Source organism: Oryctolagus cuniculus, chromosome 2 (genome assembly GCF_964237555.1).
Source record: "Oryctolagus cuniculus chromosome 2, mOryCun1.1, whole genome shotgun sequence".
Classification (NCBI taxonomy): Eukaryota; Metazoa; Chordata; class Mammalia; order Lagomorpha; family Leporidae; genus Oryctolagus; species Oryctolagus cuniculus.
Window position 1 is genome coordinate 146,905,871 of NC_091433.1, and position 66,226 is coordinate 146,972,096.

Here is a 66,226-nt window from a genome sequence, read left to right on the forward strand (position 1 = left end):
GAGGGTGAACCAACGGCAAAGAAGACCTTTCTCTCTGTCTCTCTCTCTCACTGTCCACTCTGCCTGTCAAAAAAAAAAAAAAAAAAAGAGTAAACTACAGATGATTTAAAGGATACAAGAGAATGTATATGGATTATTTGCAAATTATATGCCATTTCATATAAGGGATTTAGGCATTCACCGATTTTGTATCCTTGGGGTAAGGTCCTGAAATTAACTTGAAGGGATGACTGACTGTACCCATAAACAGAGTAAATGGTAATATCTTCTTTAGGCATGGAAATCCCTCAATTTCCCCATCTATAAAAATGAATAAAAATGAATAATATGAATCTCACTGAGCTTTTGTAAGGATTAAAAGTGACAGAGAACTAGGCCGGCGCCGCGGCTCACTAGGCTAATCCTCCGCCTAGCGGCGCCGGCACACCGGGTTCTAGTCCCAGTCGGGGCGCCGGATTCTGTCCCGGTTGCCCCTCTTCCAGGCCAGCTCTCTGCTGTGGCCCGGGGAAGGCAGTGGAGGATGGCCCAGGTGCTTGGGCCCTGCACCCCATGGGAGACCAGGAAAAGCACCTGGCTCCTGGCTTCTGCCATCGGATCAGCGCGGTGCGCCGGCCGCAGCGCGCCGGCCGCGGCGGCCATTGGAGGGTGAACCAACGGCAAAAAGGAAGACCTTTCTCTCTGTCTCTCTCTCTCTCACTGTCCACTCTGCCTGTCAAAAAATAAAAAATAAAAAAGTGACAGAGAACTTAAGATGTTTATCCCAGTATCTGGCACATTATTAGTATTTTCCAAGTGGTAGAATCCGTCTTGATCCAGCCTTGCCCTAATTTCTCCTCTGGTCTCCTGTCTTGAAAATACTGAACAACTTTCTTTCCTTCAGAATTTCTTGAATCAGTCAGCTTTCATCCATAGCACACAGCTCATGAAAGCAAGGTGCAGAGAAGTGGCTTTGCCACCAGATCATTTGACTGTTTTTAACTCTAAAGACTATATCTGAGTGTATGTTGGGTTTTATGGTTGTTTGGTTTTCTTTGAAGAAAGGGGGTTAAGAACTTAAAAGAGAAATGTATATTATAAGACAGAAATGATCACTGGTACATTCAAAGAACAATAAATAATTGTTAAGAAATTGGCAGAAAGAGAGAGATATAGAGATAGAGATAGAGATAGAGATAGAAAGATAGATATAGAGAGATCTTCCATCTGCTAGCATTCCCCAAATGTCCACAACAGCAAAGAGCAGGCCAGGCCAAAGTCAGGAGCCTGGAACCAGGAATTCCATCTGGTCTCCCATGTGCGTGTGGCAGGTACAGAGTCACTTGAGCTGGGATCTGCTGCGTTTCAGAATAATAAAATTCCAGGAAGTTGGACTGGAAGTGGAGTAGCTGCAACTTGAACCTGGCACTCCAATATGGGATACAGATGTTCCAAGCTGAGGCTTTATCAGCTGCCCACACTGGCTAACCCAACATAAAGCATTTCTAACAGACTGGACTACTAGAAGTGGGAGAAGTTTATCCACCCCCTAGAAATTCATCAAATTCAAATTTCAGGGCCAGTTTTGTGGCATAGGGCGTGAAGCCACTGCCTGCGATGTCGGCATCTCATATGGAGGCACCTGGGAAAGCAGCAGAGTATAGCCCAAGTCCTTGGGCCCCTGCCATGCACAAGGGAAACCCAGAAGAAGCTCCTGGCTTCTGGCTTTGGATGTGCCCAGTTCTGGCTGTTGTGGCCTTTGGGCATTGAACCAGTGGATGGAAGAACTTTCTCTCTGTCTCTCCCTCTCTCTCTGTGACTCTGCCTTTCAAATAAACAAATCTAAAACAAAATAAAATTAAACTTTAAAAAAACTTTATAAAATATCTATTTTAAATAGTAACTGGAATTTTGTATCTAAGATTTGAGTTAGAGAGTCTTAATGTTTGGGCTAGCATTGTGGCAAAGAAGGTAAAGCCACGGCCTTGATGCTGGCATCCCATATGGATGCTGGTTCAAGTCCCTGCTGCTCCACTTCTTATCCAGCTCCCTGCTAACGGCCTGGGAAAAGCAGCAGAAGACGGCCCAAGTGTTTGGACTCTTGCCACCCATATGGGAGACCCAGATGAAGCTCCTGGCTCCTGTTTTCAGCCCAGCTCATTCCTGGCCATTGCAGCCATCTGGGGAGTGAACCAGTGGATGAATGACCTCTTGCTCTCTCTGTGTGTCTCTCCCTCTCTCTGCAACTCTCTCTTTCAAAAAATAAATATTTTTGAAAATAAAATCATGTTTAACCAAAAGAAGCAGAAATGAGTTGCTAATCAACATTACTGAAGATGATCAGAAAAGAAGATATAAAAATTATCTAAACTTATTCTATGGGTCGATAAGAAATGAAATTAATTTACTAGAAACCAGTAACATAAACATTTGCAGTAATATATTTGCTATGTGAGACTTATAAAAACCAGGACAGAGGAGAGGAGAGGTAGAGCCCTTTCCATAAACAACCACAATAATTCTGCTAATTCTTGGTTCATAGAGCTAAATACTCATAATTTGTCGTCCAATTACTTCTATTATATTTACTACACCTTTTTAAAAAATATATTCATCTTATTTATTTGAAAGACAAAGCTACAGGGAGAGAGGGAGAGACAGCGAGGTATCTTTCACCTGCTGGTTCATTCTGCAAATGGCCACAGTGGCCAGGTCTGGACCAGGCTGAAGCCAGGAGCCAGGAGCTTTCTCCAGGTCTCCCAAGTGGGTGCAAGGGCCCAAGCACTTGGGCCAACTTCCGCTGGTTTCCCAGGCACCTCAGCAGGGGGCGGGATTGAAAGTGGAGCTGCTTCCTTACGGGATGCCACACTGCAGGCTGTGGCTCAACCCGGTACTCCACAACGCGAGCCCCAGCTCGTACTTTTAAAGAGTTGCATTATCCTAGGATTTTATCTAAAACGAAAACAGCACCTCTAACAAAGCATTCTTTACCTAAATGCCTTTCCCTGGCAGATAAGCACAAAGAGGAAAGCTAGGCTACAACGCAATCGCGTTCTGATCGGTTTGACCCTGTTTAGTTCTCGTAGAAAGCGACCGAGGTGTTCCCTTACCCGGCGTTCCCAGGTACCGCGGAAACGAAACTGCATCAGGCCCCGCCCCGCGGCCTGCGGGGTGAACCAATGAGGACACAGCCCGGGCTTGTCGCGGGCCGGAGTCATGGCGGCCTGCAGGCGCTGCTGCTCGTGCCTCCGGCTCAGGCCCCTGGGCGCTGTGCCCCTCCGTCTGCCGGGGCGGGATCGGGCACTCACACACTTGCAGGTGCGCGCGCTGTGGGGAAGCGCGGGGTCCCGAGCTGTGGCAGTGGATTTGGGCAACAGGTAAGGAACTGTTTACCATCCCTGTCTTCACAGAGCTTCCTGTTCGGCCAACGGGTGTACACTCACCTGCGGTAGCAATCCTGCAGCGCGGGTCTCTTTAACCTCTGTCTACCTCAAACAATTCCCAATTTCCCTTTCCAGGCCTTAAGTTTCTATCCTGCGACCTTAACCCTTGCTGTGCTGTCTGGTGTTCTTTGCTTTTCCAACCTCCCGGTTCTTCTCCTTGGGGCTTCCGTTCTGTCCCTGATTTTTATTCTGTTTCTTTTCGGGGACCCCTGGGCTCTCAAGTAGAAAACATTTCACTTCGGAATGGGTTGACAAATCTAAACGCACGTTGTCCAACCCTACTGGTCGCCTAAAAGTACAGCGTATGTGGCCCTGGATAGGAAGGGAAGAGGAAGAGAAAGGTCAGTTAATTGAGCGCCAGCTGTCTGATACATACAATCTTTTAAAACCTGCAGCAAGGATGCTGGCATTTCTGTTTTATAGATAGGACATCAGAGTCCCTAAAAAGGTTAATTAACTTTTTCAGAGTCAAAAGTTAGTGTTAATACTGTGGGACTAACTGGATTTGGGGCTGTGTTTCTTGTTTACAAAGCCCATACTTTGTCCCAGGGGTATGTTTGCCAGAATTTATGTTAAAAGTCATTTTTCTAAAACATCTTTATTCATTTTTTAATAAGTGAAACTGTTAATGCATACTTTATATACTTTCCTTGTTTTTTTTTTTTAAGATTTATTTATTTATTTGAAAGAGTTACAGAGAGGCAGAGAGAGAGAGAGGTCTTTCATCTGCTGGTTCGCTCCCCAGATAACTGCTACAGCCAGAGCTGCACCAATCCATAGCCAGGAGCCAGGAGCTTCTTCCGGATCTCCCATGCAGGTGCAGGTTCAGGGGCCCAAACACTTGGGCCATCTTCCACTGCTTTCCCAGGCCATAGCAGAGAGCTGAATCGGAAGTGGAGCAGCTGGGACTTGAACTGGCACTCATGTGGGATGCCAGCACTTCAGGCGGTGGCTTTACCTGCTTCGCCACAGCACAGGCCCCTACATGTACTTTAACATTTTTTTGACCCTATTTGAATAGAATAAAAATCTGGCTTTGAATCCAGGCCTTCCTACCTACACTGACTAACACCTAGAACACATTATTTCACCACATGTGCAAAATGAGGCATTTGAATTTGATCAAGGGCTCTGCAAACTTTTCTGTAACGGGCCAAATAGTAAATAGTTTAAGCTTGTGGACTACCTACTGTTTCTGTCACATGCTGCTTGTGTTTGCGTGTTTGCAAACCATTTTAAATGTAAGAAACATTCTTAGTTGAGGAGCTGTACAGAAACAGGCTGTGAGTTGTAATTTGCTGACCACTAGACTAGGTGATGTCTTAGTCTCTATCACTAACATTCCTTAGTTCTAAGTTCTTTGGAGAGAGGTTCTCTTTTCTGTTCTTCAAGGTCTGCACATTCTTCTCTGAAGCAATGCCCCAAGAACATTTCATTCAACAGACATATACTTTGAGGTATGTAGTGAGCATTCAGAACAAGATGCAGGTCCTGCCTTCCATGTTTTCCATAAATAATCTACTTTGATGTTTTCGTTTATTTATCAACCTGGAGCTCTTTTGTAGCTACTACTTTAAGCTTTTGCCATGTATTGAAACAACTGGATATATTAATACCATACTCATTAAATGAATCCATTCTTTATTATCTGGCTTAAGCTTATCATTTGCAACATTTATTAAGGGGCCACTATGTAGCAGACACTTTATATTTGTTATATATATTTCCAGTACACTGGGGAGATTATACTATTGTAGTGGGTGCTTTTCAGATACTGTATTTAATGCTGGCAGTAACCTTTGATGTTTATTTCAGCAAGCTTTTGTTGAGCATCTACTATATATAAAACACTAGAAATCCAGGGTCTGATAAGGGAGTGGCATTTACACATAATTAGTACTGAGAAATTCACTGTGAGAGAGACATGTATGGGGCACTAAGGTAACAGAGAAATGTTTATTCTGTCCTAAAGCTTGCCATTGGAAGTAAATCTTGAAGGATGAAAAGGCATTAACAGTGATGCAGATAGCAAGTAGAAAGTAGCAAATTCAACTGCAGAAAGTTAAGACTGCATTTTAGTAGCTACAGATAATTCACTTTGGACAGAGCAAAGGTAAAATAAAGAGTTTTATTGCACAGGCAAGTCATGAAGGATTGTTTTCTTTCCTTCCTTCCTTCCTTCCTTCCTTCCTTCCTTCCTCTTTTTCTTCTTCCTTGTTTTATATTGATGAATATTTCTTGGGGTAAGTTAGAGGAAGGTGGTTACATGCCACTTCATTCTGCAGATGCTTCTATAAAATGTACTTCAAACATCTCTTTACCTGCAGTTCTACTTCCTGCAGCAAAGGGTTGCTCTTTCCCTCTGTCTTCCTCAGCTACAACCTCCTACACTTATTCCAAACAGTAGAATCTCCTTGCTCTTCTCATGTTCCTTTTTATTACTTACTTTTTTTGAATGTTCGCTCACATGACTCAGCATTTTAAAAATTCCAAAAATGTTCCATATGTTTCCATGGCCATTCAGGTCCAATCTCACCCTGCATTATATATTGTGTAATATTGGAAAATTTGGTGAGAGGTGAAATCAGTAATGAAATATTAAAGTAACGGGGTTGGTGCCATGGCACAGTAGGTTAATCCTTTTAGCACATGAAGGACAGAATAATTAATCTCAGGGGCCAGTGTTATGGTGCAGCTGTTTAAGCTGCCATCTGTGACGCTGGAATCCAGTGTGGCACAAATCTGAGTCCTGGCTTCTCTACTTCTGGTCTACCTCCCTGTGAATGCACCTGAGAAAGCAGCAGAAGATGGCCCAAATCCTTAGGCCCTGCACCCATGTGGGAGACCCAGATGGAGTTCTACACTCCTAGCTTCAGCTTGGTATAGTCCTGACTGTTGGAGCCATTTGGGTAGTAAACCAGTGAATGGAAGATTCCCTCCCTCTTTCCCTCTCTTTTTCTGAAACTGCCTTTCAAATAAGTAAGTACAGTTCTAAGGGAAAAAAAAGAATAATTAGGTTGCTGCTCTGCATTGGATCTATGTCTGTGTGTGCCTGTGTATTCTGAAGTCGAGCTCTGTGACAGAGCACTTTTCTCAGTAGCCCCAGTGGTCACTGACTTGGTTTGACCTCTCATCATTTGATGAGTGTTGGATTCATTAGTAAGATGTTTTGCTGGTCTGTTTCAAGACCTTAATAACTTCTATTTGCATTCTCTGCAGAAACAGGAATAACACTGAGGGTGCTACTTAATTCACGTATACAAAATGGCTTAATTATGCAATTTATATACCATATAGTTCACTCATTTAAAGTGTACAATTAGGTGGTTTTTAGTATCCAATATTCACAGAATTTTGCAACTGTTACCACAATTTTTTCAAAACATAATTATCAGCTCATAAAGAAACCTTGAGGCCATTAGCAATCCCTTACCAGTTCTCCCCAATTTGCAGTCCCAGGCTACTATTAAACTACCTTCTGTCTCTGGATTTGCCCGTTCTGAGCATTTCATATAAATGGAAACATGATACATGGTTGTTTGAGACTGCCTTCTTTTGCATAGCATAATTTGTTCAGGTTTATTCTTGTTTTTTTCATGTATTAATACTTTGTTTCTTTTCTTTTTCTTTTTAAACATTTACTTATTTGAAAGGCAGAGTTACAGAAAGGCAGAGCCAAAGAGAGGTCTTCCATCCACTGGTTTACTCCCCAAATGGCCACAACAGCCAGAGCTGGGCCATCTGTATTCCCACATGGGTGCAGGGGCACAAGGACTTGGGCCATCTTTTGCTGCTTTCCCAGGCACACCAGAAGGGAGCTGGATCAGAAGTGGAGCAGCCAGGACTCAAATCGGTGCCTGTATGGGATGCCAGCACCACAGATGGCAGCTTTACCCACTACACCACAGTGTCAGCTCCACTTCATTTCTTTTTAAGGCAGAATAATTTTCCCTTATGTGGATTATGCCACATTGTTTTTATCCATTCCTCAGTGGATAGACATTTAGGTTGCTCCCATTTGAGGACTATTAGGAATACTGCTATGAATGTTCCTGTACAAACTTTTGCATGGATGTATGTTTTCATTTCTCTTGAGTATATACATAGAAGAATTACTGGATCACAAAGTAACTCTGTATTACCATTTATGAACCTGCCAGATTATCTCCCAAAAGCGGTTCACCATTTTATATTACCACAAGCAGGGTATAATGGTCCCAGTTTATACTCATCCTCACCAATATGTTACTATTGGTGTTTTTGTTTTATTTTTTGTTTTAAAGATTTGTGTATTTATTTGAAAGACAGAGTTACAGAGAGAGAGAGAGAGAGAGAGAGAGAGATCTTCCATTCACTGGTTTACTCCCCAAATGGCTGCAACAGCTGAGGTTGGGCCAGGCCAAAACCCAGGTCTTCCATGTGGATGCAGGGCCCAAGCAGTTGGGCCTTCACTGTTTTCCCAGGCACATTGACAGGGAGCTGGGAGCAGCCGGGACACAAGCTGGAGCCTATATGGAATGCCACTGTCACAAGGAGCATTTGACACACTACACTACAATGCCAGTCCCCGGTTTGTGCTTTTGATGTCACAGCTAAGGTTTTGTCTAATTCAGGTCTATGAAGATTTACTCATTTTATTTTCTAAGAAATTTATAATTTTAGTGGTAACATTTAGGCCTAGCATCCATTATTATTGTACAAGGAGGGAATCCATCTTCATTTTTTTGTGTATATGGATAGTCAGTTGTCCCACTGTCATTGGTTGAAGAGACTGTTCTCCCCACCCCCACCCCACCCCCATTAAATTGTTTTGATACCATTGTCAAGCATGAAGATCTTTGTGGGCAATATTTAACAGTTTATATTTTGTCATGAAAGCAATGGGGGACATTTTAAAAGATTTTTCTTTTTTTTTGACAGGCAGAGTTAGACAGTGAGAGAGAGAGAGAAAGGTCTTCCTTCCATTGGTTCACCCCCCCAAAGTGGCCGCTACAGCCGGTGCTGCACTGATCCGAAGCCAGGAGCCAGGTGCTTCCTCCTGGTCTCCCATGCAGGTGCAGGGCCCAAGCACTTGGGCATCCGCCACTATTTTCCCAGGCCATAGCAGAGAGCTGAACTGGAAGAGGAGCAACCAGGACAGAACCGGCACCCCAAGTGGGACTAGAACCCGGAGTACTGGCACCGCAGGCGGAAGATTAGCCTAGTGAGCTGCGGCACTGGCCTAAAAGATTTAAACTGAAGAAATGATCCATTCTGTCTGATAAAGGTTCCTGTGATCAACAAGGTGGGAAGACACGAGACAGAACAGTGGTAGCAAGTGGGGAATCAACGTTTAGGAAGGCAGTTCATTTCTGCATCCTCCAAATACTGTCTCATTCTAATTAACCTTGTACATTGGTTTTTAATACTCTTCTTCAGGTAGCTCTTAAATTCCCCTTGTACTTTGATAAGGATTATGAATTCTATCCCTTTTATACTTTTTGTTCATGGAGGAGAGCCTGTAAGGCTTAACAGCCTCTATTTCTTCTCAGAATCTTAGATTATTTTATACTAAGCTGGGAATTATACTAACAATCTAAGTTATTGTGTATTATATTTTTCTTAACAGAAAATTAGAAATATCCTCCGGAAAACTGGCCAGATTCGCAGATGGCTCTGCTGTAGTACAGGTAAAAAGTCCAGGTTTTAAAATTTCATCTTAAAATTGTTTATGGAAACTGGCACTGAGTATCTTTACAACATCATGTAACTTAGAATTGTGGTACTGAAAATTAATTCAGATTTTTTTTTAAGATTTATTTTAGGGGCCGGCACTGTGGCACAGTGGGTTAATGCCCTCATCTGAAGCTCCAGCATCCCATATGGGCGCCAAATCAAGACCCGGCTGCTCCACGTCCGATCTAGCTCTCTGCTATGGCCTGGGAAAGCAGTACAAGATGGCCCAAGTCCTTGGGCCCCTGCATCTGAGTGGGGGACCCAGAAGAAGCTCCTGGCTCCTGGCTTCGGATCGGCACAGCTCTAGCCGTTGTGGCCAATTGGGAAGTGAACAATAGGATGGAAGACTCTCTCTCTCCCTCTCTGCCTCTCCTCTTCTGTGTAACTCTGACTTTCAAATAAATAAAATCTTAAAAAAATTTATTTTATTTATTTGAAATGAAGAGTTACAGATCGAGAGAGAGAGGGAAAGACAGAGATCTTCCATCCACTAGTTCACACCCTAGATGGCCACAACAGCTGGGGCTGAGCCAGGAGCTTCCTCTGGGTCTCCCATGTGGGTGCAGGGGCCCAAGCACTTGGGTCATCATCCACTGCTCTCCCACGTGCATTAGTAAGGAGCTGGATCAGAAGTGGAGCAGCTGGGACTTGAACCATCATTGCCCATATGGGATGCTGGTGCTGTAGGCTATGGCTTAACCCACTACACCACAGCACCTGCCCCAATTCAGATTCGAAGATCATTTCTTATATTAGAACCATTCCAGACAACTAGAGTTAAAGGGCTATGTGTTATTAGTGACATTTAAGATGCCTTCCACACTTGGGGTTCTGTTTTATTCTGTTAAAAAAAATTCTGTTGTGCATTTCTAGAGAAAGTGATTTTCATATTTTCTGTACTAATACTAGGAAAGTTTTTCATAATATGTAGCCTAAATTTAACCAGATTAAGTAGAAAATAAGGACAGTCTATTCAATAAATGGTGCTGGGAAAACAATTTCCATGTGCAGAAGCATGAAGCAAGACCCCTACCTTACACCTTACACAAAAATCCACTCAACATGGATTAAAGACCTAAATCTACGACCCAACACCATCAAATTATTAGAGAACATTGGAGAAACCCTGCAAGACATAGATACTGGCAAAGACTTCTTGGAAAACACCCCAGAAGCACAGGCAGTCAAAGCCAAAATTAACATTTGGGATTGCAACAAATTGAGACGTTTCTGTACTACAAAAGAAACAGTCAGGAAAGTGAAGAGGCAACCGACAGAATGGGAAAAAATATTTGCAAACTATGCAACAGATAAAGGGTTAATAACCCGAATCTGTAAAGAGATCAAGAAACTCCACAACAACAAAACAAACAGCCCACTCAAGAGATGGGCCAAGGACCTCAATAGACATTTTTCAAAAGAGGAAATCCAAATGGCCAACGTACACATGAAAAAATGATCAAGATCACTAGCCATCAGGGAAATGCAAATCAAAACCACAATGAGGTTTTACCTCATCCCCATTAGAATGGCTCACATACAGAAATCTACCAACAACAGATGCTGGCGAGGATGTGGGGAAAAAGGGACAGTAACCCACTGTTGGTGGGAATGCAAACTGGTAAAGCCACCATGGAAGTCAGTCTGGAGATTCCTCAGAAACCTGAATATAACCCTACCATACAACCCAGCCATCCCACTCCTTGGAATTTACCCAAAGGAAATTAAATTGGCAAACAAAAAAGCTGTCTGCATCGTAATGTTTATTGCAGCTCAATTCACAATAGCTAAGACCTGGAACCAACCCAAATGCCCATCAACAGTAGACTGGATATAGAAATTATGGGACATGTACTCTATAGAATACTATACAGCAGTAAAAAACAATGAAATCCGGTCATTTGCAACAAAATGGAGGGGTCTGGAATACATCATGCTGAGTGAAGTAAGCCATATCATATGTTTGCCCTGATTGGTGACAACTAACCGAGCACCAAAAAGGAAACCTGATGAAGTGAAATGGACACCATGAGAAGCAGTGACTTGATCAGCCCTTGTCCTGACTGTTGATGTACAATTTAATACTTTATCCCTTTTAGTGTTTTTTTTTGTTGTTGTTCCACTTAATACTATTGGTTGAACTCTGTAATTAATACACAATTATTCTTAGGTGTTTAAATTTAATTGAAAAGTGATCCCTGTTAGATATAAGAGTGAGAATAAGAGAGGGAGGAGATGTACCATTTGGGACATACTCAAGCTGACTTTCCCAAAATGGTAGAGTTAGGAAATATGCCAGGGGATTCCAATTCAATCCCATCAAGGTGGCATGTACCAATGCCATCTCATTAGTCCAAGTGATCAATTTCTGTTCACAATTGATCATAATGATAGGTCTAAGAGTCAAAGGGATCACATAAATAAGACTAGTGTCTGCTAATACTAACTGATAGAATAAAAAACATGGAAAGCGGGATACACAGCAGACTCATAGAAGGGCAGATGTCCTAAACAAATTCTGCCTCAGAATCAGCCTTTAAGGCAGTCGGATCTGGCTAAAGAGCCCATGAGAGCATTTTAGGCATGGAAAGCCAAGATACTCTGGCCAAAAAAAAAAAAAAAAAACCTAAGTGAAAGATCTCTGCGAGTGAGATCCCAATGGAAAGAACAGGTCATCAAAGAAGGAGGTACTTTTCTCTGAAGGGAGGAGAGAACTTCCACTTTGACTATGACCTTGTCTAAATAAGATCGGAGTCGGCAAACTCAAAAGGCTTCCATAGCCTTGGCAACTCATGACAAGAGCCTAGGGAGATTATTGACGCCATAAACAAGAGTGTCAATTCGTTAAATCAACAACAGGAGTCACTGTGCACTTCTCATGTAGGATCTCTGTCCTTAATATGTTGTTCAATGTGAATTAATGCTATAACTAGTACTCAAATAGTATTTTACACTTTATGTTTCTGTTTGGGTGCAAACTGTTGAAATCTTTACTTAATATATACTAAATTGATCTTCTGAATATAAAGAGAATTGAAAATGAATCTTGCGGCGCCGGCACACCGGATTCTATTCCATCAGGGCGCCAGATTTTGTCCTGGTTGCTCCTCTTCCTGTTCAGCTCTCTGCTGTGGCCCAGGAGTGCAGTGGAGGATGGCCCAAGTCCTTGGGCCCTGCACCCGCATGGGAGACCAGGAGAAGCACCTGGCTCCTGGCTTTGGATCACTGCAGTGTGCTGGCTGCAGCGCACCGGCCGTGTGGCCATTGGGGGGTGAACCAACGGAAAAAGGAAGACCTTTCTTTCCGTCTCTCTCTCTCACTGTCCACTCTACCTGTCAAAATAAATAAAAAGAAAAAGAAAAAAAAAGAAAATGAATCGATGTGAATGGAATGGGAGAGGGAACAGGATATGGGAGGGTTGTGGGTGGGAGGGAAGCTATGGGGGGGAAAAGCCATTGTAATCCATAAGCTGTACTTTGGAAATTTATATTTATTAAATAAAAGTGAAAAAAAATACAAAAAAAAGAAAATATGATTTGCTTTATGGGATGTGACTAACCTATACCATACTAAGAATGAGAGAGAGAGAGAGCACTTCCATCCATTGGTTCACTCCCTAAATCCTTGCTAGCCAGGGCTAGGCAGGGCAGGAGCCAGGAACTCCTTTCTGGTCTCCCATATGGATGGCAGTACTTGAGTCATCATCTGTTGCCTTTCAACTGCAGTAGCAGGAAGCTGGATTGGAAGCCAGAGTAGCTGGAACTGGAACCAGGCACTCCCAAAGGGGAAGTGGGGGGTCCCAAGGAGTAGATTCACTTGCTGCACCACAATACCGTTTCCAGTTTTATAGCTTTTGAAAAGCTTACTTACTATTCTAATACTTATCATGATTATGTAGAAGGAATCAAGATTAGGCTATTTGTAACTGTTTTCACTATAATATGGAATAACATTTCTTTCCTTGAGTTTGAGAATTCATTCAGTGGCTAGTTAAATGTTCTTTTTTTTTCAAAGGAATTTACTGGTATTATTCTTTATGTTTAAGTCAGGTGACACTGCAGTGATGGTGACAGCAGTCAGCAAAACAAAACCTTCACCTTCGCAGTTCATGCCTTTGGTGGTAAGTATATGCTGATTGAGCTGTAATATAGCATAAACATAGAATAGTAATATTTTGTACAGTGTCTAGTGAGTTCCTTAGTTGTTTGATACTGTGTAATTAGCAGAATATAAACTGATTACTCCATAACCAATTTCCATGGTAGTACTAAGCATACTTTAGAATGTCTAGTTATATAAGTTGACAAGAGCAGTAGCAGTGCATGAACACTTTGATGTTGAATAAGTAATGAATTTATTACCCTCATAGATTTCCCTTTAGTATGCATCTACAAGTGTATGTTTAGTAGAGTTAATTAGGATTTTATGGTTTCTTTCTGTGATGCAAAGGGGAATACACTTTAACGTAACAGTTGATTCAAAAAAGGGAATGTTTATCTTGACCAGAATGAGATACTGTGGGAAGTACTGAGTCTAGGTAGCCATCTGACTGCTTAGTGAATCTTTTTAAAAATTAAGTTGCTGAGAAGCTGGCTTTATAGCATAGCAGGTAAAGCTGCTGCCTGCAATGCCTGTCCTAGCTGCTCCACTTCTGATCCAGCTCTCTGCTAATGACCTGGGAGAAGCAGTGGAAGATGACCCAAGTGTTTGGTTCCCTGCCACCCACATGGGAGACCTAGATGAAACTCCTGGTTCCTGGCTCCTGGTTTTGGGCTGACCCACCCTAGCGATTGTGGTCATCTGGGAAGTGAACCAGTGGATGGAAGATCTTTCTGTCTCTCCCTTCTTCTTTGTAACTCTGGCTTTCCAATAAATAAATAATAATCTTTCTTTTTTTAAATCAAGTTGCTGAAACATTTTTATCAACTTTCCTTTCTCCAAGAGATACAAAAAGCTAAAAGCGAATAAAATATTCTGTATTCTTAGTCTAGAATGTGCTGTGAGCAACCTCAGGAGAACTAGCATTTATTTATTTTTTTTTTTTAAGATTTATTTACTTGAAAGAGTTACGCAGAGAGAGAGGCCTTCCATCCGATGGTTCACTACCCAATTGGCCACAATGGCAAGAGCTGTATCGATCCAAAACCAGGAGCCAGGAGCTTCTTCCGGGTCTGCTACTTGGGGGCAGGGGCCAAAGGACTTGGGTCATTCTCCACTGCTTTCCCAGGCCATAGCAGAGAGCTGGATCGGAAGTAGAGCAGCCGGGTCTCGAACCAGCACCCATATAGGATGCCGGCAATTCAGGCCAAGGTGTTAACCCACTGCGCCACAGCGCCAGCCCAAGGACTAGAATTTATTTAGTAGTTCTTAGATTATAGTTTGTTACTAGTAAAAGGAATCATATGAACTTAATTTTTTCATTACTATTTTAGGTTGATTACAGACAGAAGGCTGCTGCAGCAGGTAGAATTCCCACAAACTATCTTAGAAGAGAAATTGGTTCTTCTGATAAAGAAATTCTAACAAGTAGAATAATAGGTAAATATTAAGGTAGAAGTATTAATTGTCTCTGATGTACCGATATCAGCATTTCTTCTTGTGCTTGTATGTGAATTTTCCTTCATTACATTAACACCACCTGAGATTATGTGCTATCTGTTCTCTCACTCACATGTGGGCTCCATAAGAGAAGATATTTTTGTCTCTTAACTATGTCTGCATTTTCACTAAACGTGTATAATTCCATTTTCCCCATCCTTTTAAACTACATTTGTATTACTGAAAACACTGACATTTATTCTTGTCCCATTTAGTAAATCAGTCCAAGAGATTTAGACATATTGAATTGTTATCTGTGTTTAAAAGTTTCAAACCCTGAAACAACTTTGTCAGTATTATTTAATGTCTTTTGGGATTTTGTTTTTTGCAGATCGTTCAATTAGACCTCTCTTTCCAGCTGGTTACTTTTATGATACACAGGTAAGTTCTGCTTTAGATTGGTTTCCAGATTAGTCAAAAATTACTTAATAGATCTCTATAATGCTTCCTGCTCTAAAAATCATAAAAATTGTAAAATAAAAATTTTAAGGATGCTGTTGCATATTTAATTTTTTAAAAAAAGATAATACTTTTTTTTTTGTAAAGATTTACTTATTTATTTGAAAGTCAGAGTTACACAGAGAGAGAAGGAGAGGCAGAGAGAGAGAGCGAGTGAACTCTTCCATCCGCTGGTTCACTCCCCAAATGACCGCAATGGCCAGAGCTGCGCTAATCTAAAGCCAGCAGCAAGGAGTCTCCTCTGGGTCTCTCACACAGATGCAGGGGCCCAAGGACCTGGGCCATCTTCTACTGTTTTCCCAGGCCACGGCAGAGAGCTGGATCAGAAGTGGAGTAGCCAGGACTTAAGCTGGCGCCCTTAAGGGATATGGACACTGCAGGTGGCAGCTTTACCCAATAAGCTACAGCGCCAGCCCCAAAAAAGATAATACTTTTTTTTTTTTTTTTTTTTTTTTTTTTTGACAGGCAGAGTGGACAGTGAGAGAGACAGACAGAGAGAAAGGTCTTCCTTTTGCCATTGGTTCACCCTCCAGTGGCCGCCATGGCTGGCGCGCTGCAGCTGGCGCATCATGCTGATCCGAAGCCAGGAGCCAGGTGCTTCTCCTGGTCTCCCATGCAGGTGCAGGGCCCAAGCACTTGGGCCATCCTCCACTGCCTTCCCCGGGCCACAGCAGAGAGCTGGCCTGGAAGAGCAGCAACCGGGACAGAATCCGGCGCCCTGACCGGGACTAGAACCTGGTGTGCCGGTGCCGCTAGGTGGAGGATTAGCCTAGTGAGCTGCAGCGCCAGCCAGATAATACTTTTAAAAACTAACATCTGGGCCAGTGCTGCAGCTCAGTAGTGTAATCCTCTGCCTGCAGCACCGGCACACTGGGTTCTAGTCCCGGTCGGGGCGCCGGATTCTATCCCGGTTGCTCCTCTTCCAGTCCAGCTCTCTGCTGTGGCCCGGGAGTGCAGTGGAGGATGGCCCAAGTGCTTGGGCCCTGCACCCGCATGGGAGACCAGGCGAAGTACCTGGCTCCTGGCTTCGGATCAGCACGGTGCACAGGCTGGGGCAGCCATTGGAGGGTGAACCCATGGAAAGGGAAGACCTTTCTGTCTCTCTCTCTCACTGTACACTCTGCCTGTCAAAAAAAAAAAAAAAAAACATAAAAACTAACATCTGGTGATGTCTATTTGCAGTGACACCTGAATTATAAGTAGTAGTTAGCTAACCAGGATTATCAGAAAAATTGTCCAGACGGATGAAATTAGAAGTGAGAAATCCCTGAGGCAGGGAAGAAACTGGTGAGTTTGAAAGGTCAGTGTGGGGCCCTCGCTGTGGTGTAGTGGATAAAGCCGTGGTCTGTAGTGCAGGTATCCCATATGGGCGCCAGTTTGAATCCTGGCTGCTCCACTTCCGATCCAGCTCTCTGCTATGGCCTGGGAAGGCAGTAGAAGATGGCTCAAGTCCTTGGGTCCCTGTACCCACATGGCAAACCCAGAAGAAGCTCCTGGCTCCTGGATTCGGATCAGCGTAGCTCTGGCCATTGCAGCCAATTAGGGAGTAAATCAGCAGATAGAAGACCTCTCTCTCTCTCTCTTCTGCCTGTACTTCTCCTTCATTCTCTCTGTAACTCCGACTTTCAAATAAATAAATAAAAATCATTAAAAAAAAAAGATCATTGTGATTGAAATGGGTAGGGTCCAGATCAGGCTGGGAATATTGGTATATTAGATCATAGGTCATATTACTAACATACCAAGATAAAAATCACAACACTAATTTTTATAACCTGTCTTTATTACAAGATCCTCTGAATATTATTTTATTATTTATTTATTTTTATATTATTTATTATTTTGCTTTCTGAATATTTTATTTTACTGTAATAACCCATACACTTTAAGTTTACCTAATTAAGTAACTTATTTATTTGAAATAAATAAATATACCTTACAGATATACCTTTGCAAGGATGTCCCCACTTCAAGGAAGTTACTTTCTTAAGTACATAACATTAGGCATATTATTACAATATATAGTAATTCTTTGGTTTGTTTACCTGTGGTCATAAACAGAAGGCAACAGTTTTGTATAGTAGAAATATTTAGGGCCGGCGCCGTGGCTCACTAGGCTAATCCTCCGCCTAGCGGCGCCGGCACACCGGGTTCTAGTCCCAGTCGGGGCGCCGGATTCTGTCCCGGTTGCCCCTCTTCCTTGCCAGCTCTCTGCTGTGGCCAGGGAGTGCAGTGGAGGATGGCCCAGGTGCTTGGGCCCTGCACCCCATGGGAGACCAGGAAAAGCACCTGGCTCCTGGCTCCTGCCATCGGATCAGCGCGGGGCGCCGGCCGCGGCGGCCATTGGAGGGTGAACCAACGGCAAAGGAAGACCTTCCTCTCTGTCTCTCTCTCTCACTGTCCACTCTGCCTGTCAAAAAAAAAAAAAAAAAAGAAATATTTAGCTAACATTTCCTATTTACAGCATCCCCAGTATTTTGCTAAGTACTGTACACATAGTATTTCTGTAATTCTAAAAGGAAACCTTTAGGAAGATGTCATTTTTCTTTTCTAACAATAAGGAAACTTTCAAGTTTTAATTTATTTATCCAATGTCAAGGATTTAGTTTATTGATAACCAAAATTAAGGTATTTAGCTATAAAGCACATGCTTTTAACTTTATACTGCTCCTATACAAGTATTTTAGGCCAAGTTAACCTAATGATAATCCTCCCAAATCAAGCAGACTTTTTTTAAGTGCTTTGCGTATTTTCCTCTTATCCAGGTTCTTTGTAATCTGTTAGCAGTAGATGGTATTAATGAACCTGATGTCCTTGCAATTAATGGTGGTAAGTAAAAAAATAAAGATTAAAATTATCACGTTTGATTTTTTTAAAGCAATTATAGATTTTAATTTCAGATCTTATTTTTCTCCTTTTTTAAGCTTCTGTAGCCCTCTCATTATCAGATATTCCTTGGAATGGACCTGTTGGTAAGTAAGGATTTGAAAATAAAGAATATTCATATTTTTGTCAGTAAACAATATAGTAAATGTGTTATAACAAGAGCATTGATTTATTGGCTCAGATTTATTACATTTTAGAAAATTGAAACAGATGGCATCCTAAGACTCCTTTCAGGTCTTTCAGACATTTTGATCTTTGCCTTGGGTTTTACTTCCAATTGCAAAATTTTAAAGTGTTACAGATTCTATATGCCTAGATATTTTGGCTTCTTAGTTGCCTTTTTCTGCTATGGGACTTTTTTTGGACCAGAAAATTACCTTATTGGGGCCAGCACTGTGGCGCAGTGGGTTAACACCCTGGCCTGAAGCGCCCTGGCCTGAAGCGCCGGCATCCCATATGGATGCCGGTTCGAGACCCGGCTGCTCCACTTCCTGTCCAGCTCTCTGCTATGGTCCAGGAAAGCAGTAGAAGATGGCCCAAGTCCTTGGACCCCTGCACCCATGTGGGAGACCTGGAAGAAGCTCCTGGTTCCTGACTTCAGATCGGCACAGCTCCGGCCATTGCAGCCATCTGGGGAGTGAACCATTGGATGGAAGACCTCTCTCGCTCTCTCGCTCTCTCACTCTCTCTGTCTGCCTCTCCTCTCTCTGTGTAATTCTGACTTTCAAATAAATAAATAAATCTTAAAAAGAAAACTTTAAAAAAAAAGAAAATTACCTTAGTACATATACCTTCAAGAGAAAACAAAATTTTTTTTGTAACTTAAATCTCTTCAAAGTTTTACTCATGCAATATAAAAGTAATTCATTGAGAAAATAATTACTGGATATCCTAAACACTGGTTGGATACTAAGCTAAGTACCAAAGAAACAAAGGCAGACTAGTACTAACAATACAAAGATGAAAGAGGCACTTCTTGTTTCAGCATTAATAATGGAAAAGAGATAATTACTTTTTTTTTTTTTTTTTCCGACAGGCAGAGTTAGTGTGAGAGAGAGACAGAGAGAATGGTCTTCCTTCCATTGGTTCACCCCCTAATGGCCCCTATGGCCAGGGCGCTGGGCTGATCCGAAGCCAGGAGCCAGGTGCTTTTCCTGGTCTCCCATGCGGGTGCAGGGCCCAAGCACCTGGGCCATCCTCCACTGCCTTCCCGGGCCACAGCAGAGAGCTGGACTGGAAGAGGAGCAACCGGGACAGAACCCAGAGTACCGGCACCGCAGGCGGAGGATTAGCCTAGTGAGCTACTGTACTAGCCAAAATAATTACTTATAAACACCATTATTAAGGCATCTCCAAAGTACTAACAAAATGTTAGAAAAGAACAGATTTAGTTTTGTTGGGTCCAATTGTCAAAAAGGACTTCTTGGAGTGTCAGCATTTAAACTGACCTCAGTGGGATCATTTTTTTTTTTTTTAAAGCTTTGCACATCAAATTTTACCTGTCGTATGATTCTCTCTTATTATATAGGTTGAAAGGGAGGGAACATTCTAAACAATGAACAGAACATACCAAATCACAATAAAGCTTTACTTCTTTTTTTTTTTTTTTTGACAGAGACAGAGAGTGAGAGAGAAGAGACAGAGAGAAAGGTCTTCCTTCCGTTGGTTCACCCCCAAATGGCTGCTATGGCTGGAGCTACACCGAGGATCAAATGTTAATCATTTGCCTTGGAGTCTAGATCAGGAGAAGAATAGGAAGCATAAATGCAGAAGTGTGCATAGAATTGTCTGAGCAATTCAGGGTGATCCAGTGAGGCTAGAAAATGGGATTGGGCATAATGCTCTGTGGGCCTTAAATACCATGGTAGAAATAGGAATTTTATTCTGTAGTCATAATCAAAGTTGGATATCATCACTGGAAAAATATATTGAAAATGGGGTTTTTCATTTAATAAATTACTATATTTTATTATATTTTAGGGGCAGTCCGAATAGGAATGATTGATGGAGAATGTGTTGTTAACCCAACAAGAAAGGAAATGTCTTCTAGTACTTTGAATTTAGTGGTTGCTGGAGCACCTAAAAGTCAGATTGGTAAGCTGCTTAAATGCCACCTTTGTCTGGATTTTACTTGAAAATTCTGACTTCTTCAAAATGTATTTAAATTCTGAGTGTGTGTTTGTGGGAATAGTCATAAATATTTTTATTTTATCTCTATCCTTTATTGATTGTACTTTTACTTCATATCAAAATATCTTAAATTGTTTATTAGTTTAAATATTTTAATTTAGCTAATATATTCATTATAAGCCTGCCTGGTGTTATCTGAGAAACAGATGACCTATTTCTGGTGGGTGAAAAATTGGCAGTAAAGGAGAAGAAATGCACCTTCACTTATTCCGTATAACAAAGTGCCATAACTGCATGAATGAAAAATCAGGGCCCTGTTCTGTAGAGGAAAATGCTTTAGCAATCAAAATGACCAGTTTGACTCTACCATGATAGTCATGTGAACTTGGGCAAATAATTGAAGAACTCTTTATTGTTGGTTTTTTCTACCTCTTGGCATTTGATTTCTGGGACTCCTTCACATGCTATCTTCTGGCACATGCCATTTTGGTATATAAAGTGAGCTACTAAACTTTGAGTTTTTTTTTTTTTTTTTTTTTGTACAAGTAATGTCTGAAATACCCCATTTCCAGCTTCTGGTTCTGGTATGTTGGTAGTAGTTGAATCAGAATTAAGTAGGAGATGATAGAGAAACAGATACAAGAGTTGTATGTAGTCCACATATTAGTTGAGTATGTTGTAAAGTGAAATAGCAAAGCTTTAAAAAGATGGAAATTGGGGCCAGCGTCATGGCTCAGTGGATTAAGCCACCGCCTGTGATACCAGCATCCCACATGGGTGTTGGTTCAAGTCCAGGCTGCTCCACTTCCGATCCAGCTCCCTGCTAATGCACCTGGGAAAGCAGCAGAACATGGCCCAAGTGCTTGGGCCCATGCCCCCATATGGGAGACCTGGAAGAAGTTCCTGGTTCCTGGCTTCACCCTGGCCTAGCCTCAGTCATTGTGACCATTTGGGGAGTGAACCAGTGGATGGATGATATCTCCTCCTCTGTATTTATGCCTTTCAAATAAATAAATAAATCTTTACCAAAAAGAAAAAAGGAAATTTACTTTTCTCTCTGATAAAAGAAATGCAGAGGTTATCAGTCCAGGACAAGTGATAGTGGTCTCATGACATCTTAATGTAGATTTATTCTAGCTTTCTGCTGTGCTGTAGTCTCAAACGTGACCTCTTATGCTTAGGAGCTGGCTACCAGAACTCTGGGAAACTCCTGATTTATAGGCAGAAGGAAGGAAGAAAAAAAAAAAAACGTATGCTTGGTGAATGTCATTCTCCTTTTTTTTTTTTTCAAAAAAAGATGTATTTATTTTGTTTGAAAGAGTTACATAGATAGAAGGAGGGGCAGAGAGAGGTGTCTTCCATCTGCTGGTTCACTCCCTAGTTGGCTGCAACTGTTGGAGCTGCGCCGATCCAAAGCCAGGAACCTGGAGCTTCTTCCAGGTCTCCCGTGCAGGTGCAGGGGCCCAAGGACTTGGTCCATCCTCCAGTGCTTTCCCAGGCCACAGCAGAGAGCCGGATCAGAAGTGGAGCAGCCAGGACTTGAACTGGTGTCCATATGGGATGCCAGTATTGCAGGCAGCAGATTTACCAGCCACGCCACAGTACTGGCCCCCATTCTCCTTTTTAAGAAGCTTTCTCAGCAATATCCACATAGTAATTTCCATTTGTATCTCCTTGGCTAGAATAGTGGCACATGACTGCATCCTCTACTGCAAGGGAAGCAAGGAATCGTTTTGGATTCTCTAGTAGTAGAATAGTGCCTCTCTTACTGTGAGGTGCTATCACAGTGTAAAGAGAGAATGCCAAAGATAAGGTGAGCCAGAAGTAACAGATGATCCCCATATCATATTTTACATCTTGGAAACAGGCTTCAGCAAAGTTTTGGTTTAGTATTTAAAGTTACTTGAACTGCCTCTAAATTTAAAAAAAAGTTTTTTATTTATTATTTGAGAGGCAGAGAAAGAGTTCTCACCCATTGGTTGACTTCCCAAATGTCCTCAATAGCTGGGGCCAGCCTGTACTGGAACCAGGCCCAGTGCTGGGAACACAACATAGGTCTCCAACATGAGTGACTGGAATCCAATTACTTGTCATTACTGCTGCCTCCCAAGGTATGCGTTATCAGGAAGCTAGCCAGAACCTGGGTATCAAAACCAGGTACTCCAGTTGGGCAGTATCTGCTATGCTAAACACCTTTCCCTCCTGAATTTTTTTTTTTTAACAATTTATTTATTTTACTTGAAAGAGTTACACACAGATAGGAGAGGCAGAGAGAGAGGACTTCCATCTGCTAGTTCACTACCTAGTTGGCCGCAACTGCCAGAGCTGCACTGATCTGAAGCCAGGAGCCAGGAGCTCCTTCTGGGTCTCCCACGTGGGTGCAGGGGCCCACAGGCTTGGGCCATCTTCTACTGCTTTCCCAGGCCATAGCAGAGATAGGATAGCCATAGCTGGATAGGAAGTGGAGCAACTGGGACTCAAACCGGTGCCCATATGGGATGCCAGCACTGCAGGTGGCGCCTTTACCTGCTATGCCACAGCGCCAGCCCCTCTCCTGAATTTTTTTTATTCAAGTTACATTACTCATGTATTCCCAGTTAGAAACTGATTTAGTTACTTTACAGGTAGTGTGAAGGCAAGAGTCAGAATTTATAAACTATCCACCATAATCCCTGGTACCTAGGGGCTGGCACTGTGGCATAGCAGGTTAAGTCTCTGCCTGCAATGCTGGCAAACCATGTGGGTGCTGGTTTGAATCTCAGCTGCTCCACTTCAGATCCAACTCCCTTCTAATGCGCCTGGAAAAGCAGCCGAGGATGGGCCAAGTACTTGGGCCCCTGCCACCTATCTGGGAGACCTGGAAGAAGCTCCTGCCTGCCTCATGGCTTTTCTGGCCCAGCCCAAGCCATTGCAGCCATCTGGGAAATAAACCAGCAGATGGAAGACTTCTCGCTTTCTGTCTCTCCCTCTGTTTCTGTGTAACTTTGCCTGTCAAATAAATAAATAAACCTTTAAAAAAAATTTTACCTAGTGCCTAGTAAGCATACAGTTAATACCTGCTACTATAATTAAGACACAAAATCAACCTACTTCTAATTGGTCCTGCAGCCACAATCTACTTGAGTTTGAGCCCCTCTAATTTTAAGTAGACTTTGGAAAAATGAATTAAATATCTTTACTATGTCATACCTTAGAAACCCTGTAGGTAGTCTTCTAGCTGCCTGTTCTCACCTGTTGCTCTCTAGATAGAATAATGAGATGCTAGAGACATATAAACCTTAGCAGGTAATCTTGGGTAATCAGGAAGCTGAGAATGAAAACTATCCCATAAGACTTTTTTCAGAAATTACCAGCTTCCACTTTGTGAATATCGCATTACTCTTGCCATGAGGATATTTAGCCAGCTCTCCCTACTTTCATAAAAGTGCATCAGATACATGTTTTGACCCTTTGTTCATGTATAAAAGTTAATTGGGCCTAAGTCAAATATACCATCATGGAATTTCTGGGATACAAAGATCCAAAGAAGTAATTGCTACCATTTTGTTATTAAAACGTTTAGTAATGGTATGTGACAATTTCAGAAAAGCTGTTTTTTTAAATATACACAATTTCCTTTATTGTTTCTTTTTATGGAGTAATCTCATTAAATTTAAGGACAATATAAACCTAAATTCACATATCAAGATTTCTTTATTCATTTACTGCTGTCTATATTTTGGAAGAATGTTGATTTTGAGGAAAGAAACCAAAAAGGTCAATATATCACTAAAAAATAAGATTGATCCATAAGTATTTGTCACGTTATGGTATTTGAAAATGCAATATTGGTAAAATACTCAATAGCAATCATGATTTTCTTTTTTTCTTTAGTCATGTTGGAAGCCTCTGCAGAAAACATTTTACAGCAGGACTTTTGCCATGCTATCAAAGTGGGAATGAAACATACCCAACAAATCATTCAGGGCATCCAGCAATTGGTCAGAGAAATTGGTGTTACCAAGAGGACACCTCAAAAGTTATTCATCCCTTCACCAGAGATTGTGAAATATGCTCATAAGTAAGAACACCTGTATAAAAGAAAATATGAAATTGTCACCAGATTTAATTTCCTTTCAGAACCAAATTTTCCTTTGGAGCACTCCCATGCATTATTTCTTAAATAGCACTTTCTGTTTAAAGAGTCACTGCCATAAATATTTGATACTTAAAAATGCCCTCTTCTGGCTGGCGCCGTGGCTCACTTGGCTAATCCTCTGCCCACGGCGCTGGTACTCGAGGTTCTAGTCCCAGTTGGGGCTCCAGGTACTAGTCCTTGTTGCTCCTCTTCCAGTCCAGCTCTCTGCTATCTGCCTGGGAGGGCAGCAGAGGATGGCCCAAGTGCTTGGGTCCTTGCACCCGCATGGGAGACTGGGAGGAAGCACCCGGTTCCTGGCTTCGGATCGGCGCAGCGCCAGCCGTAGTAGCCATTAGGGGAGTGAACCAACGGAAGGAAGACCTTTCTCTCTGTCTCTCTCTCACTGTCAAATAAAAAAAAAATAAATAAAAATAAATGCCCTCTTCTAAGGCATAAAATTGAATTTCAAATGATGGGAGCAGTATGTTCACTGGTCAAGAGTTGTATGCTATTTGTATATCCGTGTCTAGGAAAAAGAATAAACACAAGATATTTGAATATCTAAGGAAACTTGAGATTTCCAAAAAGAAATCAAGTATAACTACCACCATATGCCTAGTACTTAGAACAGTACCTGTCACATAGACACTCTAAATATGAATGAATCTTAGGTGAAATAAATAAACAGTTTAAGACAAGATAGGAGGGCACAGTGCCATTTGTGAGTGAATCCCTGTGAGAGGTGAGAAAAAAGAAATATATGTTTTATATCATAAATAATAGATTAGCCATGATAAGCAGCATATATACATTTTTCTAATCCTCTTTAAAATGTTTTTAATGTAATGGCAACTGCCTCATGTTTATCAATATTTTTATGTTAACATTTATTTTGTACTTTAAATAGACTTGCCATGGAGAAACTCTATGCAGTTTTTACAGATTATGAACATGATAAAGTAGGTATACCTGAATTTTGTATTATATAAATGTTCTATGAATACTTCTTTGTTATAATTCACATAATTTTACTTTTGAATGTTAATCCTATTTTTATTAAAAATCTACATACAAAAAGCTAAATAAACACCTTGCTGTTTGCATCTCTATTCTTTCATTGATTAATGCAAGTTTTAGGGAAGTATGCAATATGTTTGAATGAATTAAGCAGACGATATTTCTTGTACCTCTATAGCCAGTTGTAATTTTTCAAGGAATTTACTACTATTAGAAAAATCTGATTATTATTACAGTATATTAAAAATAGAAATATTAAATGTTGCCATGAATGTATAAACTGAGCCTCAACCTTCTTTTAGATTTCCAGAGATGAAGCTGTTAACAAGATTAGATTAGATACAGAGGAACAACTAAAAGGTAAGTTCTCTTTTTTTAATTAAAAAAAAAGCCAAAGGAAATAATAGATTTTTAAAATTTTTTGGTTCTAAGACCTAGAAGAAATTAGTTACTCTCATTACTTCCCAGTTTTATCTTCCGTAAACTTGCAATAATGGTGTATCACAATTAACTTCCATGAATGTCGCTAGTACTATACTTGGTGCAGAGCAGGTAACTAGTAAATAGTGAATGTAAAATGTACCTGATCTTTTCTGCTTCAGATTATTACATTCTAAGATGTGTAGCATAGTACCCTATCTTTTGAAAATCTGAGTGATATTCTTTTACACTCTTGAGTTCTTGATCTGTGAAATTGCAATTCTTGTGGAGGGCAATATAGCATAGCAGGTTAAGCCACTGCTTGGGACGCCCACATCCCATAACAGAGTACCTGGGATTGAGTCATGCCTCCCCTAATCCACCTTCCTACTAATGTGCCTGGTAGCAGCAGGTGATGACTCACGTACTTGGGTCCCTGCCACCCCTGTGGCAGACCTTTATGGAGTTCCTGGCTTCTAGCTTTAGCCTGGCTCTTGTGGGCATTTGGAGAGTAAAGCAGTAGATGGAACATATCTGTCTGTCTCCCTCTCTCTCTCTCCCTCTGCCTTTCAAATATAAATATATATAAATTTTTAAATCTTCCACAAACTTGTCTCAAAAAAATTACCTGTTTTATGGAGATTAAATGAATAAATCATTTATGTTTGTGCCTGGCATATAGCAAATGTTTAGTAAATATTAACTTATGCTCTTGTTATTTTTAATATTGTGTGAGATTGTAAGATGTAACTTTTAGATAATTTAGCTCTCCATAAATTAGTCAGCAAAGTATCCTACTATATAATGTCAGTCTCTCTCAAACTAAATGTGAATGAACCATGACATAGAGTTTTTGTTGATTTTTCTTCTAATAAATAATCTCTTGCATCATTATTAATTTAAGATGTTAGTGTTAATATTAAGGGTATTACCTGCAATTGTCATTGTAAAAGTTTATTCCTTTATCACTACATTTCCTCATATTTATTAGGAATGAGAAGTTATATAGCCCATGTTACCTTGATTTTGTGTTTCTATAATATATAGAATATCTTTGTGACTCTCTGGGTGGATAGGATTATACTTAAAATGTTTTAGTGCTAATTGTTTTCTTTTCCAAGTGTAACCCAGTTAAAGCATAAAAGTTCATGTTGAAGTATAGTATTAAAAATTATTATTGCTAGTAAAACAGTGTTTGTGACCATGTTCCAGGTACTTTAAAGTTATACAGTATTTAATAAACCAAACACTTGACAACAATACTTAAAACAGCATAAATTAATTGATACAGTAGAATAGCATAACATTTGAAAGATAAGCCTTTGAGGCAGACAAGAGTTGTATTCAGGTCACAGTTATATCAGTGTAATCTCAGGAAGTTTATCCTTTTTTCATCTGTAGAATGATAATTATAGAAATTATCTCAAATTGTTATGAAAATTAAAGGTATGTTTAAATATCTATAAAGTATATGTCTCTTAAAAGAATTTGAACAGTTAGCTAAAAGAGTCCATGGGGATTTGTGAAATATAAAGAAAATTGCTCCCCACTTTCAGATTAAAATAAAAGTTCCCAAAGCAAAATAGAGTGACTTAGATAATTTTATAATGCTGGATTTGTCAGGTAACAAAGCAGTCGGGAGCAGATTTCAAAGCACGGTCATTCTACTAAAAAGCAAACTAAGTTTCTAGTACCTGCACTTTTGAAATACTTAATACTTGATGTTTCACTTGCTTGAAAATGTAATTTGTCCACTTTGTTGGCCTGAGATATAGATGTTGAGATTCAGTTCCTTTGGTTTACCCCTGTAGCTAATTGACTTGATGCTGTGAACTTGAGAAAAATCATGTCTTCCAAAAGCAGAAACCTTTTGTTTTGATTTGTCTCTTTTTTTTAATAGAAAAATTTCCTGAAGTCGATCCATATGAAATAATAGAATCCTTCAATGTGGTTGCCAAAGAGGTCTTTAGAAATATTATTTTGAATGAATACAAGAGGTAAAGATATGCTTTTGGTGATGGAATTGAAGCATGCACTGTCTCTGTAAGTTACCTTAAAAGTGCCAACTTCCTCAAAGGAAAGAATTTTTTTTTCCAAGTTGTAATACTTATTTTGAAATGGGCTCCTATTGAGAAAGAGTGTGTGGATGATGGATGTGTGACTGTGTCCCTTGGGCTTCATTTCACAGCCCTGACTGCACATCAGAATTACCTAGAGCTTTTTATAGAACATATAGGTCACAACCCCGGAAATTCTGATTTCAGTGAGATGTAGAGTAGTGTTTAACTATCTGTATTACTTTTAAAAATTCTGCAGAAGACTATGATTTTGATACACAACTGGGTTGAGAATTTCCTGGTAGAAAGAAAGAGATAATATGTGATTTTTCTATTTTCTACCACAGTTTTTCATATGTATTTCCTTTATTACTATAGATGTGATGGACGAGATTTGACTTCACTTAGGAATATAAGCTGTGAGGTAGATATGTTCAAAACTCTTCATGGGTCAGCACTGTTTCAAAGGGGACAAACACAGGTAATATATATAAAAAGCTACAGCCACTGGCTGAATTATTATTTAATTAAACTTAATAGAGTACACTGTGTAGATGTCATGTGTTTTTATTATATGAAATATATGTATTCATATTAATAGCTGGCATTTTTGAAAATAATTTAAACAGGCTTTTTGAGGTACAATTGACATCAGTTACCTGCACGTTTAAAGTGTCTGATTTAGTAAGTTTTCACATTTATGCATTTGAGAAATCTACCACAGTCAATATACTGAGGACTTCAATCACTCCTGAAAATTTCCTCATGCCTCTTTGTAGGAATAGGAAATAGGAATGTTCCCATTCTCTTCATTCTCCAGGCAACTACTGATCTACTTTGTCACTCTAAATCAGTTTGCATTTTCTAGAATTAGCTAGTAGAGTAATAGTGAGAGAGAGAGACAGAAAGAAAGGTCTTGCTTCCGTTGGTTCACTCCCCAAATGGCCACTACGTCCGGCGCTGCACTGATCAGGAGCCAGGTGCTTCCTCCTGGTCTCCCATGCGGGTGCAGGGCCCAAGCACCTGGGCCATCCTCCACTGCCTTCCCGGGCTACAGCAGAGAGCTGGACTGAAGAGGATAGTCTTTTGCATGCTGGATTCAGGTTTTCCCGTACTATTTTTTTTTAAAGATTTATTTATTCATTTGAAAGGCAGAGTTACAGAGAGAACAAAAGAGAGAGATCTTTTATCCACTGGTTCACTTCTCAAATGGCCACCAAGTCCGGGGCTGGGCCAGACCAAAGCCAGGAGACCAGAGATTCCTCTAAGATTCCTATGTGAGTGCAGGGGCCCAAGAACTTGGACCATCCTCCGCTGCTTTCCCAAGTGCATTAGAAATGCAGCAGCTGGGACTTGAAACAGCACCCGTATGTGATGCCCGTAGGGCAGGGCCTTAGCCCTCTGTGCTACAGCACTGGCCCCTCTTTTAATAACATTTTGTAAATAATCCCATTAAGACAGTCTGCATAGTTTTTGTTATCTGTTGTGACAATCTCTGCCTTTTAATGGAAGTGCTTAGTCCATTCATGTTTAATTACTGACGTGTTTGAATGTAGATCTTTTTATTGTTTTTCTTTTATTCCTCTGTTGTTTCTCTATTAATACTTTATGCCTTCTCTTTGGACTAACTGTTTTTTAGAATTGCATCTCACTACATGCTTGTTTGCTGTACTTCTACAGTCAGTGGTTACTATAAACATTGCAGTGTGCATCCTTAACTTCTTAGTCTTTTTATGGTCAATTTTGTACCACTTCATATAAAATCATGAAACAGTGCGAGCATTTTTTTCCATTTTCCTCTCTTTCATCCTTTATGCTATGAACATCTTATGAGTTACATCTACATACATTATAAATCCTCCTCTAGTATAATAACTTTCTTTGAATAAAAATATGTATTTTAAATAAGTCAAGAAAATAATCTCACATATTTACCTTTCTGAGGGTTTTTTTTTATTGCTTTCTGAAAATCCAATCCATGTTTCCATCTTGTATCATTCTTTTTTTTCTTTCTTTCTCTGTTTTTTTTTTTTTCTTTTTTTGTTTTTGTTTTTAGAGTGAGCAGTTAGATTTATTGAACACACTGCAAAGGAGCAGCAGGCAGGCAGAAAGCTAGAGGCTGCTACTGCTCCCTAGTATCTTTTTTTTTTTTTTTCAGTATTGTCTTCCAGATCTTTTGACAACAAATTCTTAATTTTCCATTCATCTGGAATTTTTTTTTTTTTTTTTTTTTTTGACAGGCAGAGTGGACAATGAGAGAGAGAGAGAGAGAGAAAGGTCTTCCTTTGCCGTTCATTCACCCTCCAATGGCCGCCGGGGCTGGCACGCTGCGTCCGGCACACCGCACTGATCCATTGGCAGGAGCCAGGTGCTTCTCCTGGTCTCCCATGGGGTGCAGGGCCCAAGTACTTGGGCCATCCTCCACTGCACTCCCTGGTCACAGCAGAGAGCTGGCCTGGAAGAGGGACAACCAGGACAGAATCTGGTGCCCCAACGGGGACTAGAACCCGGTGTGCCGGCGCCGCTAGGTGGAAGATTAGCCTAGTGAGCCGCAGCGCCGGCGGCTGGAAATGTCTTTTACTTTTGTGTACAGATAATATTTTTGCTGGGTATAAATTTCTTGGTTGATACATTTTTCTTTTAGCATTTAAAGATGTTCCAATGTTTTGTTTTGTTTTTTTAACCTAATGAGAAGGAAAGACTCATTCAAATCATTGTTCCTGTATGTTATTGTTTTCATGTGGGTTCTTTCTAGGTTTATTCTTTATTTTTGTTTTTCAACAGTGTGACTATGGGTTGTTTCAGATTTATCATGCTAAGAATTTCCAGACCTGGAATCTGTAAAATTGTATCTTTCATCAAACTTAAGAAGTTTTAGCCATTATTTCCAGATTTTTTTTCTACCTCATTCTGTCTATAAGAGATTGCAAGTGCACATGTTAGTCCTTTAGATATTGTCCAACAGGCCTCTGAGACTGTTTTCTCCCTCCCTCTTTTTCAAACTGGGCTGTTTCTATTATCTGTCTTCTTGTTCACTGGCCCTTATCTTTCCATTTTGAGATAATATACTGTTTATTCTTTAATCTTTATTGATTCTTTATAGTCTTGAGTAGAATCATTGTACCTTGAACATCTTTGTTAATCTAACTTCTAAATAAACTCAGGTTTGGACCCTTCCTGATAATTTCTATTGAGTGGTCCCTGTTTGCTGTTTATTTGTAGATTGTGTCCTGGAATTTATGAATGTCTGGATTATATTATGTCCCTCCAAACAATATTACGTTTTTTAAAGGAGGCAATTTTATTGGCTAAACCTTAATTGAGACTTCCTCTGTGGACTAATACATAGTTTTTATCAATATTCCTTTTTCTTGTGCCCCCTCATAGCACTCCTAATAAAGTGCTTTAAATTTGTAGTCTATGTGATGTTAGGATTACTGAAGTTTACACAACTATTTTCAGCTTTCATCTTTGTTTTTAGTATATTAAATTCTGAGGACTATTTTCTTTTTTTTTAGGTACTTTGTACTGTTACATTTGATTCATTAGAATCCAGTATTAAGTCAGATCGAATAACAACAGCTATAAAGTAAGTTAATGTTTTATGATATTATGTTTGTTGATGTTCTTGTATATGATTGAAGGTCATATGGTATATTACTATTCATTATTTTTTAACTTGTATCTCTGTGCTTCATGTTTGTTTACATATTTGTGATTTCAAGCGAATTTTCCTTTTGGTACTATACTGTCTTGGTTCAGAACAAATGTTTGTAAAGCATTTAATTCCGTAATATGAATACATTTAGTTTATTTGTCTCTAGAGTAACTTGTCAGGACTGATTTCTTGCATTATCTTGAGTGAACAGGTTTTTCTGTTATAAATAAGAGCAAAAAATTGGGCAAACATCCCAGTTGCTAAAAATGATCCAAAGATGTTAATGAAAAACTTTGACTAATCCCAAGTCACATTGTAATTTAGTATTCACAAATACATGGCTTTCCTCTCCTGTTCCCAAAAAGTTATCAGTAAAATCATGATCAATTTCAGGTGATGAGAATCTGTGTTGCAGTCCCTACTAGTATTACACATCAGAGTCCTGGAACTCGCAGCTAGTTTTTTCTTTCTTCACTGCCTAAGAAGGTGCCTCCCTTTCCCTAGTTAGGGATCCCAGAAGACCATAGGTCTCTGCCTTCTCCTTAAACTTGCCCAAGAGATGAGGATAATCCCCAGTATCTTCAGAGTAGTCACCCTAATTGTTTTTCATTTATCTGATATAATTAACAGGTCAGCTATATGTTGAAGGGTGGAAAGCCCATCCTAATAATCTGTTCTTGGAAGTGCTTCTATTTGTATTTTATATTCTCATTGGAACCAAAATTTGGTTGCATTGCCATTTTTCTCTTTGACTCCTTTCTCTTTTAGGAAATAACATGATTTCATAAGAAGGAACATGGGGCACCTCCATATCTTCTAGTTTTGGGTCTGTAACCATATAAATGAGAGAGAATATGTAACTCAGCCATCATGGTCTTTGGTTTCCTTTTCTTGGAAAATGTAGTTACTGGGCCAGCAATCCTTGTCTTCCTCTGTAGTGCCAAAATCTGTGGTTCCTTTAGTCTTCTGAAAGTTTGATTTTTAGGTTTCTTTTTCCAATGCTACAGTTAATGGCAACACAAATTTTGTTCCATCCCAGGGTTTTTTGGAATTCTCTGCACAGAAAGGTGTCTTTTGTAATTCCACTCAAAGGGATAGTCATTTGTGTTAAGAGCCTGGTGTACCTGCTTTTTCATCTAGATGTCTGATTTCCTTGTAGGAATTGTGTTTCTACTAACCTTACTTTCTCTCGTTCTTCTTTTTTTTTCTTTTTTTTTTTTTTTTTCTTTTTTTATAGGCAGAGTGGACAGTGAGAGAGAGAGAGACAGAGAGAAAGGTCTTCCTTTTTTTGCCGTTGGTTCACCCTCCAATGGCCGCCACGGCCGGCGCATCGCGCTGATCCGAAGGCAGGAACCAGGTGCTTCTCCTGGTCTCCCATGCAGGTGCAGGGCCCAAGGACTTGGGCCATCTTCCGCTGCACTCCCGGGCCATAGCAGAGAGCTGGCCTGGAAGAGGGGCAACCGGGACAGAATCTGGCGTCCCGACCGGGACTAGAACCTGGTGTGCCGGCGCCGCAAGGCGGAGGATTAGCCTAGTGAGCCACAGCGCCGGCCTCTCTCATTCTTCTACACACTTCGACAGCGATTCTCTTTTCAAGGCCTGAAAAGCCTTTGCCTTTCAGATCTTCAGATTGTTCTCAGTTAAATACTTTCTGTTACTGATTTCTATCTGTTCACATGTTGACTGGGAAAAAGATTCTGAGATTTACCTAACATGGTCATGGAATGTAGGATTCTCTTAGTAGTTATGAATGCCTAAAAATATGTGTGTACTAGGGCTGGCACTGTGGCGTAGTGGGTAAAGCCATGGCATGCAGCGCCAGCATCCCATATTGTTGCTGCTTCAAGTCCCAGTTGGTCCACTTCCAATCCAGCTTCCTGCTAATGCACCTGGGAAAGGAGTGGAAGGTGTCCCAAGTCCTTGGGCCCCTGCCACCCACATGGGAGATCCGGAAGAAGCTCCTGGCTTCTGGCTTTGACCTGGTCTAGCCCTGGGTCGTTGCGGCCATTTGGGGAGTAAACCAGTGGATGGAAGATCTCTCTCTCTCTGTCTCTCCTATCTCTCTGTAACTCTGCCCTTCAAATAAATAAATAAATCTTTTTAAAAAGTATCTGCTGTCTTAGTATTGATATCTGCATGCTTAAAGGCTTATATTTGAAGAAATTCATTTCCTAAATATATGTGGAATTCATTTGTTAGCCCGAGAGGGGAAAAAGATCTTTCTCTCTCCAACTCTCAATAATACGTGATAGTTTTTTTTTAATCTTCTTAAGTTCTTTATTGAAATAAATTTGTATCCATATAATATTAATATCGTACCTCTTGTTTGTAGTGGAATAAAAGATAAAAATTTCATGCTGCACTATGAGGTAAGGTTAAGTTTTTTTTCCTAGCATTTTGTAATGAAAAATGTTCAGGATATAGCAGAGTTAAAGAAATTTGAAGTGAATATCTATATATGGACTACCTGTGTTCTACAATTAACATTTTACTGCTTTTTAAAAAAAAATTTTTTTTTCACTTTCCTAATTGTATCATATACTCTGTCTGTCTGTTAAGGTTGATTTTGGGTGTATTTTTATGTACAGAAGGGATTTAGGAAAATTAAGTATCAGTTTTCTAATCAACAACTTGTTTATCTAAGTCACACATAAAAGTTAAATATATTGGGGCTGGCGCTGTGGCATATTTGGTAAAGCTGCTGCCTGCAGAGCTGGCATCCCATATGGGTGCTGTTTCAAGACCCGGCTGCTCCATTCCCGATCCAGCTCTCTGCTATGGCCTGGGAAAGCAGCAGAAGATGGCCCAAGTCCTTGGGCCCCTGCACTCATGTGGGAAACCCAGAAGAAGCTCCTGGCTCCTGGCTTCTGGCTTCAGATTGGCTCAGCTCTGGCCGCGGTGGCCAATTGGGGAGTGAACCAGTGGTTGGAAGAGCTCTCCCTCTCTCTGCCTCTCCTTCTCTCTTTGTGTAACTCTGACTTTCAAATAAATAAATAAATCTTTAAAAAAAAAAAAGTTAAATATATTAGACAATGTTGTTTCAGGCAAGAAAGAATAGTACTTGTATACATGTGTATCAGACAAAAAAGAAGCTTTTCAAAAACCTCCACTGACTAATCATCTCCCATTAGCTCATTTAAACGTTCATATTTCTACTCAGTTGATTAGCAGTAAAAGAACTGAAATGTTTAGTGCTAAGTTACTTCACATGAAATCATGATACATCATTGAGCTTGTGATTGACTTTATTCACAGCCAGTCCTAAGGAACCCAACATAATATACAGTGCTTTTAATTTTATTATTTGAAGCATTTACCATGAGAGGCTAGTATAAAGTAACAAGTCATTTCACTTTTGAGTAACCCCTATTGGCTGCTCAGAATCCCAACATTTAAGTTTTGTTGAGTCTGCTATAATCAATAGAAATTTTTTTTTTTTTTTTTTTTTTTTGACAGGCAGAGTAGACAGTGAGAGAGAGAGAGAAAGGTCTTCCTTGGCCGTTGGTTCACCCCCCAATGGCCGCTGCAGCCGGCACGCTGCGCTGATCCGAAGCCAGGAGCCAGGTGCTTCTCCTGGTCTCCCATGCGGGTGCAGGGCCCAAGCACTTGGGCCATCCTCCACTGCCTTCCCGGGCCACAGCAGAGAGCTGGACTGGAAGAGGGGCAGTTGGGACAGAACCCGGTGCCCCGACCAGGACTAGAACCCGGTGTGCTGGCACCACAGGCAGAGGATTAGCCTATTGAGCTGTGGCGCCAGCCAATATAAAATATTCTGTGTAGAAAATGTATGCTAGAGTATACATAAACCTGGAGATTCATACTGGACCTGAATGCCATATAAATACTGTAGATAGTCCTAGATAATACCTAGATAATACAATACAGAAGCCAGAGAGGAATTGTAATTGTAAAAAGGGCAGCCATGGAAAACGCAGCTCTGATTATTGGGTTAGGGGGTGCGGAAGGAGCTCGGGAAGGATATAAGCCACTATTGCTGTATTAACTTATTTTTTTTAAAAATTTTTATTGGGCACTGGCATTGTGGCACACCAAATCAAGGCTCTACTTGAAACTCCAGCAACCAATAAAAGCACTGCTATAATCCAGCTCCCGGCTAATGCACCTGGGAAAGAAGTGGATGATGGCGCCAGTACTTGGGCCCCTGCCACTCATGTGGGAGACCCAGATGGAATTCCAGGAGCCTGGCTTCAGCATGGCCCAGACCCAGGCATTGTGTCCATTTGTGGAGTGAAACAGCAGATGGGAGAGCTCTTTCTCTAACTGCCTTTCAAATAAAAACTAAAAAAAAAAAAAAAAAACAAATAGCATACTTTTATGGAAAGTCTCTCAATTTTTAAATGATGACAACTAATTCATATTCCTTTAAGATAACATTAGTCAAATGATACAGTTTGCAACTCTTAAATAAAATAAAACTCCTATAGAAAATATCTTTGTTTCCTCAATATGCATTTTTTTAAAAAAAAGATTTATTTATTTGAAAGGCAAAACTATTGAGAGAAGTCTTCCAACTGCTGGTTCACTCACCAAATGGTCACAATAGTCAGAGCTGGGCCAGGCCAAAGCTAGGAGCCATGAGATTCATCGAAGTCTCCTACATTTGTGGCAGGGCCCAAGTACTTTAGTCACCTTCTGCCTTTTTCCCAGGCACATTAGTAGAGAGCTGGACTAGAAGCAGAGCAGGAGGGACTCAAACCAGCAGTTTGATATGGGATGCTGATATGGCATGCCAACATCACAGGAAAGGTGGCTTAACCCCCCGTGTGACAATGCTGACCTCCAATGTGTGCTTTTTAAAATATATATATTTTTTATTATAAAATAGAATATTTTTCATTGTTAAAAACTTAAATATTATGGAAAGTTATCATATAAAGTCCCATAATCATCTGTTTCCTATTCTATAATTCATTTACCCACTAGAAATAACTATTTTAGCAATAAGGTATATATTTTAGATCTTCACCAGATATGTGTACTTTTTTATTTTTATTTTTTTTTTTTTGACAGGCAGAGTGGACAGTGAGAGAGAGAGAGACAGAGAGAAAGGTCTTCCTTTGCCGTTGGTTCACCCTCCAATGGCCGCCGCGGCCAGCGCGCTGCGGCCGGCGCACCGCGCTGATCCGATGGCAGGAGCCAGGAGCCAAGTGCTTTTCCTGGTCTCCCATGGGGTGCAGGGCCCAAGCACCTGGGCCATCCTCCACTGCACTCCCTGGCCATAGCAGAGAGCTGGCCTGGAAGAGGGGCAACCGGGACAGAATCCGGCGCCCCGACCGGGACTAGAACCCGGTGTGCCGGCGCCGCTAGGCGGAGGATTAGCCTAGTGAGCCGCGGCGCCGGCCCGATATGTGTACTTTTTTAAAAACTAAAATGGAATTCTATTTTAATAGTAGATCTTGGGTATGTTACCATGTCATTTTTTTTTTTTTTTTTAAGTTTCCTCCTTATGCAACTAATGAAATTGGCAAAGTCACTGGTGTAAACAGAAGAGAACTTGGGCATGGTGAGTACAAATCTGTATACTTAATATGGTGTTCTTATAAAGACTTAGTACATTTTTTCCTGTTTTTTTTTTTTTTTTCTCTTCTAATTTAGGTGCTCTTGCTGAGAAAGCTTTGTATCCTGTTATTCCCAAAGATTTTCCTTTCACGATAAGGGTCACATCTGAAGTCCTAGAGTCAAATGGTATGATGTGGAAATATTTCTTTTCTAATAGAAAACATCACAGTCTTGACTTTTCCGAAGTAATGTTAAATTATGTTTATTACTATAGATCTCAAACTTACTATAACAGAACTTGTGTTTAGTTAATCATATGCCTGAATCTGTTATTAGCTAATGAGCTGTATTGAAAGCAATATAAAACATGTATGTTTCTCTCTCTAGGGATCTGTTATAATAGCTGCAGTTTAGTGATTCTTTTTCTTTATTTTTACAAACAAGCACAGAGCAAGTCCACTTGGAAAGAAGGGCCAAAATAGGAAGAGGACTCATATCACAAATGAATAATAAGTAGATACAACAAAGGGAAGCTGTATTAAAAATCTAGATTTAAATTTTGAAAATTCAGTCTATGGGTCAAGGCAAGCTGCAGTCCTGAAAGCAGAAAAGATACAGAGTTCTAAAAAGTGCAGCAGACATAAATCAGATTGTTGCAGATTTTGAGGAGGAGAAAATACCAAAGAAGGTTCAAAATTTCAACTAAAGACTTTGTTCTCTACTGGGCATGCTAGACCAATGGCTTTTGGCTAGAGACTTGTGTCTTTAACTGCCTCTGATGAAGGCAGCAAAAAAGTACACTTCTTGGAGATTTCTTAGAATCAATTCTTTGGGCCAGCACTGTGGCATAGCAGGTAAAGCTTCTGCCTGCAGTGCTGGCATCCCCTATGGGCACTGATTTGAATCCTGCCTGCTCCACTTTGAATCCAGCTCCGTGCTAATGTGCCTGGGAAAGCAACAGAAAATGACCCAAGTGTTTGGGACCCTAAACCCACTATGGGAGACCCGGAAGAAGCTCATGGCTCCTGGTTTTGGATCAGCCCAACTCTGGCTGTTGCAGCCATTTGGGGAGTGAACCAGCTGATAGAAGATCTCTCTCTGTAATTCTGCCTTTCAAATAAATAAATCTTAAAAAAAAAAAAAAGGAATCAGATTCTATGGCAATGTTGTTTAATAGAACTTCTTGTGGTGGTGGAATCACTTTTTTAATTAGTTTTCCTATTTGTTATTATTAGATTTATTTTTTTATTTGGAAGGCAGAGTTTTATATATATAAATAGAGAGAGAGATCTTCCATCAGCTGGTTCACTCCCCAGATGACGGCAATGGCTGGGACTGAGCCAGGCTGAAGCCAGGAGCTTCATCTGGGTCTCCTACATGGGTGGTAGAGGCCTAAACACTTGGGCCATCTTCTGCTGCTTTTCACAGGCCATTAGCAGGGAACTGGATTGGTAGTGGAGCACCCTGGACACAAACCGGCACCATATGGGAAGCCAGTGAAACAGATAGCAGCTATACCTGCTATACTGCAACACCACTCCCTGGAAATCCTTTATATTTGTGCAATCCAATTCAAGAAATGAACTTTATCTCAATGAATTTTAAATTTAACTAGCAGCGGTGGTTAATGAGGACCATATTGGACTATCTGGATCTGTAGTTTGTAGTTTATGAGAATTCAGGTGCTTTTAAAAAGAAAAGTCTATTGAATATTTATAATTGAATATAAGGAAGTAACCAATAGTAACACATTTTTGCATTTTAAAATATCAGTATATTATAAAAAGTTTTTTTTTTCCTATAGGGTCATCTTCTATGGCATCTGCATGTGGTGGAAGTTTAGCATTAATGGATGCAGGTAAAAGAAGTACATCTCAAAATTGCTAATATTTTATACATATTTGATTAGTATAAAATATAAGATTTCATTAAAATCAGATTTTAATAAGACTCAAAAGTCAAATTACAGATTACCATACCAGTTCAAAGGAATATACAGTTGTAGAGTAGAGCTTCAAATAGCCAGGTATCTGTTGGAATTAATAGTTTTGGCTAAAAGAAGTACCCTAAAAATTATTTATTTCCTTGATTTATTTCCAAAAGGTAGGGAACTCCAGAATTGTTCCTAATCAGTAAGGAAATTTTAGTCAGCAAGTAGAGGTATTATGACCCATAATAGCAAGCAACAATATAATCATCTAGTCAAATTTATAAGCCATGAGAAGAACAATGCCATTGAGAAGTATATGCAGAATTTTCAGAAGGCAGAATGCAAGTGGTTCAATATAATTTCTGGGTCTGAAACACCAAAAGAGAAAGAGTTATGTTAGGGGACTCTGAAAGCAATTTCTGCCAAGCAGTCATCAATGATGCTGTTCAAGAAGGGAGACATGAACCTATGAACCTAAAGACAATGAAGAGGCCACGCAAGGAGTTCTCTGATAAGTTCACACATCCGCATTACAGCTAAAAAATTGGAAAGGAGCACATAACCAAGGATGAAATGAAAAAAGAATGGTGTGAGTAAATATTATCCAGAAAAATTGAAACTTGGATAGGCCAGAGCCAAAAAATGGTAAAGGTACTTTTCTAGTTTCATTCACTGAATAAAAACAATCTGATATTAATGGGAGCTGATAAAACACTGCTACTCTTTTTCCTCTTCATTTATTCATTCCACAAATTCAACAAAGTGTCCTGACTATGTATCAGGCACAGATGTAGGCTCTTGAGACATGGTGATGAACAAAACAGTCCTTGTCCTCATGGAGCTTATTTTTCTCAGCCTTCCAAATTTCATATTGGAAAATACAGAACATATCCTGAAAAGGGTATACTGAAAGATAAAAGACTTCAGAAGGGTGTCTGTAGCACTTCAGATAAATTCAGATCTTTTGGTCTAAGCAAAAACTCATTCTAGATAAAGATGAGAATCTCAAGATGAGATTATTGAACCATGTTGGCAGTCTTCAAGAAATCATGGAGACCGGTATTCAAGGACAGGAAATTTGTATTTTTAAGAGAAGAGTATCCTATAAAACATAACCCTGTGAGCTTGATGGTGACCCTTGACAAGACTTAAATTTTTTATGATGGTGGAAACCCTTAATATTGATGCAGTCTGGTTGAGGAACTGTATTTCAGTAAATTTAAATTTGATTACCCAGCTCATAAAATAACGGTTTTATAATTATTCTAGAAAATAAGGCAACCACAGACAGGAGGAGCCAAAAGAGACTCACCAAAAATAAGTCATGCCATAGTAAACTCATTTTGGTTTTGAAAAAATTGCTAGATTAAAAGTGTGTGTGTGTGTGTGTGTGTGTGTGTGTGAGTGAGTGAGTGAAGGGGGAGGGGTATGGATGAGTGAATTTAGAGTTCAGCTTAATAGTTTATATCTGTGTAAGTGATGCAGAAATTTAGGCTAGATGATAGGCATGCCATTCATAACTGGTTGAAGGATGGATAGAGAAGAACTGTTAATCTGATCATCAGATTGGGGATGATTCTGAAGCTGAATACTTGAGGATGCTTCATCCTCAACCTTGTCTCTTTCAGTGTTTTATCACTGAGTTAATTGGAACCATTGGCCTGACAATATAAAGGATACTGAAAAAAAGGAATGAGTACCTGATGTATTAAATGACAAAAATCTGCAAAAGAAAACAAAAATCTTAATGGGGATTTAAAAAATACACAAAGAAATAAAATTAAATTTGACAAGAGGGGTCAGTGCTGTGGCACAGTGGGTTAAGTGACCGTCTACAGTGCTGGCATCCCATATGGGCACCGGTTTGAAACCTGGCTGCTCCACTTCTAATCCAGCTCGCTGCTATGGCCTGGGAAAGCAGTGGAAGATAGCCCAAGTGGCCCCTGCACCCACATTGGCGATCTGGGAGAAACTCCTGGCTTCCATACTGTTTTTCATAATGACTGTAGCTATTTACATTACCACTACAATGTGCATGGGTCCATTCCCCTTTCTCCACATCATTGCCATCACTTGTTATCTTTTATCCTGATACAGCCAGTCTAGAGTGAGGGGATATCTCATTGTTTTGATTTGCATTTCCCTGATGATTTAGTGGTGGTGACTACTTTTTCATGTATTTCTTGGTCATTTGTATGTCTTTCAAAAAATGTCTGATCTATTGCCCATTTTTAAGTTGGGTTGTTTGGGTTTCTGCTCCTTATATATTCTGGTTATTAAGCCCTTGTCAGATGTATAGCATGTAAATATTTTCTTGCATTCTGTAGGTTGTGTTTTACTCTGTTGATTGTTCACTTTGCTGTGCAAAAGGTATTTAGTTTGAAATCCCATTTCTGTTTCTTGCTTTTGTTTCCTAGTCCATTCCAATATCCTGAAGTGTTTTCACTATGTTTTCTTCTAATAGTTTCATAGTCTCCAGTCTTACATTTAGTTCTTTATTCTGGTTTGAGTTGACTTTTGTTTATGGTGGGAGACAGAGGTCTAGTTCCATTTTCTGCATATGGATATCCAATTTCTCCAGCAACATTTACTGAAAAAAACTGTAGGTCAGGAATTTACTTCTAGGCGCTCTATTATGTTTCATTGGTCTGTGTGTCAGTTTTTATGCCAGTACTCTGCTGTTTTAAATTAGTATAGCTATGTAGTATATTTTCAAGTCAGGTAGTGTAATACTTCCACGTTGTTCTTTTCATTCAATTGCTGTGGTTATTCAGGGTCTTTTGAGGTTCCATTCAAATCATAGGATTATTTTTTCTAGTTCTGTGAAAATTCTGCTTGGTATTTGATTATGGCTTGCACTGAATCTATAGATCACTTTGCTAAGAATGGACATTTTAGTGATAATGATTCTTCCAATCCATGAACATGAGCTCTTTCCATTTTTCTTGTGTATGTCCTCTTCAATTTCTTACACCAGTGTTTTATAGTTTTCATTGTAGAGATCTTTTACATTTTTGGTTATATTTCTTCCTAGGTACTTTATTTTAGAAATGGAATTGTTTTCTTGGTTTCTTTTTCAAATAATTTGCTATAGGTATATAACCATTCTACTGATATTTTTATGTTGACTTTTCATCCTGCAACATTACTGAATTACTTTACTAGATCTAGTTGTTTCCTGGTAGAATCCTTAGGGGTTTCTATATATAACAACATGTTCCATACAAATAGTGACAACTTGGCCGGCGCCGCGGCTCACTAGGCTAATCCTCTCTTTGCGGCGCTGGCACACCGGGTTCTAGTCCCGGTCGGGGCACCGGATTCTGTCCCGGTTGCCCCTCTTCCAGTCCAGCTCTCTACTGTGGCCAGGGAGTGCAGTGGAGGATGGCCCAAGTACTTGGGCCCTGCACCCCACGGGAGACCAGGATAGGTACCTGGCTCCTGCCATCGGATCAGCGTAGTGTGCTGGACGCAGCGTGCTGGCCGCGGCGGCCATTGGAGGGTGAACCAATGGCAAAGGAAGACTTTTCTCTCTGTCTCTCTCTCTCATTGTCCACTCTGCCTGTCAAAAAAAAAAAAAAAAAAAAAAAAAAAACCTGTTAACAAATAGTGACAACTTAACTTCCTTTCTAGTTTAAATGTTCATTATTTCTTTCTCTTGCCTAACAGCACTTGCTAGGACATCATAGTATAACATTTTTAATATTTATAGTATAATAAAGATCTATTTTCCTTATTAAAAGGGCTCTTATAAATTAAAAGGTAAAGATTACTAACCCAATAAGAAAAATGATTGAAGGCCATGAACACAGTTTACCAAAAAAAGAAATATGTTTATAAACATAGAAAAGTGTTCAGCTTAATAAGCAGTTTTAGTGCTCGCTTCGGCAGCACATATCCTAAAATAAGCAATTTTATTTTTAGATTGGCAATGGTCAAAATGGTTGACCAGAATTAACATGAATATAGAATAGTGTGTACCCTTATATATCTCTGGTGAAAGTATAAAATTTGTCTTTAGAAGGCAGTTTGAGGGGCTGGAACTGTAGCACAGTGGGTAAAAACTGCTCCCTGCAGTGCCAGCATCCCATATGGGTGCAGGTTCAAGTCCTGGCTGCTCCACTTCTGATCCAGCTCCTTGCTAATACATCTGGGAAAGTAGCAGAGGATGTCCAAATCCTTGGGCCCCTGCACCCACATGGGAGACTTGGAAGAAGCTCCTGGCTCCTGGCTTCGGATTGGCTCAGCTCCAGCCATTATGGCCATTTGGGGAATGAACCAGCGAATGGAAGATTCTCTCTCTGCCTCTGCCCTTGCCTCTGTAACTCTGTAACTCTGCTTTTCAAATGAATAAATAAATTTTTTTAAAAAGGCAGTTTGTAATAATGTAAATACACATACTTTTTTTTTAGATTTACTTTATTTGAAAGAGTTACAAAGAGAAAGAGAGAGAAATCTTCCATCCACTGGCTCACTCCCCAAATGGCTGCAATGGCTGGGGTTGGGCCAGGCCAAAACCAGGAGCTCAGAGCTTCTTCCAGGTCTCCCAGGGGCCCAACCACTTGGGCTGTCTTCTGCTGCTTTCCTAGGTGCATTAGTTGGGAGCTGGATCAGAAGTGGAACAGCTGGAACTTGAACCAGCACCATATGGGATGCTGGCACTGGAGGCAGTGGCTTAACCCGCTATGCCACAACACCTGTCCCTACACACCTTTTGACTTAGCATTCTGATTTATATTTGTGGCTTATAAGACATATGGGGACTACTATGCAACCATTCAAAAGAATAGGTAGAGCTTTGCAGTGATATGTGTCAATATCTAAGAAAGGTTACTAAGATAAATAGGCAAGATGCAGAATAAATATTGAAAGTATGTATATACTCCCATGAGTAAATAAACAGTTATATTTGTGCACAGATGTTTTCTAAAAGGATATACTGACTAATGGTGGTTCTTTTGGAGATGCAGACTGACAGGTTGAGACTAGAAAAAGTGACCAAATACATATTTACTTTTTAACAGAAAGAAGGAAAAGAAGACACTGAAAGTCAAAGTAACAGATAATTTAGGAGTTATAAAGTTTGTTGTTTTTACAGACTTTTTATGAAGTATAGTGATTACCTGTTAGAATTGTTTTAAAGAGCTTTATTATATTCAAAAATAAATGAAGTAGTCTGATGACTTTTTAAGACCCTTCCAACTTAACCTTAGTGATTGTCAATTTAGAAAGTACAATATTTTTATATTAAAATAAATGTTAACTGAATGATAAAAACCTTTATTAGACTGGAGTGTGCATTACACATAAAATTCTTTTTCTCTATTATAGGGGTTCCAATTTCATCTCCTGTAGCAGGTGTAGCAATAGGATTGGTCACCAAGAACAATTCTGAGAAGGGGGACATAGAGGATTATCGTTTGCTGACAGATATTCTGGCAAGTATATTCCCAGTTTAAATATTTAATAGTGACAGCTACACATATTTTGCAAGTATCATACACCTAGATGGATTCTAGTACCTAAGGAATAGAGATTTTAACTCTTACTTTCCTCTCCTGGATATTCACTTTGGATTTTACATCATATGAGATAAAATAAAGATTACAGTGTAAGTATCCTTAGTTGTTCATTTTAGAATGATCGTAACATAATCCTTCTGCATTTATGGAGGGGAGACACAATCTAAAACTAAACTTGTATCTCTGATGAAAATATTTGTAGATTTGAAAATCACAAATTGGAAGCAGTAGTGTAGGAAATATTTTTTATATTTGTTCTTAGATGACATGGCTTATTTCTAAAACTACTTGATAGTGACTATGGGTAAATTAAAAATATCTCATGTTTTGAATTTCTAAAGGGAATTGAAGACTACAATGGTGATATGGATTTCAAAATAGCTGGTACTAATAAAGGAATAACTGCATTGCAGGTATTTTAAAAGCTAATTTGTTTTATTTTTGTGATATTTAAATTATTATTTAAATATCATGAATTAGTATTTACATAATTTTATTTTTCATTCTTCCATGTTAGGCTGATATTAAATTACCTGGAATACCAATAAAAATTGTAATGGAGGCCATTCAGCAAGCTTCAGGTAAGCCAGTGTGCCTGATTCTCTTTGCATTATTGTCTAATTTGTTGCCATGAACTATAGTTCCCTTTAGGCTTATTATAAAATACTGCTTTAAAAAATAGGATTTCATGTAATATATGTCAATAAGTATTAAATTATTTGGCATATGACTAACCATTAGAGAGACTAGTGAAATTTTAATTTTTACAAATTTAGCAATTCTATAATAGGATTTATGGAGAAGGGAATATGAATGGATTCTAAGGGTAACTGGGATGTAAAAAGCTTTGATTATTAAGCTAAAGAGTTTGAATTTTATTCCATAAAAATTGAATGCAACTATTTCTGACCATTTATCTTATGTAGGTATAACTTTTATTATGTTTTTATACTCTCCAGTGGCAAAGAAAGAGATACTACAGATTATGAATAAAACTCTTTCAAAACCTAGAGCATCTAGAAAAGAAAATGGACCTATTATAGGTAACACATAAAATTGTTTCATAATATAAACATTAATTTGTGAAGTATATTTTTAAAAATTTTATACCATATACAAAAATATTTTAAATGCTTTTATAGTTAAAAAATTTATTCTTATAGACTTGTTTACTGGGGCTTGCAAGGTGGCACAGTAGATTAAGCCACAGCCTGTGACACTGCCATCCCATTTCATAAGTGCTGCTTCAAGTACCAGCTGCTCTGCTTCTGATCCAGCTCCCTGCTAACGTGCCTGGAAGGCAGCAGAAGATGGCCCAAGTATTTGGAACCCTATCCTTCTAATGTGAGAGACCCAGATAGAGTTCCTGGCTCCTGGCTTCAGCTTGGTCCAGCCCAACATTGTGGTCATTTGGGGAATGAACTAATGGATAGAAGATCTCTTTCTCTCTTCTCCCCCTCTCTATCTACTCTGGCTTTCAAATAAGTCTTAGAAAGACAGACAGGGGACCAGTGCTGTGGCATAGCAGGTAAAGCCACCACCTGCAGTGCTGGCATCCCATATAGGTGCCAGTTCGAGTCCCAGCTGCTCCACTTCTAATCCAGCTTTCTACTATGGCCTGGAAAAACAGTAGAAGATGGCCCTAAGAACTTGTGCCCCTGGGAAACTCAGAAGACTCTCCTGGCTTCTGGCTTAGGATCGGCCTAACTCTGGCCATTTAGGGAGTGAACCAGTGGATGGAAGACCTTTCTATCTGTCTCTTCCTCTCTCTGTGGCTCTGCCTTACAAATAAATCAATAAGTAAATCTTGTTTTGTTTTTTTTTTTTTTAAAAGGACAGAGATCTTCCGTCTGCTGGTTCACTTCTCCAAATGGCCACAATGGCTGGGTCTGAGCCAGGCCAAAGCTAGGAGCCAGGAGCCAGGAGCCAGGAACTAACTGTGATGGGTGGCAGAGGCCTGAGTTCATGAGCCATCTTCCACTGCTTTCCCAGGCATATTGGCAAGGAGCTGTGTAGGGAGCAAAGCAGCCATTTCAAACTGGGGTACAGGAGTCATAAGCTGCTCAAACCACGGCACCACAACACTGGCCCCAATTAAAATATTTAAAATTTGAGGGGAATAATATTCTTAAGACATATTTTAGTAATTTCAATAACAAGCTGTTTTTCCATGTGATAGTGAAATATTCTACATGAATTAGCCCAAAAAACAAAAATAAAATATTCTGAGTGATAAGATATGTTTTAGATTCATATATATATATATATATATATGATTTATGTATCTGTCTGTATTACATCTCAGAAACTGTTCAAGTTCCATTATCAAAACGAGCAAAATTTATTGGACCAGGTGGATATCATTTAAAAAAACTTCAGGCTGAAACAGGTAAGAATTCTATGAAATCTGAAATTTTTAATTTAGTGCTGGACCATGTAAGTTTGCCATTTCATCTCTACTGTGTTGCTCCAAAAATATAACTTTGAGAAATGAAAGACCAATAGAAAAGGATATGACATATCTTTGAGTTTTCTGTGTGTCTCTTAATAAATCAGCAAATGATCACTGTTAACTATATTTATGTAGTTAGACCAAGAATATCAGATTTTGGGTTTGTTAGTTAGCTGGGTTTTTTTGCAACATTTAAAATCTGAACATCTAGAATAGTTTTTAGTTTTTCACTTTGGATGTTATACTTTTTTTTATTATTTCTGATACTTATATTTAGCTCTATTTAGATTCTTATTTATAGACTATATGTAGAAATAGTATGCTTTCATATGTTTTATCTGAAAGCAGTGTTTGGTATTACCTGGTATTTAGCAGTTTTTGAAGTATTAAAGGAAAGTGAGAAGTACAGATTCCTTAGCTAGTGATTAAGAAACTGACATGATTTCATCCCTGGTCTGTCTGTTGACCATTCTAAAGGGTATGGGGCAGGGTGAGGCAGGAGGAAGGGTGAGTAAAAGGTTCTAGTGTAGTTTCTACCCAACTAAGTAAAAACTAGACCCTTCAAAGTTAGCACTGATAAGCTTTACCTCACCAGATGGTGGGCTCCAAGAAAGTGAGGACATTGGTTCCCTATGGTATCCTCAGAGCCCAGTACAATGGGAGATATGCAGAAGTATGCAGTGTGTATTTGTTGGTGAATAAATCCCTTCATTCCTAAAAAAATTAAACACAATATAAGCCTGCACAGCTGTTTCTAAGTCCCTCCCTTGTTGTCACATCTACTTTTAGGACTATATTCCACTGAATGAGCAGGTTAACATTAATGTGTTAAATTATCTTTTTAAAAGGTGTAACTATTAGCCAGGTGGATGAAGAAACATTTTCTATATTTGCTCCAACACCTAGTGCAATGCATGAAGCAAGAGAGTTCATTACTGAAATATGTAAAGATGATGTAAGTATAGATCTTAAAGTTGTTTTTTCTCCTTTTTGTTTGCCTATTAATCTTATGGCTTATTTTGCACTTACAGCAGGAGCAACAGTTAGAATTTGGAGCAGTCTATACCGCCACAATAACTGAAATCAGGTAATATCAAGCAATATACTGTGTTGGTTTTTTTAAAAGATTTTATATTATAAGCCCAGGTTAATTTCCCATTTGCTGTATTCACTTTGAAATCATAAATTAGATTGTCAGTTACCACATAATCACTTTTTTTCAAGGTATGATACACTTTCTATACCAGTTTGTAAATTTTTAGTAGTATGGTTCTGTGCTTATAATAGATTGTTGTAACAATTTTAAATCACTTTCCTTAACCAAATTTGCTACCATTTTAATTTTCCCAATAAATAGTAAATAGGCTCAAAATTGATTAAGTAATATTTCTTTTTGTTCTTGTTGTATAGTTGGGGCAGATATTGTGGTTCAGCAGGTTAAACTGCCACTTAGAACTCCCACAACCCCTATCAGAATGCTAGTTGAGTCCTGGCTACTCTGCTTCCAATCTAGCTTCTTGCTAATGAGCCTGGGAAGCAGCAGGTGATGGGTCAAGTGTTTGGTTCCTTTCGCACCCATGTGGAAGATCCAGATAGAATTTCTGGATGACTTCCGCCTGAACTATCCCTGGCTGTTGCAAGCATTTGGGAAGTACGTCAGGAGATGGAAGATACCTTTCTCTCTTTCTCTGCCTTTCAACTATATGAATATAAATAAATTTTTAAATTTTTAAAAGATAGTACTACTTAGTGCTTAATTAGCACTTTTTTTTTAAAGATTTGTTTATTTATTTGAAAGGCAGAATTACAGAGAGAGTGAGATCTTCCATCCAGAGGTTCACTCCACAAATGGCCACAATTGCCAGAACTGGGCCAGGCCAAAGCCACGAGCCAGGAGATTCTTCTGGGTCTCCTACATAGGTGTTAGGGCCCAAGCAATTGGGTCATCCTCCACTGTTTTCCCAGGCACTTTAGCAGGGAGCTGAATCAGAAGTTGAGCAGCTGGGACTCGAACTGGCACCATATGGGATGCCGGCATCACAGGTGACAACTTTACCCACTATGCTACAGTGCTAGCCCCAATTAGCACATATTTTTAAGTTTCAATTTCAAGGCATTTTTTTAAAATTTATTTTTTAAAAGATTTGCTTGAAAGGCAGAGTTACAGAGAGGGTGAAGCAGAGGCAGAGAGAAGTCTTCCATCTGCTAGTTCACTCTCCAAATGACCATAATAGCCAGGGTTGGGCCAGGCCAAAGCCAAGAGCCAGGGGCTTCATCTGGATCTCCCATTTGGGTGTAGGGGCCTAATCACTTAGGCAATCGTCTGCTGCTTTCCCAAGTGCATTAGCAGAGAGCTATATTGGAAGTGGAGCAGCTGGGACTTGAACTGACACCCGTATGGGATGCTGGTACTGCAGATGGTGGTTTAACCCACCTCACTACAGCACCTGTCCCAATTCATTTATTTTTCAAAGACAGTCTGGTTCACTCCTCCAAAAGCCTGCAATAGCCTGGGCTGAGCCAGGCTGAAGATGAGAGCTGAGAATTCAATCCAGGTCTTCCAAGTGAATGGCAGAAACCCAAGTACTTGAGCCATCAACTGTTGCCTCCTTGGTTGCACATTAGCATGCAGCTGCAGTGGAAAGTGGAGCCAGGACTTGAACCCAGGCACCTAGATACTTGATATGTGCTTCTCAGTTGGTGGCTTCATCACCATACCATATGCCTGCCCTCAGTGCATTTTTTTCTACTAGTGAAAATGATGAGATTTTCAGGATCAAACAATCGTCTTTCTGAGAAAAAATAGTCAGATGTAGCAGGAATGTTCATGGATAATTAAAGGCAACAGGATAATTTGTTCAATATTGCAGGTGAAAAATAAGAAATGGGATGCCCTGTTTTGGTAGGTCAGAGAAACAAAGAGAAGGTGTTTAAATTAAGCATCTCATTTTACCTAACCCCTTTACTTAAATCATTATCTTATAGGTTACATAGTACCCTACATTATTTTAAAATATTTAGTGTCATTTCAAAAATTTTGGAAATTATGAAAAAAAATACAGATGAAGAATACATATTCTGAAAGCTTTTTCACTGTAAATTTTTCCTTCAAATTTTTGTCTTTTGATTCAAAAGTACTTAAATATGGGATATATTATTAAACAGTCTGTTTTGTTTTATTTTTTAAAAAAAATTTTATTATTTATTTGAAAGACAGAGTTACAGAGAGAGATAGAGACAGAGAGAGGTCTTCCATCTGCTGGTTCACTCCCCAGATGGCCGCAACAGCCACAGCTGCACCAATCCAAAGCCAGGAGCCAGGAGCTTCTTCTGGGTCTCCCATGTGGGGTGTAGGGGCCCAAGGACTTGGACCATCTTCTGCTGCTATCTCAGGCCATAGCAGAGAGCTGGATTGGAAGTGGAGTGGCTGGGTCTTGAACCAGCGCCCATATGGGATGCTGGCGCTTCAGGCCAGGGCTTTAACCTGCTGTGCCACAGCGCCGGCCCCGATCTCTGTTTTATATAATCATGAATTTTTTGGTATTCAGAACATATAATATTTTTTTGTGTTTTTGCTTTTTTCTCCTATGAACACATAATTATTTCTTTTTGTCAATATACAGATACTTATTGTTTTAACCAGGCTTCATATTTCCACTTTATAGAGACACTGGAGTGATGGTAAAACTATATCCAAATATGACTGCAGTACTGCTACATAACACACAACTTGATCAACGAAAGGTAAAAAGAGAGATTTGTTTAGTTTCATAATTCTCTTAAAATAACCATGTTGAAATTACCTACCCTGTTGAGAACTGGTTAATAGTTAATTGGTTAATAGTAAATTAAACAGAAAACAAAAATGGCAGAGATGCTATTGATAGAAGTTTTAAATTGGTTACCACAGATGTGTATGTTTTTTCTTCTATGACAGAAATACTCTTGAGGCTTTTGAGGTAGAACAAAATGCCCTTAGCATTTACTAAAAATAAACATATAGCCCTTTTTTCCCAACTTTTACTGATTAACCAATCACAGCATGATAAGTCTTGGGATGTTTAAAATTTGTTTAATCTTTGTCATAGTTCATACATCTGGAAGACTAAAATAAAAGACTAATCAGGAAAACTGTGGGGCCATGGAATAATAGGAGTGTCTATTTTACCAAGTATTAAAATATAAATCTATAGAGAAGGAAACACTGAATTACTGGCCCAGAAATAGATAATCCATATAACAGAATAAATGAGTAGATATAAGGATACTTCAAAAAGTTTATAGAAAACAGAACTAAAGTTTATTTAATTATAAAAAATTTGAAATTCATATAGTTCTTTAATAATATGCATTTTTTCATGACTCTTTTGAAGACCCTTGTACGTGAGACTATAAGTATTATGAATATTATATTAAAAGTTGTACTTTCAGCCAGCAAAGAAATAAAGACTATTCAATAAATCATTGGTATGGTTATAATGTAAGATCTATACTAATTTTTACATCAAAATCCTGTTTGAATTAAAGAGCTAAATACAAAAAAAAAGAAAAGAAAAGGAGGGAGGGAAGAAAAAAACGAGGGAGCAATGCATTAGACAAAATACAGATATCTTAATGATCTAGGTCCTGGGAAATCTTTTTCATGATATCAAAGCCAAAAATGTCTGACTTCACAGTTCTTTAAAATGATATGACAAAAATCAATACAGTGAAAGACGCAACCTAAGGGGAAATGCTTATAACATAGGACAGAAGTTTAATCATACAACAGGCTTTTGTGAATCAATAGAAAAAAGTGGCTATCAGTAGTAAAATGGAAAGGCAAATCAGTTTTTGAAGACAACCAAGATACCATAAATGGCAGCTTCAAAAAAATACAAATAAAATCAAGATGTCATTTTAAAATTCAGATAGTTGAAAGTTCCCTTCATGAGGAAGAAAAAAGATAGACATTTTCATGTACTGTTAATCTTAGTATAAACTGGGAAAAACATTTAGAGATACCTAAAGACATAGAAGTTCTACATGTAGGACTTTGTTCTGAGATAATAATTAGAGTAGATCAAAGTGGGTAACTTTTTTCTGCCCTTGGCCATTTGGATATTTATAAGGTAATTTGTGTGCCATACAAAATTGTCAACTTAAAAATTAGCCTACTATAAATTTATTAATTTCGAATCCCACCTCTGGCTGCCTTGGCAGAGCCAAACCAAATGATTTTGCAGGCCTTACACAGCTAATAGGCCAGATGTCCCCCCCCCCCCCCCCCCACACGGAGATACACTGCAACTCATTTTTTCTTACCTTTTTATTTTGAAAAATTTTAAACCTACAGAACACTTGAACAAATAATACACTAAAATTTCCTGAACACTGGAATTTAAAACAAGTTAAATGACCATCTTTAAGAGATTAGTTAAATTAAGTATATAGTTTGGATACTCAACTGCAGTGTTTCATTCATTGATATGAAAATTACCAGATTTTATAATCAGGAAAATCAATAAAGCTATTTTTCACTTGGGAAAAAATATGTGTACTTAGATGGGTATTAGGTAAGTATGCATAACAACTCATCATTAATTGCTTTCTTTCAGATTAAACATCCCACTGCCTTGGGATTAGAAGTTGGACAAGAAATTCAGGTATCTGTGTTCAGCCTTTTAGCCTTTAAGTTATAAATTGTACTTGAATTTTCAATTATTTTCATAAAGCTGAAGGAATAGAATCAACATCCATGATGTGTATTTATTTATATGTGGTGTTTCTTTTTTAACACTAGCTTTGCTTAAATAGACTCAAAAAAGATTTAAGACACACTTTCTTTCCTTCAAGAAGCTACAGTTTAGGTAAAACAGTAGCCATCTTTAGAATTTTAAAACAAATGCAAGAGCAGATCAATGTAGGCTGTGCACACTCACTGATTTGGAGATACACGAACTCTGATAATGTAACTTTGTGGAAGGCCTTGAATGTCATCTTTGAGGAGTTGACTTTGTTTCTTCACTACTTGTAGCTAAAGGTTTTGGGCTTGATATGTTAAGAGTCATGTTGATAAAGCTTAGAATTCTGATAACAAAATTGATTTTTTTGTAGTCTCTAATGAGTGAATGAAAGAAGTCATTGCTGGTCTGGTTTCTTTGGCTCCAGTACATTCTGTTCTAGTTATACCTAATACTTATGACCTGAGTAACTGAGGCCTCTAGTTTATCCCCAGTCTGTAGTCCCATTGTTCAAGTAGCCTCCAGAGAAATATGAGAACTAAGAATAATAACTGTATAAGATTGTTGTTTTACATCAGAAGGGACATTAAACCTGCCCCATTTCCCCAACTTTCTTTCCAAGGTAAAGCTAAATAAACTCCAGTGTGATGTTCCCTGGAGCAATAGTAAAAATCTGAGTGACCTAAGCATAATCTTGTGTGGTTTATATCACAATTAATCCCAGAGAGCCCTTGACGAAAATTACTCACCATGTCATTAGTTGTTCTTCCCATATAGAGGCTTAGCCTGGAGAGGATAAGAAAGCACAGATGTGTTTAACAGATGACAGTTAGACTAACTAATGCCCCTGTCTTGTTTTGTAACTACTTAGTCAAAATACATTTATTATACATACACCTCCACTTAGCACTGAGCTATCCTGTCACTGAATAAGTAAAATATTAATCAAACCTTACTTGAACCATGTAAATTTTGTCTTTTAATTTGGATGTCAGTCAATATGCTATAACTAAAAGCCAATCTTTCTTTAACACAGGTGAAATACTTTGGACGTGATCCCGCAGATGGAAGAATGAGGCTTTCTCGCAAAGTCCTTCAGTCTCCAGCTACAACTGTTGTCAAAACTCTAAATGACAGAAGCAGTATTGTAATGGGAGAACCTTCTTCACAGTCATCATCTAATTGTTCCCGGTGATTTTTTTTTTTAAAGAGAATTTTAGTAGTATCATCTAATAATGTGTAATTTATATATGGTATAAATATATTCTAATTATTTCTATGAAAATACTCATTTACATGTGCCATTCTTTTCAAGAGTAACCTATTTTGGCTTGTTATTAATTATAATAGAAATCAATAAATATTTATTAAAAGTAAACTATTTATATCTCTTAGGAAAGATTATACTTTTGTTCCTCTAATTCTAAAATATATATAGAAAACTTGGAACTAATATACCATGTGCTTATAATGGATTTCTTCCCTACACATTTTTTTCTTTATAGTGACAGTTTACTCTTAGGCATCTAATAGGTCACCTCTTTGCCCCAACAGCTTTACTTGCATACAATTGTTTCATAAAATGAAAAAGCCAGTGCCTATTTCTTCAGAACAGTTAACTGATACAATAGAGGGTTAAAGGAGCTGATTTAACCAATTTTTAATATGATCCCACTCAAATTAGTCACCAAATCATAAATACAGTGAAGTAAGTAATAAAAAATTAATTCTTTTAGAATGAAGTAGTACATATATTTTTCACATTTACCTACACACATAAATTTTTTTTTTTACAGACAGAGTTAGAGAGAGAAACAGAGACAGAGAGACAGTTATAGACAGTGAGAGAGAGACAGAGAGAAAGGTCTTCCTTCTGTTGGTTTACTCCCTAATGGCCGCTACGGCCGGCGCTGCACCGATCCGAAACCAGGAGCTGGGTGCTTCCTCCCGGTCTCCCATGCGGGTGCAGGGACCCAAGCACTTGGGCCATCCTCCGCTGCCCTCCCAGGCCACAGCAGAGAGCTGGACTGGAAGAGGAGCAACCGGGACTAGAACCCAGGGTTCCAGTGCCGCAGGTGGAGAATTAGCCAAATGAGCCACAGCGCTGGCCACACATAAAAATTTAATCATAAAACAGAACCAGGTTATTTTTCAGTGTGGATATTGCTAACATACGGATATTTTTTGGTATAAGAACTGGTACAATTATGTTTGTAATTACTAAATAGTTTGAAATAGTCATGTACAAAAGTTATTAATATAATTATTAATAATATCTGTCATGTTGTCCATTCCTATTATTTAAAGATCATGTTATATTTCTACCAAAAAAAAGCAAATGGTACATGAAAGTCATAATTAATGATGTGTAATAAACTTGATGAGAATATATGTAAATTCATGACTCAGGGCTAACTAGTTTTTAAATTAAAATTTAGCTGGTCAAACCAAAGATTTTTTTAGATATGTGTACTTAATCAGTAAACATTAATTGTAACATGTATAAAATAGCATATAGGCAGTATTGTTACACTTCCTGAAATCTTGATGGTTAATTGAAAATGAAAAATTAAACTATTTGCTTTCCACATATGCTAGATTGTTATTTAATAATAGTGGCAAAAGTTTCTTTTTCTCCTTACTTTCTGTTTAAGAATTCATCTTTTTTGGCCCAGGTCCTTAGGCCCCTGCACCTGTGTGGGAGATCTGGCGGAGGCTCCTGGCTCCTGTTTTCAGATTGGCATAGCTCCATCTGGGGAGTGAACCAACGGATGGAAGACCTCCCTCTCTCTCTCTCTCTCTATCTCTCTCTGCTTCTCTGCCTCTCTGCCTCTCCTTCTCTTTAACTCTGACTTCAAATAAGTAAATAAATCTTTTTTAAAAAAATTTAAAAATCATCTTTTTTTTAAAGATTTATTTATTTATTTGAAAGTCAGAGTTACAAAGAGAGAGAAGGCGAGGCAGAAGCAGAGAGAGAGAGAGAGAGAGAGAGAGAGAGAGAGAGAGAGAGAGAGAGAGAGAGAGAGAGAGAGAAAAGTGTCTTCCATCCGCTGGTTCATTCCCCAGATGGCTGCAATAGCCAGAGCTGTGCCGATCTGAAGCCAGGAGCCAGGAGCTTCTTCTGGATCTTCCACGCGGGTGCAGGGGCCCAAGGACTTAGATCATCTTCTACTGCTTTCCCAGGCCATAGCAGAGAGCTAGATTGGAAGTGGAGCAGCCGGGACTCAAACTGACTCCCATATGGGATACCGGCACTGCAGGCAGCGGCTTTACCCACTATGCCACAGCGCCAGCCCCAAAATCATCAGTTATTTAGTTATTTGAAAGGCAGAGTGATAGAACAATTGAGATTCTATCTGTTGATTCTCTTCCCAGATGAACCAGCCCAGAATGGAGCAGGCTGAAGTCAGGAGCCTGGAATTCCATCTAAGTCTCCCAGATTGGTTCTATTTTATAAGTAAATTTTTGTGTTTGTAGGTAAATATAGAAGGTCACACACATGGATATGCTGCTTCTCAGGATGCAGTAGCAGGAAGCTGATGGATCAGAAGCAGAGTAGCTGAGACTCAAACTGCAGTCCAGTATGGCATGCAGGCATCCCTAGCAAGGACTTAACCTGCTGTGCAACAATGTCTACCCCTAAGGCATCAGCTTTATTGGTGGAATTTGAGAATTGCTATCTATACTTTTATTAAGTTTTCTATTTTCTTGTTCAAAAGAAGTCCCAACTGCTAATAGGGAAAAATGAAGGCAATTCAAAAACTGAAAGAGATCTACAATGCCTCAAAGTAAAATTAAAGCTCAGTAACTGTAAACCATCATAGGATTTTCATTTCCACTTTACTTTATATTTTAACTTTTCCTGTTTTTTTTTTAGAAGAGTACAATTTTTTAAGATTCATTTTCATTTTATTTGAGAGACAGAGATCTTCCATCTATTGGTTCACTGCCCAAATGCCCTCAAAAGCCAGAGGTAGGCCAGGTAAATCCAGGAGCCTGGAATTTAATCTGAGTCTCCCACATGAATGGCAAGACCCCAAATAATTGTGCTGTTATCTGCTGCCTCCCATGTTGTGCATTAGCAGGAAATTAGATTAGAAGTGGAAGAATTAAACAGGGGGTACAAGCACCCCAAGCAGTGACTTCACTGCTGCTTCACATATTTGCTTGTGAACTTTCCCTACTTTTATCTTTATTCAAACCTTGGGAGTTTCCCTACATTCTAATGAAGTTTTTCTGGAAGGGCTAATATATCCTAAAATCACTATAGTTATTCAGATCACATTGAGTGCCCATCTTTGGTAATTTGTCCAGTACAGAACTTGCAAAATTTTTTCTTTTATGATCTTTGTTTTCGCATAATATACACACACAAACACACACATCCCTCATAAAGTATTGTTCTATATACATATTTATACATTGTGTTTTCTTAAGAATATCTTACTTTTTGGATCCAAGATGCAAAAATGAGTACCAGGGTCTTTCTGGTATCATTTCTGCAAACATAACATTGTTTATTTTTTAAATTTTTTTCTTAAGATTTATTTTATTTATTTGAAAGACAGAGAGGGAGATCTTCCATCTGCTGCTTCCCTTGCCAAATGGGCACAATGGCTGGGGCTATGCAAAGCCAAAGCCAGCAGCCTGGAGCTTCTTCCAGGTTTCCCACATGGGTAAGAGACCCAAGGACTTGGGCCATATTCCACTGCTTTCCCAGGTATATTAGCAAGGAGCTGAATTGGAAATGGAACAGCTGCTGCTCCAGTTGGCACCCATATGGGATGCCACCATTGCAGGTGGCAGCTTAACCCGTTATACCACAATGCCAGTCCTCATTGTTTCTTTTTAATATTTATGTATTTTCATCTACCTGAAAGACAGAGTGACAGAGGAGGCAGAGAAACTTCCATCTGCTGATCACTCCCCAAACACCTGCAACAATCAAGACTGGGACAGGCCAAAGCCAAGAGCCTAAAACTCCAAACAGGTTTCCTGTGTGAGTGGCAGGAATACAAGTACTTGAGCCATCACGTGCTGCCTCTCAGGATGCATTAGCAAGCTGGGTTGGAAGCAGAGGTACCAGGACTTGAACTGGCATTCTGATCGATATGAGATTCAAATGTCCCAAGCAACAGCTTAACCTGCTGTGCCACCATGCCCATCCTTACATCATTCTTTTATTCAACACTTACTATGTGCCAGGAACTATAATCTGTGCAAGAGGTATGTCAGTAAACAAAACAGCTAAAGTTCCAATGCTTATATTCTCATGGATGGAAACTGACAGTAAATAGTATACATAGCATGTCAGGTAGTGGTAGGTTCTTTAAAGAAAAACAGGAAGGAGATGGAGAAAAAGTTGTTATTTTAGATAAAATAATCCAGAATAACTTCTGAGCAGAGACCTGAATAAACTGATAAAAGGAGATGTGCCACTGTTTGGGAACAAGAGTTGAAGATAAAGAGACTAATGACTTCATTTACACTCAGTAGTATATGTTTAGGCTATAAAACAGTGTTTTCATTTTATAAACCAATACTCTTTAGTTTTGTGCCTATTCTTCACCAGAATGAGAAAGCAAATATTAAATAATTTAAGACAAGGAGATGGCCAGTGCCAGAGGATATATTTCTTTCTTTTTTGGATTATTCACTTGAAAGGCAGAGTTATAGAAAGAGATCTTCCATCTAGCTGGTTCACTTCCCAAATGGTCACAAAGGACTGGGCCAGGCTTAAGTGAAGGAGTACAGAACTCCCATGTGGGTCTCTCATGTTTGTGGCAGGGGCCCAAGTACTTAGGCCATCTTGTGCTGTTCTCCAGGCATATTAGCGAAAGCTGGATCAGAAATGGGACAAACTGGCTTTCCTGGTCCTTGCATCAACAGGATGCCACATTTCATAACTGTTTTTAATGGTTAAAAAGAAAAGGAAAAAAAAATAAAAATAAATTAAAAAAAAGAAATGGGGGCCGGCGCCGCAGCTCAATAGGCTAATCCTCCGCCTAGCGGCGCCGGCACACCGGGGGGTTCTAGTCCCAGTTGGGGCACCGGATTCTGTCCCGGTTGCCCCTCTTCCAGGCCAGCTCTCTGCTGTGGCCAGGGAGTGCAGTGGAGGATGGCCCAAGTGCTTGGGCCCTGCACCCGCATGGGAGACCAGGCTCCTGGCTTCGGATCAGTGCGGTGTGCCAGCCACAGCGGCCGTTGGAGGGTGAACCAATGGTAAAGGAAGACCTTTCTCTCTCTCTCTCTCTCTCACTGTCCACTCTGCCTGTCCAAAAAAAAAAAAAAAAAAAAAAGGACAGCCAGGACTTGAACTAGTGCTCATATGGGATGCTGTGTCATAGGTAGTGGCTTTACTGCTACATCACATTTCTGGCCCCAGGCGATATTTTGCAAAACATTTAGTCAGGCAAGAATATGCTTGGTTATCTGCAAAGAAAGGGTAGATGCTCGGATCATCTGAGAGGTTTAACCACCTTTTGTAAAACTGCAGGTTCATGAGAACTGAGGAGTTGAGAAGATGGTAGTAGAAATGGGAAAGAGTGAATATTTGTTTTCGGGGGGCAGGTTAGATTTCTTTTTATTATTATTATTTATTTGAAAGGCAGTTAGAGAGAGAGAAGTAGAGAAATACACAGAGAGATCCATCTGCTGGTGTACACCACCAAATGGCTGCAACAGCCAGGACTGGGCCAGGCCAAAGCCAGGAGCTTGTTCCAGGTCTCCCATGTGGGTACAGGGGCCCAAGCACCTGGGCCATCTTCCACTGCTTTGCTAGGTGCATTAGCAAGGAACTGAATCCAAAGTGGAGCAGCCAGGACTCAAAGCAGCACCCATATGGGATGTTGGCACTGCAGGTAGAGGCTTAACCTGCTATGCCACAACACTGGCCCCAGAATATGTATTATTTAAAGATTCATTGGGTGTCAAGGGACAAATCTAGCTAAGTTAATTTAAAGCAAAGGGGACAATTTATCACAGAGCCATAAGTTACTTTCATAGAAGCCAAGTCACATAACCCTGTGGTAGACTAGAACCAGGGCAAGTCATCAAGAACAAAGGCCAGGCCAGGATTGTAGAGTGAACTAGCAGATGGAAGATTACTTAAAAATAAATAAATAAATAAAAAGTTTGTTTATTTGAGAGGCAGAATTAGAGAGAGGGAGAGACAGAAGTTTTCTATCCACTGGTCGGCCCCTTCTGTACTTTTCTCTTTTTTGAGATTTATTTTATTTATTTGAAAGACAGAGTTACAGAGAGAGAAACAGAGACACAAAGACAAATCTTCCTTAGTGGGGCCGATGTTGTAGCATAGGAGGTTAAGCCACTACCCTAGTTGGTTGCTGAAAATTGCACTTAGAGGGGGCGGTGCTGTGGTTTAGTGGGTAAAGCCATTGCCTGCAGTGCCAGCATCCTACTTCTAATCCAGCTCTTTGCTATGGCCTGGTTAAACACAGAAGGATCTCCTGGTTCCTGGCTTCAGACTGGCCCAGCTCCGGCTGTTGCAGCCACTTAGGAGTCAATCACTGAATGGAAGACCTCTTCCTCTGTCTCTGTCTCTCTCTTTCTATAACTCTGCCTCTCAAATAAATAAATCTTTTTTTTTTTTTTTTTTTTTTTTTTTTTTTTTTTTGACAGGCAGAATGGACAGTGAGAAAGAGACAGAGAGAAAGGTCTTCCTTTGCCGTTGGTTCACCCTCCAATGGCCGCCGCTGCAGCCGGCGCACCGCGCTGATCCTGGCAGGAGCCAGGAGCCAGGTGCTTTTCCTGGTCTCCCATGGGGTGCAGGGCCCAAGCACCTGGGCCATCCTCCACTGCACTCCCTGGCCATAGCAGAGAGCTGGCCTGGAAGAGGGGCAACCGGGACAGAATCCGGCGCCCCAACCGGGACTAGAACCCGGTGTGCCGGCGCCGCAAGGTGGAGGATTAGCCTTAAATAAATCTTTTTAAAAAAATACAGAAAAAGGTATCTGGGAAAGGAGACAGAGTTTGATGTTGGGGAGAATATTGCTTTTTTTGGTTTGTTTAAAGATGCCCGTGGCGTCTCATGGCCTGTTTTGTGTTTGTTTCGTATGAATACTTTATCCTCTACAAACCTATTTTCTTAGCATGGGGCAAAATATGGCTGTTCCACAGGACATAACATGTTCCTGAGGTTAGAGAAAATGAGGGGCTCAGTTTGAGAAAGGACAAACTTGATTAGATTGGCAGGTAAAGATAGCAGTGTGCCGGCGACATTAGGCGGAGGATTAGCCTATTGAGCCACAGTGCCGGCTAACATTCAGATATTCATTAGAGTATTCTACAACTGTCAAATTTATGTCTTTCTTCCACTGCAGGAAATAAGAACCTCTCTGTTAAGCTCCAAAGAGGCCCCCTAGCTCCCAAATTTAGCTTTTTAACTTGTTTGCTAAGTGCCCTTGGTTTCCCATCAGCCTGCAGGGCATTACTTAACTCTTGTAATAACTGGCCAGCTCGGCTGTCTTTGAAAGCACCATTTCCTATATATATTCCAAATGCTTGAACTGTTGCATAAGCAACAAGATTCTCTGTATCTTGGCTTTTTTCTTGTTGTTCACTACTAATGAAATCTTCAGCACTCATTGGCCACCTTCTACCAGAGAATGAGTAAACCACCTACTGCTTGTTTTCTTTTTTCTTTTTTTTTTTTTTTTTTTTTTGACAGGCAGAGTTAGAGAGAGAGAGAGAGAGAGAGAAAGGTCTTCCTTCCATTGGTTCAGCACCCAAATGGCCACTATGGCCGGCGTGCTACACCGATCTGAAGCCAGGAGCCAGGTGCTTCCTCTTGGTCTCCCACGTGGGTGCAGGGCCCAAGCATTTGGGCCATCCTCCACTGCACTCCCGGGCCACAGCAGAGAGCTGGACTGGAAGAGGAGCAACCGGGACAGAATCTGGCGCCCCAACCGGGACTAGAACCCGGGGTGCCAGCACTGTAGGCAGAGGATTAGCCAAGTGAGCTGCGCCGCCGGCCCCCTACTGCTTGTTTTCTTGCACCACTTGCTGTAACATCAGTTTTAATTCTGGTCCTCTGAGAAGCAGATGCCATGAGAGAACACAAGTCTTCTCTTTTTCTATATAATTGGATTCTACATTCATGGATTCAACCAAGAATGGATGAAAAATATTCCAAAACACACAAAAAAACTGCATTTTCTCTGTACATCTTTTCTTCTGTCGTTATTTCTTGTAACTGTAGTATCAACCATTTAGTATTTACATTGTATTAGGAAAAGGTAATCTACAGATGATTTAAAGTATACAGGATAGACGTAATGGGTAAAGCCGCCGCCTGCAATGCCAGCATCCCATATGGGTGCCAGTTTGAGTCCTGGCTGCTCCACTTCTGATCCAGCTCTCTGCTATGGCCTGGGAAGGCAGTAGAAGATGGCCCAAGTCCTTGGGCCCCTGCACCCACATGGGAAGACCCAGAGGAAGCTCCTGGCTCCTGGCTTCGGATCAGCTCAGCTCCAGCTGTTCAGCCAATTGGGGAGTGAACCAGCAGATAGAAGATCTCTTTTCTTTCTCTCTCTGCCTCTGCCTCTCTGTACTCTGACTTTCAAATAAGACAATAAATCTTTTTTTTTAAAAAAAAGTACACAGGATAATAATGTTCATGGGTTAAATGTAAATACTATGCCATTTTCAAAAATAATTTTTTTTTATTTGAAAGGCAGAGCGACAGAAAGAGAGGGAGAGACAGAGATCTTCCATCACTGGTTCACTCCTCAAATATCTGCATTGGGCAGAATTGGGAACTCCAAGATCCTGGAACTCCATCTGGTTCTCCCCAGGTGGGTAGCAGGAGCCCAAGAACTTAGACTAGACCATCTACTGCTGCTTTTCAGGCACAAATAGCAGAGATGGATTAGAAGCAGAGCAGCTGGGACTCCAGGAAAGGATGTCAGCATCACAAGCTGTGCCACAACACTAGCCCCCACTATGCTATTTTATAAGTGACTTGAGCATCCATGGATTTTTTTTTTTAAGGTTAATTTATTTATTTAAAAGGTGGAGTGACAGCACGCCCTCCCGTTCAATGTTTCACACTGCAAATGCCCACAACAGTCAGGCCGGGGATAGCAGAAACCATAAGCCTGTTATTCCATCCAGGTCTCCCAGATGGATGGCAGGGACCCAAGTACAGGGACCATCACATGTTGTCTTCCCAGGCTAATTATCAGGAAGCTGGCTGGAGTGGAAGTAGGATAGCTAGGACTCAAACCAGCACTTCAATATGGAATTGAGCATCCCAAGTAGCAGCTTAATTTGCCTTGCTACATATGACAGCCCCTTAGTGGATTCTGGTCCCTCGTGAATACCAAAGGACAACTGAATATACACACATATGTACACATATAATTGTCATTAATACTTACTAGTATGTGCCTAGAATTCTCTGGAACAGGACTGGATACTTTGTAGTGCCAGTGCAAAACAAAAAGAATTTTAAGAACAATTGCTGAGCATTAAACCAAGTGCACAATTGTACAAACCACTCACTGGTGATGTTCTGGCAACATACATAGGAAAATGGCATATTGATAACACTGAGAGGGAAACCTGAATGGTAGCAGATCAGAACCGAAAGGACACTTAATTTGTTTTTGTGGGGAGCAACTCGGACTAGACTGTTACTGGAATTAAGACTTATTCTATGCATCTGCTCTCCCACAATATGGCGCTGGGAGAGGAGTAAACAGCTTCTACCCAGCTGCCTCTCACCAACTTGACAAGCTGCAGGAGCTGCTCCTGATTGGAGGAGAGCGGCGTGCTCGGCGTATGGGCAGCCGAGTTAGGATTGGCGGAGGAGGACTATAAAGGAGGAGAGAGACGGCATGCACGAGGAACATCTAAGGGGAACATCTAAGGGGAACACCTGTGCAGCCCCCGAGAGAGCCGGCCGGCGGTGTGCTGCTCCCCTGCGGAAGTGGGGAATGTGGCCAGGGGGAACTGCCCTTCCACGGAGGTGGAAGGGATAGTAGCCAACCCGGGAAGAACCAGCAGCAAACCCGGGGAGGGCCAAGCAGACGAAAGAACAGCGCAGGGTCCTGTGTCGTTCCTCCACGAAGACGGGGAGCGACAGTTTTTTAAAAAAGATTTTATTTATTTTAGAGGTAGAGTTACAGACAGAGTGAAAGAGAGAAAGGTCTTCCATCTGCTGGTTCACTCCCCAAATGGCTGCAATGGCCAGAGCTGAGCCAATCTGAAGTCAGGAGCCAAGGGCTTCTTCTGAGTCTCCCACGCAGGTGCAGGGGGCCAAGTACTTGGGCCATCTTCCACTGCTTTCCCAGGCCATAAGCAGAGAGCTGGATCAGAAAAGGAGCAGCTGGGACTTTAACTGATGCCCATATGGGATGCTAGCGCTGTAGGCTGAAGCTTAGCCTACAGTGCCACAGTGCCACAGCGCCAGCCCCAGACACTTAATTTTTACTGTATACTTGTCTCTGCATTTTAAATTTTGTATTTGTAAAGGCATTACTCCAGTTAAGTGGACTGTGAACTTATTTGGGTAGCAAAGCTTTGCAGTGGAACTTTGATGAACCTCAAATGTGGGGGTAAGTCTTGAGTAAGTACTGGGTCACATGCTTTTAGAAGGACCTGCAGTGGCCCTCTGTTCATCTCCCCATGGGGTTGAGAAGGCCATGGAATAAAAAGATGTGTCCACCTGGAGCTCATTCTTCCTTTCTAGACCATGCCTTGGTTACCCTGGAGTTCCTACGCCAACTTCCACCCACTTGCAGAATCCTCTTTTCAAGTTCTGTTCTCCTAATGGGTGGCTAAGGAATTCAAGGAATATACATAGGGCTTTGACAGAAGGCTGGAATGTTCTCTAACACTGGGCTCAAAGGTTGTGTGAAGCTTTCTCTGACCTTTCTAAGACAGGAATGTTACTTTTTCTAGGTTCAAAATACATTTTAAAATTTTTTTCTCTGTCACTTTGGCTTTCAAATAAATAAATTTTTAAGTCTTTGAAAGAGTAACAGAGAGAAGAGAGGAAGCTCTTCCATCCACTTATTCACTCCACAGATGGCCACAGTGGAGAGCACTAGGCCAGGCCAAAGCCAGAAACTAGAGCCAAGACCTTCATCTGAGTCTCCCATGTGGATGACAGAGGCCCAAACACTTGGGCCATCTTCCTCTGCTTTTCCCAGGCCATTAACAGAAAGCTGGATCGAAAGTATAGAAGCAGGGTCGCAAACTGGTGCCCGTGTGGGATCCAGGCAACGCAGGGGACATCTTTATCTGCTATGCCACAACACCAGCCTCCAAATCTTTTAAAATATTTTTTATTTATTTATTTTCCTTTTTTTTTTGAAAGACACAGAGACCAATCTTCCAACCACTGAGTCATTCCACAAATGCCTGCAACAGCCAGGTCTAGGCTTGGCAGAAGCCAGGAGCAGGAAACTCATTCGGTTCTATGTGGGTGGCAAGGACCCAGTGCTTGAGCCACCATCTGCTGCCTCACAGGGTTCACATTAGCAGGAAGCTGGATCTGAAGCAGAGGAGCAGAGCCTGCAACCAGGCCCTCAGGCATCCCAAGCAGCCACTAATTAAGGCTATGCCAAACGATCTCCTCAAAATAGATTTTGTCCACATCTATCAGAAATTACTGAGCTACTGTTCCGTATAATGGCCTAATTCAAATACATATTCTGAGGTCCCTTGTAAGTTTAAAACATCAAGTTATTGACATTTTTAGGTAGGCGCCTGCTCTGTATAATATAGTCATTGCCCCATGTTTTAGTATAGTGAAGGGTGTCCACGTGTAAGTGACCTAATCAAAAACATAAGCACGTTTTGACAAGCCTATTGCTAAGCCATGACTACAATTCCCAAGATGCACCGCAGAGTCAACGTGCGGACATCGTGGGGTTCTCACTTTTCAGGCTACAGGGCTGTGAAAAAGCCGAAAAAGCTGAGAGACTGAATTAAAAACCAAACCAGGGGGCTCTACCTAGAACAATCAGACACGCTGCTCCGGCCCAGTGCGTGACTACGTGAATGGCCAGAGCGTTCCTCTGGCGCTTATTCAGCGCACTAAACCTCCCGGGGAGAACGCAGCAAATGCCCGCAAGGCAAACTCTTCTCAGCGCTCTTAGCTGTGGGGAAGGGAACTCCCCGCCACTCCCCCAAACTTACCCGCAGACTCCTTTCCTGAGGTTGCAAACACGGCAAGGGCACTGTGTTTTCAGGAGGCTGTACACACTATGCTTTCCAATTGCCAGCTATTAAGAGCCTCACGGTAAGACGCTTTGGCGGGAAATAGGAAATTGTCGAAACATTTCTGCACGTCAAAACAGCCTGGAGAGTTTAGTGTCCGGAGTACTTATGGACAGATGCTTAACTCTTAAGACTCCATAACGAGTATTCGTGACTTTCAGCTCGGGTGAAAGGATTCTGCGTTCCTTTCTCTCCACACACGTTATTTTTCCGCTTTCATAGGCTGACAGGGTGAGCGTCTGAAGTGCAAGCACATTTTTTTTCTTTTTTTCCGCTCAGGCAGGGTTAGTCCTGTTCAAGGTTGCGTACTTCCCAGGTTTGCGCCCAGAGCCCGGTCCGCAGGGAGCGAGACTTT

At 40.2% G+C, this 66,226-nt stretch overlaps 1 protein-coding gene across 1 annotated transcript; it reads left to right on the forward strand.

The window, feature by feature from the left end:
- The first annotated feature begins 3,142 nt into the window (after positions 1-3,142).
- PNPT1 (polyribonucleotide nucleotidyltransferase 1) lies at positions 3,143-54,001 on the forward strand. The gene is made up of 28 exons (XM_002709704.5): positions 3,143-3,353; positions 9,028-9,088; positions 13,180-13,254; positions 14,567-14,672; positions 15,064-15,113; positions 17,957-18,020; positions 18,116-18,163; positions 20,058-20,171; positions 24,081-24,267; positions 25,232-25,283; positions 25,644-25,701; positions 27,662-27,758; positions 28,197-28,299; positions 31,337-31,407; positions 33,809-33,845; positions 36,934-37,000; positions 37,093-37,182; positions 38,801-38,854; positions 44,258-44,364; positions 44,790-44,861; positions 44,966-45,029; positions 45,408-45,491; positions 46,754-46,837; positions 47,749-47,855; positions 47,932-47,987; positions 50,566-50,644; positions 52,498-52,545; positions 53,660-54,001. Exons 1-28 carry the CDS (start codon positions 3,193-3,195, stop codon positions 53,816-53,818), a joined length of 2,355 nt encoding a protein of 784 aa, XP_002709750.1. The 5' UTR covers positions 3,143-3,192; the 3' UTR covers positions 53,819-54,001.
- The last annotated feature ends 12,225 nt before the right edge of the window (positions 54,002-66,226 follow it).

Bases quoted from the DNA above. Each gene is read 5' to 3' on its own strand.
- PNPT1 (XM_002709704.5), top strand. From the start codon at position 3,193: ATGGCGGCCTGCAGGCGCTGCTGCTCGTGCCTCCGGCTCAGGCCCCTG. The intron at 18,021-18,115 runs GTAAGTAAAAAA...TCCTTTTTTAAG, and splicing joins TGTCCTTGCAATTAATGGTG to CTTCTGTAGCCCTCTCATTA. The intron at 46,838-47,748 runs GTAAGAATTCTA...TCTTTTTAAAAG, and splicing joins AAAACTTCAGGCTGAAACAG to GTGTAACTATTAGCCAGGTG.